General features: G+C 41.0%; 6 protein-coding genes across 13 annotated transcripts in view; 2 read left to right on the forward strand and 4 right to left on the reverse strand.

Annotated features, from left to right (window-relative positions):
- The first annotated feature begins 2,654 nt into the window (after positions 1-2,654).
- On the forward strand, positions 2,655-7,655 carry prob1 (proline-rich basic protein 1). Its single transcript, XM_042092268.1, has 2 exons — positions 2,655-6,271; positions 6,531-7,655. Exon 1 carries the CDS (start codon positions 2,776-2,778, stop codon positions 6,106-6,108), a length of 3,333 nt encoding a protein of 1,110 aa, XP_041948202.1. The 5' UTR covers positions 2,655-2,775; the 3' UTR covers positions 6,109-6,271; positions 6,531-7,655.
- slc23a1 (solute carrier family 23 member 1) lies at positions 7,652-25,089 on the reverse strand. 2 transcript variants are annotated; one of them, XM_042092270.1, is made up of 14 exons: positions 23,560-25,089; positions 22,637-22,783; positions 22,391-22,548; positions 22,165-22,253; positions 21,974-22,041; positions 16,793-16,974; positions 16,321-16,441; positions 13,542-13,698; positions 13,175-13,322; positions 12,978-13,083; positions 12,451-12,580; positions 12,103-12,246; positions 8,718-8,813; positions 7,652-8,552 (listed from the first exon to the last, which is right to left on the reverse strand). In XM_042092270.1, the coding sequence occupies exons 2-14, from the start codon at positions 22,694-22,696 to the stop codon at positions 8,287-8,289; spliced, it is 1,725 nt and encodes a 574-aa protein (XP_041948204.1). In that variant the 5' UTR covers positions 22,697-22,783; positions 23,560-25,089; the 3' UTR covers positions 7,652-8,286. The 2 variants fall into 2 exon arrangements, with proteins under 2 accessions (XP_041948204.1, XP_041948203.1); XM_042092269.1 differs by lacking the exon at positions 23,560-25,089 and adding an exon at positions 23,346-23,541.
- A 139-nt stretch (positions 25,090-25,228) lies between these two features.
- pfdn1 (prefoldin subunit 1) lies at positions 25,229-35,046 on the reverse strand. The gene is made up of 4 exons (XM_042092271.1): positions 34,895-35,046; positions 34,193-34,359; positions 33,757-33,841; positions 25,229-25,640 (listed from the first exon to the last, which is right to left on the reverse strand). The coding sequence occupies exons 1-4, from the start codon at positions 34,925-34,927 to the stop codon at positions 25,557-25,559; spliced, it is 369 nt and encodes a 122-aa protein (XP_041948205.1). The 5' UTR covers positions 34,928-35,046; the 3' UTR covers positions 25,229-25,556.
- Positions 35,047-38,350: 3,304 nt separating this feature from the next.
- hbegfb (heparin-binding EGF-like growth factor b) lies at positions 38,351-40,655 on the reverse strand. The gene is made up of 6 exons (XM_042092387.1): positions 40,329-40,655; positions 40,046-40,192; positions 39,703-39,829; positions 39,445-39,597; positions 39,259-39,340; positions 38,351-39,137 (listed from the first exon to the last, which is right to left on the reverse strand). The coding sequence occupies exons 1-5, from the start codon at positions 40,366-40,368 to the stop codon at positions 39,274-39,276; spliced, it is 534 nt and encodes a 177-aa protein (XP_041948321.1). The 5' UTR covers positions 40,369-40,655; the 3' UTR covers positions 38,351-39,137; positions 39,259-39,273.
- A 3,640-nt stretch (positions 40,656-44,295) lies between these two features.
- Positions 44,296-50,744, reverse strand: hnrnph1l (heterogeneous nuclear ribonucleoprotein H1, like). 3 transcript variants are annotated; one of them, XM_042093041.1, is made up of 12 exons: positions 50,626-50,744; positions 49,408-49,512; positions 49,142-49,297; positions 48,871-49,014; positions 48,225-48,363; positions 47,151-47,338; positions 46,303-46,406; positions 46,033-46,168; positions 45,441-45,524; positions 45,256-45,354; positions 44,918-44,967; positions 44,296-44,808 (listed from the first exon to the last, which is right to left on the reverse strand). In XM_042093041.1, the coding sequence occupies exons 2-12, from the start codon at positions 49,487-49,489 to the stop codon at positions 44,785-44,787; spliced, it is 1,206 nt and encodes a 401-aa protein (XP_041948975.1). In that variant the 5' UTR covers positions 49,490-49,512; positions 50,626-50,744; the 3' UTR covers positions 44,296-44,784. The 3 variants fall into 3 exon arrangements, with proteins under 3 accessions (XP_041948975.1, XP_041948972.1, XP_041948974.1); XM_042093038.1 differs by having other exon boundaries at positions 44,296-44,967; XM_042093040.1 differs by lacking the exon at positions 50,626-50,744 and adding an exon at positions 50,566-50,587 and having other exon boundaries at positions 44,296-44,967.
- Positions 50,745-63,586: 12,842 nt separating this feature from the next.
- Positions 63,587-70,702, forward strand: part of brd8a (bromodomain containing 8a) — a 17,358-nt gene continuing 10,242 nt past the window's right edge. For 2 of the 5 annotated variants that reach the window (XM_042093068.1, XM_042093069.1), the window contains exons 1-12: positions 63,587-63,881; positions 64,549-64,642; positions 64,741-64,810; positions 65,214-65,263; positions 65,427-65,549; positions 65,909-65,989; positions 66,510-66,574; positions 66,841-66,983; positions 67,303-67,467; positions 67,846-67,945; positions 69,688-69,828; positions 70,628-70,702. The exon at positions 70,628-70,702 is cut by the window's right edge and continues 86 nt beyond it. In XM_042093068.1, the coding sequence (XP_041949002.1) occupies positions 63,863-63,881; positions 64,549-64,642; positions 64,741-64,810; positions 65,214-65,263; positions 65,427-65,549; positions 65,909-65,989; positions 66,510-66,574; positions 66,841-66,983; positions 67,303-67,467; positions 67,846-67,945; positions 69,688-69,828; positions 70,628-70,702 (1,126 nt within the window). In that variant the 5' untranslated portion in view covers positions 63,587-63,862. The remainder of the gene's footprint in view (positions 63,882-64,548; positions 64,643-64,740; positions 64,811-65,213; positions 65,264-65,426; positions 65,550-65,908; positions 65,990-66,509; positions 66,575-66,840; positions 66,984-67,302; positions 67,468-67,845; positions 67,946-69,687; positions 69,829-70,627) is intronic. The other 3 variants (XM_042093070.1, XM_042093071.1, XM_042093072.1) reach the window with 3 other exon arrangements.

Genomic DNA, 70,702 nt, shown 5'->3' on the forward strand with positions numbered 1-70,702 from the left:
TAAGTAAAAATCTGACTTAGCAACTTCCACTTGTATTGGAGTAATATTTGACCAGGTGTATCTATACTTTCACTTAAGTAATGGAATTGTGTACTTTGTCCACCTCTGGTTAGCATGCACATATGGGACATCCCAAGTTTTGCGTGGGTGGATAGCAGAGCTCATATTCATTATAAGCATTTCACAGCATCCAACCAATTGGCACTTGTAAGATGAATTACACCAAATGCTCATACAGCAGCAACCGATTCCACTCAAACACTGGGCTCTTTTCCCAGATACATTTGGCACCACACCATTACGCATTTCTCGCAGAGGAAATAACAACCATCATGTCACGATCACCATGAAATCTATGTCAGCCAAGGACTACTGGCACCGTCCCACACACAACCTGCCTGGGCTCCAGGAGTTGAGAGCTATTAAATAATCATTATTTATAAACATGCTTTGCAGTGCTTTCATAGACATAACATATTTATACAGTAAAGCAAAAATGTGATGCGATCTGGGAAAACCCTTCACATGATGCAATTTTACTAACTTATGATTCTGATACCATCCTGGCAACATCAAGATTTTGGGAGGATGGTATCCAGGATTTTGCTAGGGGACAGTGTCCAGAATGTTACTGGATGGTATCAGAATCTTGGTGAAGAGGGTTGAAACGGAACAAAAAAGGAGTGGACCATGTGAAGGGTTTTCCTAGATCACATCACAAATACACAACCCTGTACTGTTTAGATTTTAAAAGAACACCATATGCACCCTACTCTACATCCCCAACAACAGCACAACATACATACACACATAAGCAAGCTATTTGAAGTAACCATTTAGTGTGCTTGGTGCTCGGTACTTCCCGCGGCATACCCATAGGATCCCATATCTCTTCGATGATAGTGTTGTGGGGCTGGCTGGCCTATATTTAGCCCGGCCCTGTGACTGCACTGGCCATGTTAACCGAATTCCAGAGGCATGCTCCCAGCTCAGCCTGACCAGCACCTGCTGCTAGAGCTAACTGCCACATCTAGACCATTGCCTCAGCTCAGAGTGGGCCCTGGACCGCAGTACTTGGGTCAAACCTCAAGAGGGAGAGAAAAAGGGGTCTGATTCATTCTAGCCCACTGCCCCCATCTTGGTGCTGTTTTTGGAGGGTACGTGGCCTAATTTCTTGTTTTAGATTTATTGATAGTGCGATCATCTGCAATTTAAAGGTGCATGACTCTTCTTTTTGAAGAGTTTGATGAAAATGGATCCGAGAAACCCCTCGAACAGTCCAAGAGATCTCTGCCTGAAAATTTACTGAAAGGATTAGGCTCATTTGGTTCTTTTTGATCAGGTTCGTACATGACTTTTCCTATCTCTTGCACCCAGTCAATGGAGATGCGCCTATACATGCCTGTCTTGCACTGAAGAAACTGAAGCCGAGCTCACTACAGTCATAGAGAGGTGTTTGTCATCACGTGGCTGACACATATTATATTATATTATATACAAACACTAGGGGGTATAGTAGAGTATTGAGAGTAGGTTTTGTAGTTGCTTTGACTCGTACTTTCGAATATGGAATATCACTTAATTTTGTATGCATACTCAGTTTCTAATCTAGGGTTAAAGTAATGACCCATGACAAAACAAAGAAACCAATATTATTATGCTTTTTATTGATTGTAAAAAAAACTGAAATAATAACTAAAACGATTCATGTTATTTCAGCCATGTACTGTAATTTAAAAGTATTCACCTTCTTTCTTTCACTCTCTCACTCCCCCTCTCTCTTTCTCTCTCTCTTGCTCTGCAGTCTTGAAAAGTCCCCTGATTATTAGGGTTCCTGCCAGAGATAACACTGTGCCAGTAATAGACTGAGTGGCTTCAGTTGCTGATCTCAAATCCTCCCGCACTGACCAAACGTTCCTGAAACATCAGTGAACCTGCTTAACCAGTGCCATGTCAGAGAGGTCATCTCCCTGTGACATTTTTGAGGATGCCATCCAATCTCCTTGTCCGATGACAGAGGAAGAAGATGGTGATATTGACAGTATTATGGATGACACATGCAGTTCATACTGCACTGCTGTCTGTTTTCTAAGTGACGATGATGAGACTCCAGAGGAAAAAATATACACCCCCATCATAAGCACTGTAAATCTCCTAGAAGTCAGGATTCCTGCACCTGTACAAGAGTTCGACAGTAAAACTGCTGTACTTCCTGCACCTGTACAAGAGATTGACAGTAAAACTGATGTACTTCCAGCACCTGTACAAGAGATTGACAGTAAAACGGATGTACTTCCTGCACCTGTACAAGAGATTGACAGTAAAACTGATGTACTTCCTGCACCTGTACAAAAGATTGACAGTAAAACTGCTGTACTTCCTGCACCTGTACAAGAGATTGACAGTAAAACTGATGTACTTCCTGCACCTGTACAAAAGATTGACAGTAAAACTGATGTACCTCCTGCACCTGTACAAGAGATTGACAGTAAAACTGCTGTACTTTTCCATCATGTACAAGAGCTCGACAGTAAAAGTCGTGTACTTCCTGGTCCTGTACATGAGATTGACTCATCTGCTATATCACCAATGGCCAGTGATCCACACATTTCAAACAAGTCATTTTCGGTGCCCTCCTCATATGACCCTGAGACTTTGAGAAAAACAGCACATGAGTCCACCATCAAAGCTTTTCAAACAGCTAAAGTATTTCTGTCAAAGCCCTCTCAATCCCCAAGAATCAATTTCCTATTGAGAGATATAGTTAAAGTCAGCATGACCACCCATACCGACACCAACACCAACACCGAGGCAGGATTCGGCATTCTGCCTCCTCAGTCCAATTTCAACACTATTTTGATCACACCCAAGGGAAATCAATACAACCGGGACGGGGCGAGGGAAATCAGTGGCACCGTGCCAACAGAGGTGCCCCCGAAACAGGGGCCATGTCTTGCAGAGGTGGCTGGCAACAATATGGCTGAGGGGAGCAGACTGTACCACCGAAGCCAGCCTATGGAGGAGGGCCTGGCTGGGGTGGGGGAGGGTCAGGACACGGTAGCCAGTTGCGGAGTGGAGCAGGCTGGACTGTCAGTCAGGGACAGAAATAGAAAAGCGTCTGCAAGCTGCATCTCGACACTCACAGCCAGTGCACGCAGGTCAGGAATCCCGCCGCACTGTTATTCTGAGTGTATCCTCGCAACCGCGCAGCAACACCAACCGCACAGTCCTCCTGAATTGCGGAGGTGGCAAAAGCAGAGCGGGCAAGTCGCCTGGAGGTCTAGAGTGCTCCCACAGAAACTCGCCGGCAGCTCTAGGAAAGACTTCAGCGCCACACAGCAGAGCAGTGGACAGAGCAACATGGGCACGAAGGGCAGCGAGACTGACAGTGAGGTCAAGACTCTCAGTAACCTGCCAGCGAAGACATTCTCCAGTCCCGATGCAAAGTACTTGGATGTTTACAACCTCACGTGCAGGTCTGCCTCTCAGCCTTACATAGAGAGCACTTTCAATGGCTGGACAGAAGACCAGCTTTCCTTCAAGCTGCCAATGGCTTTTTCGCTGAGCAATCACAACACATCTGCGTGTTCTGAGGCCAGCAGTGTCGAGTGCATTGATGTGGCCCTGGAAACTCACGAAGAGGTGCAGAGAGGCAGCATGAAGACAGTCCCCAAGAGACAGATTCAGCTTAAGAGGAAGGACGTGACAGAGTCGAACGCCAACGAAAACCACAACGAGCCCCAGGAGGCCCCTCCGGCACCCAGTCGTCTACGGGACATCTTCCAGCGTCAGCACAGCACGCCGGCAGCCTTTCATCAGGAGTCACATGGGCCCGAGCAGAGGTCAGTTCAGGCTGAACGCAAACAGAGGTTGCAGAAGTCGCTGTCGCTGGATGAGACTTCCAGCCGAACCAAAATGGCTTCCTGTCTGATAAAGAATGTCTTGTCGAAGAAGATGCAACATGAGCAGGGGGTCCGTAACACCGAGGTGCAGGAGAGTGCTTTTGCCACTGTCAAGGTACAAACCATGAATGACCATGATAATTATCAGCTGCCATCTACCAAGGGAATCTCCACCGAACCCATCACAAAAATGAGCCCAAGATCAAGTGCACCCTCACAGCAAATGGTGCCCTCACACAGCCCCCCACTGAAGGCTCCAACCGGCTCAATCAAAGAACACATCAGCGTCAACGCAAAAACCCAACAGAAACCTGTCACCAAGCACAGATTCAACCCCTTCCACTACGGACCCGGATGGGCCGAGTTTCAGGATGACAGCCCAGAAATAACCTCTGTTATGGACAGTCAGAAAGCAGAGAAGGCAAGCCCCAGAGACGAGGCAGCGCGGCTGGCTTGCTGGAGCCCGGGGGAGAAGCTATCCTGTGACTCAGCAAAGGGCAGAGCCTGGAACACGAGTGCAGCGCTAAGCAGGTCCACAGGCTCCCAGGCCTGCCTGAAAGCCACACCCGAGGAATGCTGCGTGGGGAAGGGGAACCATAAACAACAACACGTCAAGAACCAACTGCCAACACCCAAGGCATGGGAGAAAGATATTAGGAAAGACAAACAGTCTGGCAATGTAGAAATGCCGGCAAGCCCACAGAAGTTGCCTGGCCTTCTCTCAGATCTGGAGATAAGTTCAGATGAAAGTAATCAGGCTTTGACTCCTGAGAGCACGACAGGGGCTGGAAAGGAGCCGCTTGTAGAAAGAGGGGACATGAAGGTACCAGTGCAATTTGGCAATGTGAGTACACACGACAAATTAAAAGGAATTGCACCAGTTCATGTGGTCAGGGATGTGAGAAGTCTGGTGAAAAACACATATAACCTCTCCTTTCGAGGGCCTGGCGATGCACTGCAGGGACTTGAAGAAAGCTTCAGTGTTCTAAAATCGGCCACACCATTGTGCAAGAGAACAGGTGATAAAGGCAACATGTTCGGGTCTGGAGACAAACAGCTGGGGAAGAAAGCCAAGGCATCACCACCTGTGCAGGCGGAGAAGACGAGGGATATAAACTCTCAACACAACAGCCCCCGAGGAGGCCTGAATAAGCGTGACACGGGATTTACAAAGGTTAGTCCCAACAGTCTGTCCGCTGCCAGCAGCTGTCTCGAGTCCAGCGCCATGGAAGGAATGAACAACAGCGGTAGCTTGAGCAAACTTGACGCTCAGAGTGACAACTCAAAATGTAAACACACTGATCAGGCGGAGAGGCCTCCGCAAGCCTTACCGGAACCTTATGACAAGCTGCTGACTGATGGAGAGGTGTCAGACCACAGGCAAGAGCCACTTGATAGAGGGAATGGTCTTTCCGAAGAGCACTTACAGCCACAGACGGTGCCTATGCATGGCTTCGCAGCAGCATCGCAGTGTTATACATCTGTGCTACCCCAGCCCCAGGGCACTCCTGCTTGCATGCTCACCGCAGCCATCACCCCCCATGCCCAGGTCTTGCCCACGTACTACTACAATGCCAATCCTCTGAGCTACCCATCGATGTCCCCACATGTGAGCTTTGTGCAGGGTCCTGTGATACTCCAGACGTCAGCTCAGCCCATGTCATCCACTGGGCCCAATCCTCTGGTGAAGCATGTCTCAGAGGATGGCCAACAACCAGCCATGAATTGCTACACAGATACTCGTCAGAGACAGAAGGGTTCCCCCAAGCAGTTTGGAAATGTAGATACCCGGGGTGTCAATGGTGAGGCGAAAAGGCCCTCTCCCGAAGCTCAGCCTTACCTGTGCGGCACCCAGAAACTCGTCCCAGTACTGACGTCTGAGGGCCGACGCAGCAGCGCTGGTGCGCTCTACCCTGAGATGATGGCAGGGGGTCAGGCGGCTCCTCCACCTCGCCATCTCCTGATGGACCCTGAGACCGGGAGGTGCTTCTACGTGGACGTTCCCCCGCAGCCACAGCGCAAGATGCTGTTCGACCCCGAGACGTGCCAGTATGTGGAGGTGCTGCTGCCCCAGCAGTCAATGCCCAGCGCCGTCATGTCCCCGCTGCCCAGTGCTATGCCATTCTCCTTCCCGACCGTATACACCCCCAACTGTCTGCCCTACCTGCAGTCGCATGCACAGGTGCTGCCCCACCCAGGGCCCTGAGGTGGTCATCTGGACGTGTCTGGAGGACTGGGTGTTGAGGCTCCTATAAGCTGCTTATAGAGATTTACCATGTGCTGTGTGGGATGGAGTATGTGTAACCAATAATGGAAGCGTTTTATGTCAAATCTGAAGAATTTTAGATGTGGGCACATCTTTCAATTTGGTGAGTTCATATTATTCGTCTTCTCCTCCATATCTGCAAGACTGAACTTGTAAACATCTAAAATATTGTTTGATAAAAGCAAATTGGGAATTATTAGGAATCATCTTGAACAGTTACATGATGGATGAGTAAATGAAACAGAAAATAGAAATGTGCTGAATCAGTGTAATGTTAAGTGAAACTAAAATACTGAAAAACAAACGAAGGATGGTGACAATGGTGACCATTGACATAAAGTGCTTTCCCACACTGGTTGCAGATGTTCTGTCCCACTGTGTTGGAGAGGATGATCTCTACTTGAAAACAGGATGTCGCTGAACCTAAAGGAAGTGAATGTACTGTACATGTAACAGTCTACCTCTGAACAGGATTGTTACGAATTGATACATAGACACACACTAAGAGCACGCAACAGGAAAAAAGAAGACATGAGTAGACAAGAGTTTGACTTCCTACTTGGTTGAAGAATGTGTCGGTGAAGAGGACGTTGTTAAAGGTGTAAAAAGGTTGTCATGCTTACCCAGACTAGCATGTTTCAGTGGCAATGGTTGAAATGATTTCTGTGGTTGTGTAAGTGACAGATGGTGTGGTGCTCACTTGTGGTCTGTACAGTAGATGTTCCAAACAAATATCTGCACTTCCTTGAACTAACCTTACAGTAAGAATTGAGTGACTTAAGAGTTATTATATTTTTGTATATGGTGTTTATGTGGGTTGATATGTAATTGTTGAAATTGGGCAATGTGGACTTTCTTTTTTGTGGGGGGTGGGGTGGAGGTCGAGTGGTTGGGGTCAAAAAGACTATCTCTCATTCTCACCATTGTTTACTGGGAGTGTTTTTCTTAATTATAACTTATATGTCACTAAGATATTTATATAATGTCATTGTTTTGATACAGAATCTCTCAAATTAATGTCAGGGGATCAGAGTTGCTATGATTGATCAGTTGTAGTTGACCACTGCAACATGCCCCTTCTTAAATCAGTCCTTGATACATACAGAGCTACACCGGATGTACTGTGCTATCTACATTGGATTCCATGGAACACTAAGCTACTATTCAATAATATTTTTCAGTTCATGGTAAAGATGGCTTAAATAGTCACGTATATTACAATTTCTTTGTATTCATAATAATATTTGTAAATAGTGGACACTTACTGTTGATTGTTATTCTTTCGTACACAGTGACAATATTAGTATGTGCATCTGAAATGTTATATTTGATTTTTTCTCTCCTAATACAGACAAATTGCACCTTTGTACTATATTCCATGCCTATGTTATAGCTTTCACCTCTTAAAATGCTGCATAACTAACAACACTGATCACTTGAATTAGAATTTTGTACACTTAAGAAATAAATAAGAAATACATGATGAATTCCCTTTGTGAATTTATTCTCCAATTGTGAAATATAGTATAAAAATGGTAGATTACATAATAATGAAATATAGGCAGAAATGTATGATGTTTGTGTGTGCCCGTTCTAGTCTGAATTAAGACCTGAACCAAGTATACATACTGTTTTTACATTAACAAAAGTAGGTTGTGCATTAAAATAGAGTCCTTTTCACAACAGACAATAAAAATCTAGCAGACAGCACTTGGTAGGTGAGTGCAGCCAACTATCGCCAACTATCATTCTGTGCCATTGTAGGCCTGTTGTTGTTTATTTAATACTGTATAAAATAAGACATGTCTCGTGAGGATTAATGACATCCAATCTGGTCCAGCTGTCCCAGAGATTAGTTGGGACAACATGACTTGGACCCGTACAATGAACTTCAATTACCCCAGGTTGGCAGTGGGCCCAGGGCAAACCGTGCAATCACAACTAAAAATACCCATACATACACTGTATACAAACAATATAATGAACTTATTTACTCACTTTTAAAGATTGATAAATAAGACATTATTGATAATACTATACAGTTTATCAAAAATCTGGGCAAACTTCAGTTACCTATAAAAAAGAATGTATGAAAAGTTTTACAGGGGATAGGTGAGGTTATACTTTAGTGGACGTTACTTTTACAGGGTAATCTGCCTCTGCCACCTCATCATTGCTGAGGTCCTCCGTCCTCTGCGCCCTGGCCTTGCGCTTGAGCCAGCCAAAGCCTCGGAAGCTGGGGCAGATGGGCATGCGGCGCAGGCAGTCCAGGCGCCGTACGCAGCTCATGCCGATGGGGAAGTCGTAGGTGGACGAGTCGACTGAGCTCCCGTTGGAGTCGCTTTCAGACTTCCAGTCCAACAGTCCACGCTCCTTCTTCGTCCCTGTTTAAGACACAAATGAATACATCTGTACCATGTCTCGTTTCGCTTCAGCTGTTTAAATTGTTAGATGTTGTAATGGAAAAGAAAACATACAAAAAACAGTGCCTTAAAGCAGCTTCACAAAAAAAGAGTACCTTCATGGTCAAGTTATTTTGTGCAACATACCTGGAATGGTGTTGTCCAATACAAATGCAAGGAAACCTCCAACAAACATCTCTGTTGTCAATAAAACAGTGAAGATTTGGTCTAGTTCAGGAACACCTAAGAAAGAAAGAAAGCACATTAACAGTACATGAGTACATAAGTCAATAGGTTGCTCTCAGTCAGAATTTAATCTAAAGTTCATGTAATGTCTTGTCTATATATATATATACAGTTAAAAACTAAATTATTTATACCCCTGGCAAATATTGATGTAATGTTGATTTTCTCTTGACGAATTTGTTTGTTCTGACCGAAAATGATGCTGCCACATGCCAAAAGTTTGTAAGACTATGGGCTGTATTTTGCACCCTGGCGCATGGCGTAAAACTTGTTTTCCACCGGCGGAAAGTTTAATTCCTTTTTTTGCATGTTTATTTTTAAACAATGCGCCCAGGGGTGTGGCAATTAACAACTTAGGGAGTGGCCTGGCGCATTGTCTAAAAATCGCTATTGTACACTGGGTCAGAAGTCTATGGCGAGTTGTTTATACCGGTATGCTATTTTAAGAGCGCATTGTCAACAGTCATATTGACGGGTGCACAACGCACCATCCTTCTATCATCCATGAACGCACACCAGCGCACATCCATGCAAAACATTACAAATTGCACGATTGCAATGGGAAACATAATTAGAATAAAGATATTACGAAATACTGTACATCTCATGATGAGTAGATATTCACCATCATTTGCAAATTGGTAATGAAGGTTAAAAGTGATTAGGGGAGAGGCAAGAGACAAGTATGGAGCACAGCTGAAGTCGCACTGTCACTAGATATAAGCAACTCCTCTGCAGGATAAATTTTGTTTTATTCAGTCATTTGAGCAACATTAGGGTAAGTGTTGCTTTTTCCAGCCTATGTTTTCGGTGGTAACCCATTGTCAGTCAATAGTGAAAGTAACATATGACATTTAACTGTCTTGTCATTGACTGACTCCTTGGTGAAGTTAGTTTCACTTTGCCAATGAGTTCAAATAATAGACAAGTGCAAATGCATGAAGGCTATGCTAGGTTTTAGTAAAGCATGGTTTAAGAATGACTATTCCATACGGTCTCGACATATCGCGCGTTGCGCCGTTAAAGGAAATGACAGATGTCATTCTCATTGGTTTAAAATGATGTTACGCCCCAAACACACCCATATGACTGATTAAAAAACCTAGGAACACCTTGTTGCGCCATACGCTCCACGTTTGATAACAAGACCCCTCCCAATGTGAACTGGACATCCTACTAAATGTGAATAGACTTTTGACGAGTGACGATGCACTTTAGAATGTCATGATAGGGCCCATAACTGTCTTGTCGTTGACTGACACACCATGGCGAAGTTAGTTTCACTTTGCCAATGAGTTAAAATAATAGACGAGTGCAAATGCGTGAAGGCTATGCTAGGTTTTAGTAAAGCATGGTTTAGTGGAATGACTATTCCATATGATCTTGCAAGCAGACTCCTTCAAATGCGCCGTTGACTGTCAAAATACCGATGCATTCTTTTACATCGCGCCTTAAAGGGAATGACAGATGTCATTCTCATTGGTTTAAATGATGTTACGCCCCAAACACACCCCCATGACTGATTAAGAAACCTAGGAACACCTTGTTGCGCAATGCGCTCAACGTTTAACGAAAACACTCCCAATGTGGACTGGACATCCTACTAAATTTGAATAAGCTTTTGACGAGAGACAATGCGCTTTAGACGGTCATGATAGGGCCCTATGTGGTAGAAACATGGAATAAAAAAAAGATAGTTTTTTATCTTTTTTTAAATTTTTACGAAAAATGGCTTTTCCAAAATTATTCATACCCTTTTTAAATGCTCAATGGAAACATCTTTATTTGTCTTCAAAGCTCTCAAAATGGTTCTTATAATACCTACCAAGCCTCTCCATGTCTCCACAATGATTCTAGACCAGAGGTTCCCAAACTGTGAGGCGCGCCTCCCCTGGGGGGCGCCAAATGATTTGAGGGGAGGCGCGGAAGGTTGATTCAAAAAAGAAGGAAAAACGTTTATTTCATGTTAGAACTATCTATGTTTTTTTTTCAATGATTATGTAATTGTCAACATTATAAAATCGAAATAAATCATAGAAGAGATGTAGCCTATACTAAATCTTTGGGATAGTGGAAAGTATTATTGATCCCTATCCTGAGTGAGAATGTATTGTGCCAAACTTCATAATGTAATTTAGCAACAGTGCCGCCAGCCGAGCTAGCTGCAAGTTACCAGTGAACGGTAACTTGGAGCTTGAGCTCAGCAGCCTTACAACACTGTTTACAGCTCTTCGAGTCACGGTAAAATGTATTTTTTGGTACATAGCTAATTTAGATACACTTATGGTGTGGGTACTTGCGTTTCTTTAGGAATCCGACAGCTTGGTTTGTATAGAAATGAATAAGTGACACATACACGTAAGAGGTTGGACATAGGCTACATAACGGCAATATGTGACGTTCCGATAGCTAACAGATTTGTCACATTTTATCGCTGCACGAGCCTAATATGGGCAACAAAGCCAAACGTCGAAAATATGATGAAAACTCATTGCATTGCATAGCATAGTGTAGCACCGATTTAAGTGGCTTAACTGAAGTGAATATCATTAATTTTCAAATAATTGTCGGTGGGGGGGGCCGAGGTGTCACTGTTTTCAGAGGGGAGGCCCACATTGATGGAGTTTGGGAACCCATGTTAATCTAGACCACACCTTTTTAACAGCAATCCAGGTTTTGAGGCGATTGAAAGATTATTTGCCATCACTTTGGCCTTTTTTGACTGATTGAGGTCTGGACTCTGCCTGGGCCACTCTAAAATGTTGACATTGTTCTATGTTAATCATTTCTTGCCTTGTTTGGCTGTATGTTTTGGATCATTGTATGGTTTAATGGTCCAATGATGCCTATTGGGGCAGGTCTCTTGGCACACTGTGTGATCTTTTTCTCCAGAATCTCAGTGTAGCCTCTCGCTTTAGTGTTATTACTTAAAAAGGGTATGAATATTTTTGGACTTGCTATTTTTCATAAAAAAAGATGAAAACGCTTCCAATTCCATGTTTCTCCTACATTGTCTTACAAACTTTTGGCAAGTGACAGTGTCAGCATTAAATCAATATTTGCCAGGGGTATGATAATTATGTTCTTAACTATATATATATATATATATATATATATATATATATATTAACAGAAGGTGTGTTTAATGGAAAACAAAACAACTATGCCTTCAAAAGCTACAATACAGTCCCTTAAAGAACAGCTTCACGAAGAAGCATAGTTTCATGATCAAATAATAAAATAAATGTACTCCATTACATAATTTTATCTGTTAACAGTGAATTACCTGTTTGGATGCTTCCTGGATGTGTGTCCAGGTAATTGGGCAGCATGAGTCCTGAGAACATGGAGAAACCGAGAACAAAGAGATTCCTGGAGGAGTTGAGATCCACATTCTGCAGGTTTGACAGTCCCACAGCTGTTATCATTCCTGGACAAAGCAAAACACACAGTCAGGGTACTGGATATCTGGGTATACATAAACATACAGTACATATGCACCGAAATGGGATCTAACCACTTCCAAAATGTCACCATAACAAAATGCTTTATCATCTCAATACTGCAACCTAGTGGGCATGTTGTGTAATGCAGTTGATGACCACATGCCATGTGAAGGATGTCACATCCTCACCGAAAAGGGTACAGAACATGCCACCAAGAATGGGGTCCGGCAGAGAGGCGAACAGGGCTGTGAACTTTCCCACTGTTCCGAGAATGAACATAATAATGGCACCGTACTGGACCACTCTTCTGCTGCCAACCTATTTAAAGGAACAGGCCATGTAAGAGAATATACTCTTTTGTAAAATTACACACAAGTTTTTTTTTATTTGTCACACAAGCTGTGTTTCAAATTCCATGTCTATATGGCATACCAAATAGGGCAAGTAAACAAGGCAAAGGATGCAATCTAACACGTGAGAGCTCTCAGGACTGATAGGACTAAATATTATCTCAATGGCCTTTCATCTGACACAACCTTTCATCACTGATAAGTTAAGCCCCTGAGAGATACATATCCCAAGCTCTGTTTATACCTTCACATGTGACTATAGCTCCACTGTTGAAAAATACACTAGCTTTATCACAGTCATTAACTAGACTAAGATACTATTATTGTAGATTATCTTTATAACCTCCTGTCATTAATATGGCTACCTTAGTAATGCCCAACACTCCGATGTTTGGACTAGAAGAGGTCGAGCCATTTCCTGTGCCCAGCAGACCTGCTATGATGCAGCATATGCCTTCAGTGAAGATCCCCCTGTAATGAGGTAAGCATGACCGCAATAGCACATTACTTTATCTCACCCTGACTTGTTCAAGCTCGCTTAACATTTAGATTAAGTTCTGACCTGTTGATGGCGTGAATAGGGGGTGGGGGTGCCCCCGAGAGGCGGGCACAAGCGTAATAATCACCGATTGACTCGACGATGCCAGCTAGGGTGGCACTGAACATGCCCAGCACCCCTGCAACTGTCACCGTGGGCAAGCCCCATTGGCCTAGAAATCACAAGGAAGCACAATTACAGAAATGGCAATGTTGACACTTCCCTTAAAATATTAAAAAGATCTATCTCATCACAAGTATGCTACTGCATATTCAGATGTTGATTTGTCTGGTTTGAAGTGATACAACAGTGTGGTTCCTTTGGTCAGTACTGACTAATGTAGTGGAATAGCATAGTGATATGGTCAGGCTTTAAATAATTTGCTCCTCACATGGGTAGGGTATGCGAAACCAGGGGGCCTGAGACATGATCTCTCCACGGGCATCAGTCCGAGCCTTAAAACCGTAGTCGTTCGGGTCCGATGGAAGAAGGTCAGTCAGGGTGAGGATGTAACATATCAGCCAAACCACCATGATGGCTATGATGATCTAAACAGGGCACAAAGCAAGGGTCCGCCCTAATGTTGAATAAAAAAAAAACCTCTATACTTATTTTATCCTGTGTCAAGATAAACTATGTAATTTCTGCAAGTTTGATATACCTCTAAAGGGCCATTCACATTCAGAACTATAACTATAATAACAACTATTTATAATCATAAAGTGACCCCAATGATATCGTTCTTCATGTCGTTATCGTTAGTCTATTTGACACCTTTGAACTAACATAACTCTTCTAACTGTCTTTTTAATAGCCACTGTAAGAGCAGTCAAAGTCTAGTCTATAGATTAGGTCAAAAACAGATGACTAACACTAGAAGGAAAGCCAATATCTATATAAAAAAATCTGAGCATTTATGATAGGGGTGAAAAACGATTAAGCTTTTGGGTTTGTGGTAAAGTGCAAAATGTGTGGTAATACTTTACAATAATAGCCACAATTTAGCATTAGTTAAGCATTAGTTAAGAATTAGCACACACTTAGCGGTAATTAATCATTATTTATTTCTAAAACATTACTTCAAGATTAACAAATAATGGATACATATGCTTTTTCTGAATACATTCTTATTTACTAGGGTTTATCAGTGTGTTTTATTTAGTTATAAATTAGGAATTCCCAATTTCCTAATCAGCTACATCTGTGTACAATTAATATGTGCAAGTAGTACTTCACTAAAATATAGTTCCTTCCTAATGAACTAAAGATTATGTTAATGTGACTTTGGGTGAATACTTCACTTATTTCATTGCCAATTCAATGTTATTCAGACTTCATACATATAGGCCTACTGTTTGCTAGGTGGTAGACAGTACTGTGTGCAATGAATAAATCTCCTTCTCAGGCCCTGTGTAGGCTCTTTCCCCGATGTTGCAATGGAGAGGCCTGTGTGTGAACACATGATGAATTCATCATGAATTCACCTTTACTTACCGCTTTTGTGTACCCCAAACTAAAGTCACATAATGATACTCATTTTGTCATGATTACTTAGCATAACTTCACTAGTAATATGCATTTGTTCAATAGTTTATTATTACCTAATGTGAACACATGAATAATTGATCATGAAATCACCATTACTTACCGATTCACCTGAAGTGACATCGACATAATCTCCAGTTCATTATGAATTCATCATGTGTTCAGTATGTAAACATTAAGAATTATGAGTTGTACCTTATGAATTCATCATGAGTTAATAATTAATTCATCATGAGTTCAGTATACACACACATGGAATTATGTATTAATTTACTACTTGCACATATTAATCATACCCTAGATTAAACTATGTAGGAAAAGGGAATTCATAATTTATAAGAAAGGAAAACACACAACTCTATTAATGAGGAAAAACGCATTTGTTAATCCTTAAGTAATGTTGGAAACATAATAATGATTAATTAAGTGGTTGTTAATGCTTAACTGATGCTAAATAGTGCACCATCATTGGTTAATGCTTAACTGATGCTAAATAGTGCACCATCATTGGTTAATGCTTAACTGATGCTAAATAGTGCACCATCATTGTACAGTGTGACCCTATTTTCAGTAGTACATGAAACAGGAAAAGGTCCTGACAAAAGTACAGAAACAATTCATCCAGATAAACATGCATGCATAATATGTAACACCATATGCTAGAAAACAACTAAAGTCTATAGACTATAGCTAGTCTCCCAGTTTAACTGCCACACTAGTCTACTACATATTCAGTAATTATTACACGGCTCTTCACAAGACAAGTAGAACGCTCCATTGGCTTGAATGGGATTTCCCAAAGTTCTACGGTAAAATATATTCATGTAATTACCGCTGCAAACATATTGTAGCGTGTCTTAAGTTCCTAAAAGTAGTGGTCTAAGTTCTAATGTGTATATGGTTATGATGGGCTCTGTTACCTGGGCCAGGGTTGGGGTACCGCCCCCTTCCGGGGGTAATGTGTGTAGTTTTGGGGGGAAAACAGTAAGGAAAATTACGATGAGGTGTGTGAGTTGGGCTCCTATACGTGAGTGTAAAACTTGTTCTTGTGGCGTGACTGTGGCCGACAACAGTCAACATTAAACCCGGTTATGATAAACGGTCTCTTCATTGGCACAGAACGTTACAATATAATTACCGCTGTCAATGGCAATGGGTTTTGTGCTTCTGATACGTCTTTCATATCACTACAAAAGAACTGGAACTTCATTCAAAAGTGAAAGCAGACGGTTGATCAGCTGTGTTCTAAAGAATGTTTGATTCAAATTCAGCGTGTGTTGATGCGAACTATTTGTTTCTCAGCAAATGCCACGATGAACGGTAACAAATAGGCTAGGCTATGTAGGCTAAAGTCATATCTTGGGGAGTTTATTATTTCGTTTTGGCAAGTAGCCGTGTAATAAGCGGGATAATGTATAGAACGCCGGTCATTACTGGGAAAATAAGTCCCTTCAGGGCGGAACAAGACCCCTCCACTGCGCGTCGGGGTCCGGTTCGCCCTGTCGGGACTTAATTTGCCAGTAATGACCGGCGTTCTATACATTATCCCTTACTTAATATGTAAGTTATGTAGAAGTGTGTGACAAGAATCTTGAGATATGTCATGAGTGTGCACTGGTTCTGACCGGAAACATCTTGAATATCTGGAATTTGGTTGTAGTGCAGCCTTTCTCCCTGCTGTAGGTTGGTATGGGTATAGACCAGTTTCTCCAGTACTGGGCAAACAGCACTATCAGGAAGATACACCTTGAAGAATATCACACATAATTGGACTAAATTACAGGACTTGGATTAAAGTGCTATAGGATCTATTTGAGTATTAACATCAATATGAAACATTTATCATAATTATACAATTAAAAGTATTATCAATATGATACAAGTCTTTCATCAAGGCTACAAGTTGAGGTGGGAACAGAAAAGTATACAATAGATGGATACTTGAGTTGTTGAACATAAGAGACAAAATATCAAAGAAAGGACCAGAGAGAATTGAGGAAGTGAAGTGAAGAAGGAGAGAAATAAGAAGGAAAGAGGAGAGCTGAAGAAAACAGAAGATATTCTAGCAGAGCAGAACAGAAGAGAGGGTCAACCTACAGCGCGGACAGACCCCAGTGGCTCCCTGCCCTGTCCCCTGCGGTGTGGAAGACAGACAGGCCGATGAGGGAGATGGTAGGGGTGACTGTCAGGGGACCAATGGCGTTCAGCAGCAAGCCTGGGAGCCCCAGGAAACCAATCACAACCTCAACCAAACTTGACACGATGATGGCGCCCTGAATCTGCAGATCCCACACCAAAGAGAAAGTGTTAAAAGTAAACCTCTTGTCTACCAGACATCATCCATACCATGTATGTATGTATTATGTATTACATACATACTGTACCTTAAATTCACATTCAGTGCCAAGGCTGTCTCGGTGAAGACCAATGTATACACTGCTGTTCAAAAGTTTGGGGCTCACTTTTCTATCCCACTCCATTATAGTCAGATTACCAGCTAACTGCTTCTTCCCCACATGGTTCTTTGCATGAGTTGGAGCTTTGCTTTGGGTCACTGTCCTCTTTTTGGAGGAAACTGGATTCTATCAGGCACTGTCCAAAGGGTGTGTGGCATGGCATTGCAAACTGGAGTTCCAGCCTTCTTTCTTCAAGATTCCTTTTATCCTGTACAAATTCCTAATTTTTACTATTACCAAAGCACATAACACATTCAGACCATCACATTCCTTGCACCAGATGGAGTCAAACACTCCTGCAGCATCTGTTTGATGTCCCATGAACATTCTTCTTTCTGATCTGTTCAACTTAGCATGGACGGATTATGAACTTTCGGGCCCCTGGGCCCAGATGTATTAAGGGCCCCCCCACTAATTGTCGCATATATGTGTGTGTGTGTGTGTGTGTGTGTGTGTGTGTGTGTGTGTTTTGTGTTTTAAAACAAAAATGTTTTAATTTGTTTGATGTGATTTCCTGTATTGTGGTCATTTTGGGGATGGCCAATACTAAATTCAATCAGATTTATAGCCTACATCCTGATTTGTTGATATTGAGGCAATGATTCCATGCAAAGGCTTGGGCTTCAGGGCCCCCTGACCGGTAGGCCCTAGCAGTAATCCATCCCTGCAACTTAGATTTCTTTAGGCCCTTTCATACTGTAGGGGCTTTTTGCAGTTCCTATAATCCCTTCCTTCACACATTCGGACAGGATGGAACTGGAGATTATTGAGTTCCTCTGACTGCAGTTCCTATAACTATTTGAGATCCTACCTTGGGGTAGGGTCTTTTCCCTGTGCATAGGAACCTTGACTGATGTACATGCCAATTTGGCCAAGGCAGCAGAAGCACCATTTTTAAAAGGTCTATAAAAATAATTCAGCCTGTTTAAATTTGCTTAACAAAATAACTGCAAGAGAAGGCTGCAGAGGCTGACTATTGCCACACATTTTTCTAATACTTCCTGAAACCATGAGCTTCTAGTTTTTAAATAAAATTCAGTAAACGTAGTAACTAAATAGCAATGCTATCCATTTACAATCATGTAACAATTGGGCTACTAACGTGTGGTAAAGGAGAAATCCAGCGTTTTTTTTCATGGATCGTGATCACTAGACGTCACCGAGTACTGTCGATAGGAAACGACACGACCAAAATCGGTGCTACTGAACTGGAGTAATGGCCAGTGCTCCCAGTGAGCTACAATGCTAGGTCTGGGGGCATAATCTAAACGTGCCTTTTTGCCTCTTAACAGACTCAAAATGTCATTAAAAGGTCTGTGCAACATGAACAGGGTCCTTACGTGACAAAACAATGCATTTTCTACTCATTAGTTATGAAGAAACCGTTTAAATTCAAAGTTTGTACTGTCACATCTGCACATTACTCTGTTTACCTTTTCCTGCAACAGCTGAATTCCTCAGCGAGAATAGAGCTAGCTTTCAGTAACGTGCAAGTCCAGGTATCATTTGGACCGTTTCCATGTAGTTACATAGTCATTAATATGGTCATAACCATTACAGTGCTCAATTACCTATTTTGGAGGGGAAATAAGTTTTCATTGCAACACTGGCATGAGCTCGTTTGGGCTTTCCTGGAAAGGACTGATGGAAACTGAGGTATGTGACAGTACAAACTTTGGATTCAAACGGTTTCTTCACAGTTAATGAGTTGAAAACGTGTAAGGGCCCTGTTCATGTTGCACAGATTTTTTAATGATATTTTGAGTCTGACAGGCAAAAAGGCAGGTTTAGATGATGCCCTCAGATCTAGCATTGTAGCTCACTGGGAGCTATGGCCATAAGCTGCAGCTACTCCAGTTCAATAACACCAATTATGGTTGTTGTTTTTTTTCAGTACTAGGCGACGTCTAGTGATCCAAGAGCCATGTAAAAATCGGCCAGATTTCTCCTTTAAGTCATCTCAGAGTTCCTACTGTTTGCGAATGCAAACAGAAAAAAAAGCCCTAGGAACTGTGTATCAGAATGTCACCTATTACCGACCGTCCCGTATTTCCGACCTCTTACGTGTATGTGTCAAGCACCCACACCATAAGTGTATCTAAAGCTATGTACCAAAATTACATTTTACCGTGATTTGAAGAACAGTGTTGTAAGGCTGAGTGTACAAATGGCAATGAGAACTCTAGGTCTAACCGTTGTGCCGTGAGAAAGGTCGGAAATAGGCACCCACCAGCCCAGCACTAACCTCTGAGTGTGGTAAACAAAATTGGATATTTCAGGAAGTAAAAGCCCCGTTAAAAACCAAACCAGATTTTGTTCAAATCTACACACCTATGGCTACTGAAAAATGTAAGGTTCATTTATCAAATGTTATTTTGAAGTATTACATGAAAACAGCCGGTAATTGGTGCTTTTACGATAGTTCTATAGGGTACCCTCCCCAGTTAGTAGTAGAACTGTGTTCTTAAAACTGTTGTGTCTGAATGCGCCATATGTTCATAACATCTTGTTCCAGTCTTCCTCTGTCGCCTGTGTGTGTTCTTTTGGCCATCTTAATCTTTTATTTTTATTGGCCAGCCTAAGATATGCCGTTTTCTGTCTAGAAATCCATCATTCAAGACACCTCTTCTGTTGAAGTTACCACTGGTGTTTCGTGGGCACTAGTGAAACTGCCAGTTGAGTGAGGTGTCTGTTTCTGTATTTGTCCTCTTACTCAGTTGTGTCCTCTTATTTCCTTTGTCAGAACATGAATACTTAATGACACAGAAGAACACTTTTCAGAAGAAAATTCAGTTTCTGGCCATTTCATGCCTTTAATTGTGCTTCAGTGCTTCTTTAATCAGGACTGCATAATTGCAAGGGTTTTCTAATGATCAGTTAAGATCTTTTAAAATTATAAACTCAGATCAGCATTCAGAATGTGCCACTGGAACATAGGATGGATGGATGGATGGTTGCTGATAATGGGCCACTGTACACTTATGTACGTAGATATTGCATGAGAAATAAGCTGTTCCTTCTACAATAGTAATTTTATTGATTAATGGTGTCAACACATCATATTTCTTTATTATTTAGTGTTGTTTTAATGGCCAAAACTAGCTTTGGCCAAAACTAGCTTTTGAATGGTAGTGTATTTATATACCCTCCAGAATTATTGCCACCTCTGCTAAAGTTGACTAAAAGCCCGTATAAAAAATAATGTGTTGGTGATTTATTGTAATCTCACCATGAAAAAAAACGTGTGTGGTCTATTGTCAGATGAAACGGAAGTGTGGTCTATTGTCAGATGAAATAAAAATTGCGCTCTTCGACTAGAAACACTTTAGGGGCCCTATCATGACAGTCAAAAGCGCATCGTCACTCGTCAAAAACGTATTCAAATTTAGTAGGATGTGTCCAGTCCACATTGGGAGGGTTTTCGTTATCAAACGTCGAGTGCATGGCGCAACAAGGTGTTCCTAGGTTTTTTAATCAGTCATGGGTGTGTTTGGGGCGTAACATCATTTAAACCAATGAGAATGACATCTGTCATTCCTTTTAACGGCGCAAAGCGTGATGTCAAATAAATGCATCGGTATTTTGACATTTAATGGCGCATTTGAAGGAGGCTGCTTGCGAGACCGTATGGAATGGTCATTCCACTAAACCATGCTTTACTAAAACCTAGCATAGCCTTCACGCATTTGCACTCCTCTATTATTTGAACTCATTGGCAAAGTGAAACTAACTTCACCATGGTGTCAGTCAACGACAAGACAGTTATATGCAGTTACTTTCACTATTGACTGACAATGGGTTGAAAACATAGGATGGAAAAAGCAATATTGCTCAAATGACTAAATAAAACAGCATTTATCCTGCAGAGGAGTTGCTTATATCTCATGACAGTGCGTCTTCAGCTGTGCTCCATACGTGTCTCTCGCCTCTCCCCTAGTCACTTTTAACCGTCATTACCAATTTGCAAATGATGGTGAATAACTACTCATCATGAGATGTACAGTATTTCGTAATATCTTTATTCTAATTATGTTTCCTATTGTAATCGTGCAATTTGTAATGTTTTGCTTGGACGTGGCTGGTGTGCGTTCATGGATGATAGGTGCACCCGCCAATATGACTGTTGACAATGCGCTCTTAAAATAACATATAAACAACTCGCCATAGACTTCTGACCAGGTGCAATAGCGATTTTTAGACAATGCGCTAAGCCACTCCCTAAGTTGTTAATTGCCACACCCCTGGGCGCATTGTTTAAAAATTAAACGTGCAAAATAAGGAATTAAACGTGCAAAATAAGGAATTAAACTTCGTGCCGGGTGGAAAACAAGCTGAACACAAAATCAAGCTTCGGACATCTCAGTCCCCTGATCTAAACTCCATAGAAAAACAGTGGGGTGAGTCAAAAAGGAGAATGCACAAGTGTAGACCTAGGAATCTGGACGATCTGGGGAGATTTTGTAAAGACAAACAGTCTTAAATCCTTTGCTTTGTATTCTCCAACTTTATGGGGTGTCATAGGAGAATATTATGATTTTTATGTTTTATTGGCAAAGGGAGGCTTAAGAAGGTATTACAGTATTACAAGCAGGGTGCCAATAATTGTAAGCGAAGTGTTTTTGTGAGACTTTCCTTTTTCTCAAAATAAATTTGCTTCCCTTCAAGGTTGGATTTTTCTTAATTTTTTTTTATTGTGAGATTACAATAAATCACCAACAGATTATTTTTTACTGGTTTTTAGTCAACTTTAGCAGAAGTGCCAATAATTCTGGAGGGTACTGTATATATTAGATATATAATATATATATATGACCGTGATTACCTCTCTGATCCGGGGGTGCCAGACGTGGGCGGTGTTGAGAGGCAGAGTCCAATTCCCATAAATCTCCTCTGTGAAATTATCAGCAAGTCAGCAAGATGGCAGTACTGTGATTTTACGAAAGCTAAGCTATTAATTGTGCTCCATTTATTTCTAATCTCAAAAAAGTGGATGGGATATGGACCAAACTGTACCCTCAGGAGGACAAGTCCATCTATCCAGCTTCAGAATGGCCTGAGCAGGGATGAGAAAGGCAAGTGCACTGGCCTGGAACAACGGAAGCCTGAGGGTGACAAATTCAATTCTTTCTACCTCAATAATTCTTCATTTATAAACACAGACACAGACACATACACACACACAACAGACTGACATAAAACCGGACTGACACACACAAAAAAAGACAGGTTGTGCTTTCACCTGACACCAAAAGTGGTCTGAATGAGGGTGGTAATTCCCACACAGGTGAAGATGGTTCCCACCAGTGCGCTGACTGTGGACTGGTCTCGCCCAACACACATGGCCTCCGCCAGCAGAAAGGGCACGGCTATGGTTCCACTGAAGCATGTCAAGTAGTGCTGGAGCACACAGAGACACAGCGCTACCAATCACAACACGCCGGACAAATCATACAGAGGAACAGCATCCACACATGAGTGTAAATACCTGTAGGCCAAGAAGAGCACAGAGATACCAAGGTGGGACATCCTCAATCCGGTAGATCATGTCAAACCCTGGCTGGGGCTTTGCAGTGGGAGACTGCCTGCCTCCTTCAGCAGGCTGCTCCGTCCTTTCTTCATCCTGGCAAGGATCCTAAATTACACAATCACACAGTTCTCAGAACTCCCTCAACTGAGACGGGACCGGTAGGTTTAGACAATTGCTCAGGTTGAGATATGCTTCCAATAATAATTTACTTGAAAACAAACAAAAGAGAAAGTTAAACTGGGGCAGCTGCAGGACAGCGGTCAGATGAGCAACTGTTACAATATTTTTTCCCAATCAATTTAAAACTGTCACATCCATAACGCTAACACAATCAATGCCATTGTATTTAGTTGGCGTGAGTTTTGCGTGGAATTGCCAAAGATATTATGTTTTGATGGATGAATGGCCTTGTATCTTATGTTCCACAACCACACAAATGGAATTAGTATTTACTTTGAATACTAATGATGTCTTCATTACCGCAATACAGACATTTGCCATTTTAAAAAAATCATTCTATTTACACTGAGGCATTATAACAATTTTAACAATTGCAAAGTGGTACAAGAAACCAGGTCTTATCCTGCAGCCACTGAAACAAATAACTTTTCATTTCCATTACAGACATCATGAGCTATCTAAGCATAAAACGTGACATATTTTTTACCTTGCGGTCCAGTGTGCTGTTAGTGTGATTCATTGGTGTGCTGAATAGGTGTGTATGCCCAAGGCTGTGTTCCTGTCTTTGAAGACAGCTTCTGTTTGTAGACATGCGCTCTTCACCTCCTTTACTGACAAGACCACCACTGAGTGATACAGAGGTGTGAAGGTGTACAAGTTAGTCAAGTTAATTATCTCCCTTCTCTCTGGACTTTACCCACCACTGTCCAGTAGAAGCTGCAGTGACTGTATTCCTTTGCAGAAGGTTTTCAGCTGAGAGAAGTTGGAGTGGGAGGGTGAACCTTTGGTAACATATAAATATATATTATTTTTCTTTTAGCCAGGTGTGATATGTAGGGGTATCATTGTAGGTGGCAGATAAAGACAAACAAGATATTAACTGATATAATTATCCCACAGTGACATCTGCACGAGAAACGTGAACATGTGCTTCAGAAACTCAAAGCCCCTAAGAGGACATAGGCAGTTTTTATTTTGCATGATAAAGTAACTACAAAGCATCTGCTGTGCTCTCGAAATGTTCTTGTGCAAGCGAAAAAATATAATAACTCCCATGTAAAAATACTACCATTCATGTCAACTCTATTGTTTTTCATAGGCCACATAGGTAGATGCAAATGCAAACCTGGGTTATCTATTGTCCACAAGAGGGTATCAAACACCAATGCAATATTCAGCACCTTTGGGTATACTGCCTTAGCAGTGATAACAGAGCCAAAGGTTTGTGGGCCATTTAAAAAAAACAACAAATCTAAGCTAGAGAGCTTGAAATGGATTGAATTGATGTGGGCCAGTCTTATAACATGACAAAAATATTAAACTTGGTCCATTCCATGTATATGTATGGTTGCATATTTTCTTACAGTATGATATACAATAACAGTTTAGTGAATATGTAAACATTTAAATAAACTGTCTGATAATTCAGGAATTACTTTATAAAATGACAGATGTCTTAACAACATCAAATGACAGGATGTTGCAAAACCATGTTGAATGTCTGCGCATGTGTATAAGGCCTTGACGCAAACCGTTTTCCAAGAAGAGCCTTCCACAACAATGTTGTGGATAATTATAACCTAGAATTTGTCTGGATCTGTCTAACTGGAAGGCTAGAGATTTCACCAGACCACTCCTAACTATGCTATCTGTACTTGGAGACGCTGAATGACCAAAGAAAGATTCTCACAGAGCGGCTTTGAATGAAACGATTTAATCTGTCAGACATTCCTCTGTCCAAAGCAGACTCATCCTCAAAAGTAACCGACACAAACCAGGACACCTCACCCTGGAGACAGAAGTATGCAAAATACAAAACAAAGCTACATATGTGACGGGCAGGATGTCTGAAAATAAGTGTGTATTATTTTAGAGGGCAAGCTTTGCCAGAATGGCAACTTCAATACAGGTATGCATTTACATCCCTGGGTTTTGATCACAGCCATTCTCAAGCTTCTGCCTGACTGGGGGAGAAACCATTGGGGGGTGTAACATTTTCAAACTCTTCTAATACACCTAAAGAAGGGGTATGTTAAAGGAAGTGGCAAAACAAATCCTGTTTTATATTAACCATAATGTGGAAAAATGTATATACTATTTTTTTTCCCTTCAAATGTTTTCAAAGTCTACATGCCAGTAATCAAGTGCTTGTAATCATTCATCACCTGGTAGTTAGGAAAAGTACTTTCTGCATGAGGGTGACGTGGAATAGGTCAGGTAAATACACAGGGTAGGGCAGAGGTTGTGTCTGCTGAAACAAGACGAAAGGACTACATGGTGATCTGTTGCAATAAAAGTATGAACAAATCCAGACAAAATTAAAAAGAGAACAGACGACAGCTTTTCTTCCTAAGCTTCAAAACCAAAAAGCAGCGATAAATAACCAGATTTATTGTTGTGGCAAATTAAGACATTAAGACAAGTATGTTGTTTAGTCTTGTACAAAACCGACATTGCAACTGAAAGTCTTTAGGCCCATGTTCTAGGTGGCTGCACATTCTTCTGGAGGTCTATCCTTTTGACAGACACAGATTGGGGCATCTGCTACTGAGCAGAGGAGCTCTGAGGTTGCCCATCTCCATTCAACCACGTTCACCCACTGATCATGTGCATTACAAGATTCAACTTGACTAATTAGTAACTAATAACAAAAATGTGTGTCTACATATGTGTGTGTGTGTGCCGTGTGATGTGAGAATCAATGGGCCCTCCTGGACATCAGCATCTCTCGAATATTGTCTTCTGCCTCCTTCACACTGCGCTCAAGGTAGGTCTTCTTTTGCTGTAAAGAAAGGAGACATGAATAAAGGTGCAGTCAGCAATCATACACAATTTCACACCCTCTCCTGCATCTCCAACATCTCCTGAAGATCCGCTAGCTATCTGTCCTGTGAGTCCACTGTAAAAGAAATCTGCTCTCTGTCTGGTCTCTGGCAGCCTAAACAAAAATGTTTCTCTGTGAATACTGAGGGTAGGGGGTGAGCTACCTCTCTGGTGTGTTTTGTTTGGTCCTTGATTAAAATATAACATATGTTGCTTTGGACAAAATTAATTTAAATATAAACATAAACAAACAAACGTGGCATCATGCGCAATCGCTGATTGTACCTTTAATCTCACATAAACACAACACACTTACCAAACACAACACACTCACCAAACACACATTTTGCTTACAAAACAGCACAGTATTCACTATACAACATGAACATGTTGCATATCACATGACCAAAGCACAAAAAGTAAGGAAATTTGTGTTTGGTAGATTATTCCTCTGTGGTAACAATGCTTTTTGGTAATCTTATACCTTTGGAAAGCCTGTTTAGTTCCCTTTCACATAGTGCCCCATTTGTAAGGATCATGCATTTCTTGGATGAGCAGCAGCGCAGAGTGTGGTTTGCACCCATGAAAAATTTGCCATATCTTCTCTGCCATTGCCAAACAGGTTATTTGCTGTTGCTATTGACACTTGTTTTGAGCTTCTGGTACCCCCAGGTGCTGCCAATCAGGTGCCAATCGGCACCTGTGAGGCCCTACTACTGTAAGTACAGCTAGTGTCAGTAAGTGTCTGCCATGACTGCCTTCACCGTCAGGTCCGTTTGGGCTGGTGTCCTCAACATGTGCACTGGAACCTGAACATGTGTAGGAACGTTATGTTCAGTAATGAGTCCAGATTCTGCCTACGGCAGTTGGACCATAGGGTCAAAGTGTGGAGAAGACGCAGAGAGTACTATGCTGACTGGGCACCGATAAGAGTAACATTTTTTGGTGGAGGCAGTGTGACGATGTGGGGCGGCATTTCCTCACTGGAAAAACGAGGCTCGTCATCATTGGAGTCAATCTCAATGAAGAGAGATATAGAGATGACATTCTGCAACCAGTGGCAGTCCCATATCTCCAGAGTCTGAGACCGAACTCTATCCTACAAGATGACAACGCTCGCCCCCATTGGGCGGGGTTAATCAGAGACTACCTCCAGAATGCAGGAGTGGAGAGGATGGAATGGCCTGCCAGCAGTCCTGACCTCAATCCCATTGAACACTTGTGGGATCAGCTTGGGTGTGCTGTTCGTGCCAGAGTGACCAACACAACCATGTTGGCTGACTTGCGACAAATGCTGGATAAAGAATGGGAGGCCATCCCACAGCAGCAGGTATGGGGAGGAGGTGCCAGGCTGTTGTGGCTGTGTATGGTTCTTCCACACACTACTGAGGCTCCTGTTTGGGAAATTAAGAAATTGTTAAATTGCCAATATGTCTTGTTTCTTCTGCCAATATGTCTTGTTTCTTCTACAATCATCCAATTTACCAAACACCGAGTCAATGGCAGAATACCAAACAAGTCAATGGCAGAATAAGCTGTTTGGTATTGGCAGAGAAGATTTGGCAAATTTTTCATGGGCGCAACCCACATACTCAGTTCTGCTGCTCATCCCACAAGTGCATGTTCCTTACAAATTTGAAAGGGAACTAAACAGGCTTTCCAACTGTATAAGATTTATTGCCAAAAAGCATTGTTACCACAGAGGAATAATCCACCAAACACAAATTTCCTTATGTACTGTGGTACGTTTATATTCATGGTTGTATTAGTACACTGTTAGATTCAGATAACAATCTCATGACACAGGATAGCAAAAAAGGAGGGGGGGGGGACTTTCCATTAAAACTGGAGAGATAGTGCGAGACATCATCTGATAGGTCAACTGTGGAGCTCAAAGTCTCTGACTCTCAAGCAAAGCTGGTCATCATTCAGGCCTTGAGCAAGAGTCTACATGAAGTCCACAGGATTCCACAAAGCAGTGGAGAAGAAGGAATGCGGGGGACGGAAAACTACACCGCTATAGAGTCTGAGATTGGTCATCCTGGCCCTTATCCTGTGGTGTCCACACCCGCCAGGCAGTGACCGCCGTCCTCGTGTCCAGCAGGTGCACATGCCTGACTAAATATGGAAGCTGAGGTGAGGCGCTCGCTCGCATGGTGACGCAGGAAAGCACAACCACAACAAAAAGGGGGAAAAAGGAAAAGCAGTGCTCTAAATCCAGGGAACTGAGGTCATCCTAGAGTTCACTGTTGTGTACTGATGTTGAAGTATTACACACACACAAAATTATGACTAGGACTTCGACAGACTTTCAATCAGACTGTAATACATGTCCCACAGTTCCCCCACACAATAATATAATGCACATTTCAAATGAAAGTTCCTTACTCCATGCCAGAATGGGAGAAATAAATGCGACTGCTGTATTCAAACACATGGAAGTCTATGCATAACACAGACCAAAAACATTTAAAAGGTTAACAATAGGAGTGACAAATCACACAAAATGGGTGAAATGTAGACAGTCTACACACTGGGAGAAGCTGTGGTTTCAGCCTATCTGCTCAATCAAAGGTTCTTCATTGTCTCTGAGTGAATGGGCCCTTATCTATCAGCTTCTGCTTTATAACAGTGTGTTTAAAAAAATAGCCCTTTGTTCTAAGTCATCACTGGGACAGACACAAAGGCCAGTACACAAACTAATGTCCTGTGTCGACAAGCAAGGCCTGTCTAGAGACTAGAGATCTAGATTTGTGCTAGAGAATGAAAATAAAGAAAAATATGACTCAAACTATGATGCATATACTACATCCTTATCTCAACAATGACCTACCTATGCAACAGCACACTCCGTCCTGCCTTGATCATCAAGTAGAATCTTTCCCTGGGACATGAGACAAACTTTCTCTAAACTCTCCAAGACATACAAAAAAGGAAATGTCGTGCTGACCTGTCGGTCGTAATCGCTTGTTAGCGGCACATTGGGACAAGAGTGACCAAGTAATGATGATGACAAAACACGTAAACCAGCGGTGACGGCATTCAGAGAAAAAAGTGATAACACATTTATCTGATACATTCCTCAAGGGCTTTGAGGAGAGATTAAGACCAACATGCAGGGGCAACTGCTAGACACCGCACCGCCCAGACACATCCCTGATGAAAAACACACCAGACCAGAAGATGTGTCAGTAGTCACACAGACACACACACACAAACATCTGTGCCATATGTACAGCTACACTCTCAACACACACACACACACACACACACAAGGAAGGAAGTGAAGAAATCAATACTTGACCAATCCCACCCAGTCTACACATGCTGCAGCTGGCTGCAAACACACACGGATTACTACATGTTGCGTGAGTGCTATAAAAGCCACCTGCATGCTGCCAGACAGGGAGCGTAATATCCAATCAAAATGACCACATTTCCCGCCAGACAGGAAATGGGTCATGTGATTACAGTACTTTCACTTGATCTGCCAACTTCCTTTTGGCATACCAGTGACCAGTCAGAAGGGTATGCATGCCCAAATTCTGTGGCAGTTCAATCGCCCTTTCCCATAAGGACACAGCTCGGCCTAAGTGTCAACAGTTAACTGTAACACTGATTGTGAACAAGTGTGTGTATGTGCAAATATGCTGGTTTGAGTTGGAGAGAGAATGAGGATGCACATATAGATTGAATCGTCAGACTAATGACATATTGTTCTTGACCGGGATCAAAATCCCTGACCCACTCTCTCTGCCTGTATCAGTTAATTATATCACGTAGAGATGCACCGATAGCAATTTTGTGGGCCGATTTCCGATTTTTCATAGAGTTTGACCTGCCGATACCGATTTTGGCCGATTCCGATTTCCTTTTTCTAACCACAATTTAATCAACTTTTCAATACTGCAATGGCTTACCCTGACAAGCCAGACCCACATCAAGATGTAGGGTCTGGGAACTTAGCATCAGGCAGTACTCAATCCGAGGGGGTGGAATAAACGGTTGTCTTTCAAATCTCCTCTGCACCCAATAGGATAACTGGGCACCACGAAATCAAAACCGGCCACCACACATTGATGTTCTATGTTGCAGGCCTACTATTTTTAATTAAAGATAAGATAAAATAATTTCATTGAGCTGCACTTTTTACTCACACAGCCTTTCCTCGCCCCGCCCGCTCTCTCTCGTAACGAGCCCGCTGCTCCTCCTCTGTAGCCTGGCGGGCCATCCTATCATTGAAATGTATAGTCTGGAATCGACCCATTCACCTCGCTGAATCCAAGGGGCGGGCAGAGAATGGTCTTTCAAACTGCCTAGGCATGCAATAGGCCAGCGCTACGACCATATCCGTATCCGGTCGGCAAAACGGCAAATACATCCTTCTTCGAAAGTAATGACTTAAGTGCATTGTGTTGCTCAACTTTCAAAGAAAAGCACAAGTCCAACTCCTCCAAAGTTGACGCCAACGCCGATTCAAACAACCGCTCTTCGTTCGCCATAGCCACCTTCCTTGTTGTTCACAGTCGCAGGACTGTCGTTATCCTGTTAAGCCCGCCTTAAGACTCTCTAACAAAATAGAGCGCTGTGATTGGATGAAGTCCACGGCGTCAGCCAAAAGAAATCCCTAAATGGAAAAGTGTTTTCCAAGACTCAAAAGTGCTTGTCCAAAGGAGAAGTATGAACCGTTATTTGAACTAACTATGTTATGAATTGCATCCACACATCAGCAGCCTTTTAACTGTGTTAATGTTAATTGCAAGGATTTCCACACGAACGTCTTAAAATGCACTCAATTAGACATACACTACTGAACTTTATTGAATGCATTACTTTGCACTTGTATAGTCTTTTATTTTGGAATCTAAGGAGCAATAAACATATATTGCAATGTTAAATAATTCATGTTTTTTTCATTCAGATGTGTAAATAAACATGCATAAGTTGCTATTAGTGAATTAATGGGGAGATAATCAAATCGGACTGAAAAAATGAATCGTTAGATTAATCGATGCATCGAAAAATAATCGCTAGATTAATCGTTTAAAAAATAATAGTTTATCCCAGCCCTACATGAGTCCCATGCATTTTTCCACCAGCAGAGCTAGTTGGTTAGTTGATCAAACTTTTGCCAATTTAAAAAAAGCTTAACTCGAGTCGTGATTCAAAGACCACTGTTCACCAGCAGCAGCATCGATCTTCTTTGTTTTCAAGTAGCAGAAATTCACGTGTAACCGTCGGCGACTCTATACACAATGTGATTGGCCTGATAGAAGTTTCATTTTTCCAGCTCGCAAGCCAACGGAGAGTTGCTAGACTACCCTGGCTGCAAATTACATTTGCTGCCGCTAGGGTGCATCTAGATTTCAAGGCTAGCAATGGCTGAACAGGTGAAGACAGGACACAGCTTCCCAGTGTGGGACATTCACACACCACTAAATGCACTGTGTTATGGAACAGCCATTTTCTTGTTCTCACATCCAATATCCAACTAAAAATACAAACACAATTTTCATGATACATTTGAACATGCTGTCATGGAACATATTTTTATATGCATTGATGTATGCATATGCAAACACAGGGGAGGGGGTACTCCGCCATATGTATGTGATGAAAAACTTCTGCCTGTTAAAAGCCAGTGTATGCCAAATTCCAGTTAAATGCGTCAATTAGAGAAACTTCTTCATTGTAGGCTATGTCAAAAGCAACTTTTGTTTGCCTTTCTAATATCGTTTTTTCACTTTCGCGACATCCACTTCCCAATCTGCTAGACTAGGGTATTAAGTCATAGCTCTAGTCTAGCCTATGTGCAGCTTAAATAGTTTGAGTATTTTTTTAAGTGGAGTAGAACTATTAGGCCTACTCTGTATGTCGCTGCTTGTTGACATCTTATTATCATGTATGATCGCTAAACTTTGATTATTTTTAATGTCGCAATCAGTGAACTACATTCAACTGCGCTTTTTGTTCAGCTGTGGGCACGCAATTGCGGCAGGCGTAGAGACGGGCGGTGATGAACGCGGTTTACATAATGAAGTGACATCTTAGTAAATTCCCTGCAATATGGCAAAGCACAGCATTCTCTTTCTGCGCTTAAGAAAACTTAGAAAAAGCACTTTCTTTGCACATCCAGCCCTGAGTGTTGGCCTTTGCTAGCTTTTTCAGACTTTGCAAACTCAGCTGGGGTATGTTGTTTTATCTGCGGCACGTGAGTGCATTTGACTGGCATAAAATCAGCATGTGTCAGACTGACCGGCCGGTCGCAGGTCATGGCCGATCACGTGAAAATTGGCCAATTCCGGTCACCCGCTGATCAATCGGTGCATCTCTAATATGAACTGGTGTGCAATGAGGCACAAAAAATGCTTAAATGAATGACCCAAACAAAAATCACCCTAGGCACGGAGTGACACTACTAACATATTTGACGAGAAAATGGGTGACCCATCTGTAAGACATCATTTTACTATCTGCAAGCATACCATGCAAGCACTACACAATATGTGAGGTTTAACGTCAAACAGCAGTCTAGGCTTAGAAATCTGTTGCAATTGTAACATACATTCCCTAAAAATCCTCTACAGCAAATGTAGTTAAAATCAAGAAGAAAAAAAGAGCCTCCAAAATAAGGAGGGTTTGAAAGTATTGCCAATTAATTAAACGGCCAAAATATGACAACAACCTTTTTAAACCAAGAGGTCTTCTTGACCAATCATTTCTGTATGCAGTAGTGATTCTGGCAGCTGGCTGAGTCACTGCAGTTCCCTGGTCATTTAGCTCTTGGGCACACCCTCACTCACACCTGTTCCCAAACACATCCAGACTCGTATGTGCTGAGGTCAGTCAGGCTACGTGGCTAAGCAGGTTTGAGGGTAGTCCTCATCTGTGTTTTGGCTAACCATGCTACGATGAAAAAAGAAAATGGGCATATGCCTTAAAATAGATGGTCTGGGTGAACTATATATTTATGGTCTGCCACAAATCACGTCTTCAACCAGATGGTGGCATGCCACAAAGCCTGAGTGAAACCCTCACATTCAGCATCTTATACACCTACTGCAACTCTACAGGTGACATTCTTCTTTCAAGAGCTTTCTGGAGTTTCAAAATGCCATATGAAAACAACACTGAAAAACTGAGAAGCCATGATGACAGACTGGAAAAAACACTAGGATGGTCAATGATGCTCCAGTTACCCAAACAAGTACTTGCCCTCATCTTCTCTGGAAAGGAACTTGTCATTTATTTCAACATGAGGGGGGAATACCAGCTGAGTCAGTTTACCAGCCCACAGTAACCAACATTTGTTTAAGAGGCATCAAGGCTTCTTTGTTAGGTTTTCATCAGGGGCTCTTCCTCTTATGGTGAGGCAATGGTGCAGTTGATGCGGTATGGACCAATTTCCAAGATCCACAAGTGTCTGACGACTATGACTCACTCCCTTTCTCATTGAACATGATTGCCACGCAATTGTATGCAGGGACCATAAAATAAGGCTGGTAGATTTCCAGTTATCGGTCATTGGCTGGTAGTCACATTTTTAAAAAGTTAAATTCCATTTCCAACCCTTGAACTGGGAAGGGTCTACTAGATTATCTAAATACCTTACTTACAAATGTATGTCCATGTAAACAGACAATACTGTTTGAAACATACCATGAATTTGAGGGAATCCATGACCACTTTTCATTTCCAGTTTCTGAACATACATGTTCACTCATGCAACAAAATCGTACTGGTCCATTCAAAGAAACATTATAATTATTTCAGACCATAAATTCAGAAAATTCAGAAAAGTATGGAATATATCCAACCTCCCTTTTATAAATACCCTTCTAAGCATTTACATTTTACACCTACATTTTTTTTTTATCTTAATGCAAGACTAATGGTTATCACTATTAAATGGGGAGATCCAATGCCCTGTCTTGTGTTTTCATCAATACTTACTTCTCGTAAGGATAATAGAACGATAACAACCAATGAAGGGGTGCACATGGGATCCTACAACATCTTTTGGGCAGAAAAACGCCTGAGCTAAAAGTCTACAGAATTCAGTTTATGTGGCACACCTCAAGCTCCTTGATCTTGTCATCCGCAGTCTTCTGCTTCTCCATTAGCTGGTTGCTAATCTCATCTTTAGATTGCAGGATGAACCTTACAAGAAATACACAAATAACAACTTAAATACTGAAATGACAATTGTGCATAGGAAAACGTGAATATCTGAAATTGAAAGCCATATATACATGGATACACAACTGTATAAGAGTTATGCAATGGTCTGAAATGTCAATTGTGGATAGGAGGGAGGATATATCTGCATTGTTCATTTGATCAGGAAGAACAGAATTACGAATATTTGTAAGAATGTCTTTGTGATATATCTGTAGTCTGACAAATCTGGCTAGTAAGAATATTATTCTGACTGGCATAAGATGCACTTCGTGGAGCTTGATTGATTGCCGTTTTGGATAATTGGACACAAAGATGATAGCAGCTACTTACATTCGTCCAACTCCTTCGTACATCCGCGTACTATCAGGAAGAGGAGTTACTTCGGCATGTGTCAAACTAGCATGTTTCTTTATACGATTGAGTTGATCAATCTGTATGTCTGCTAACTTCACCTTTTGCTGGGTATCAATAACTTTAGCCTGCAGCTCCGCGAAGGCCTGTCGGGGGGGGAAATGAACCCATTAACTGCTATTTATATTCTGCAGGACAGTGTAGGTATGCCAGACAGGCAACATAAGACGATTTGTTATCAGAGACAATAAAGATAGTTACATTATGACAATTACGAGATTATAGCGTCTGTCGACAACAACTTAAAATCTGCAAAGACCGGCTAGGTTGCTAACGTTATGAAGCTAGGTTGTATGCAGCTTTGCACGAAAATAGGTTTGAGTTGTTGACAACTCCTTCACTGTTTACTGTATAAAACACAAGTCTTCAAATATGAATGGATCTAACTGTTACCGACACTCAGAGCATCCAATATTATCCAAATAAACTTTACGTGAAACCGTCATCCAACTAGCTAACTAGCAAGCTCACGCTACATGTTAGTCAGATAGCGTAAATTAAACTCATATTGTGGGCTTTTTCGTCATTTGACACAAATTACTCAGACACATTGGACAGAAACGATCATATAAATAAGGCAGATACAACTGTGAAGTGCCATAATAATGCATGAAATATTACCTTTTTCAATTCTAAATCTATGGGGGCCGCCATGTTGGTGAGGGACAGCACGTGGGTTGAAGCACAAATTTACATCAGCTACATCATGAAGTCATGGGAGTGACCGCGCATGAATCCTGCTGCTACAAACTTACAAATATGTAGCTTATTTAGCCTATAGGTTAACATCTGCCTTTCCTTGCCTGCTACATGTAGGGACTAGCCTAATACAAACTTTAAAGGCAGTGGCTTTGTTTTTACTGAAACCATTTCGTTTTTCCTTTTTGAAATCTTAATTCACTAAAGGAACCTAAATTGTCTTATAACCTTCATTTCATGACATATTATTAATTGCTTTGTAGGCTTGTCCTGTATGTAGGCTAGCGGCTATATGACTTGTCATAGATGGAAAAAGGAAACCGCATTCAGATGCTGATGATCAAATGTTGTGCTAGTCTAGGCCAAACAAATAGCACTTGATCAACACGCACAATGCTGGATAGGGCGATCCACAAACGCAGAATCAACAAACAGAAATGCAGATTTACAAATGACATTCTATGCAAACACACCCAAAAGTAGGCCTACGATATATTTTTTCTATTTACAAAACAACATATTTACAAACAGGCAAATAGGCTGTATTTGTGGATTGCAAAACGCGTGTGTTAATTGTAAATGGTAGGCCTATGTGCATTTAGTTTGAGACAATATATTATACTTCCATTTAAAATGTGCTTTCTCCCCAACCATTCTCTATCTCTGAAGGAATCAAATTCTGAGACACAATCAGGGAAGTGGTAAAAAAAGTGGTGGGTAGGCCTACACAACAACACACCAACAAACACGGGTAGGCTATATCAAAATTACATGTGAAATAATGTGAAATAAACTGACGTTTAGAACAGCCCAGGCAACTTTGGACTCAAATTGAAAGGAGCAATAGGCTAATGGTCCCGAATTTAAAGGAACCGTATGTAAGAAATGTATTTCAATGAATCATAAAATGGCCCTGATATGTCACTAGACATTAAGAAATCATGTTAATTTCAAATACTTATATCACTGACAACAGTAGTCCGGCCAGGATATTGTCATTTAAAAAGTGAAGTTGCAGCCCTCAACTGATGTTGTTTTGTCATGTCATGTTGTGTTTTGGCCTGATGCGCCACCCTCCACCTATCTACTAATCACAAAGTCAGTCAGTTTCGGCATCTGGGTTGGCAACCTCGAGTCAGGGGGAGGGGGAGGGGATACACCGCACTGCAGTAATTTGAAAGTGATTGCAGTACCAGTTTTGGCCACAATCTTACATGTGGTTCCTTTAACAGTTTCAGAAGACATGCCACAAAAGACTGTTTTTGAGTCGTTACAAATCCCATGCATCTTTCTACAAAATGTTTTGTCTTCTATCGTTAAACTATTCAATAGGTTAAATACAGAGGCGGACAGAGTACACAGCTTCATTACTTGAGTAAAATTACTGATACCCTTTGCTAAATTTTACTCAAGTACAAGTAAAAGTACAACAGTCAGATGTCTACTTAAGTAAAAGTACTGAAGTACTTGTTTTTAAAAGTACTTGAGTATCAAGAGTACAAGAGTAGCCTACATTTTTTTTTTTTTTCAAATATTGCATTACTACTGCCTCAGTGCTTACATTTATGTACAGAAACGTCCTACATGGAGTTATGAAAAATGTTAATGTTAATACCTTGGAGAATGTAAAAGGAATTAAAAGTAAAATCAAGTCATTTTCATCTTTTTACCATGTTGCCAGGGATGGGCAGTATTTCTAATACATGTATTTAAAATATGTATTTCAAATACAGAATACTATTTTGTAGGGCTGTCAATCGATTAAAAAAAATAATCTAATTAATTACATACTCTGTGGCCTTTAAATTAATCGCATATATAATTTTTGCTGTTAAAGTATTTTAAATATTCAAATTCAAATGAATCATTAAATAATCAGCATTATTGACATTAAAGTTCAAAAACTCTTTTATTATTATTTTCACTGTTCAAATAATTTCCATAATAATCTATGATATGACCCAATATGCTGAGAAAATAAATTCAAATGTGCTTCTGGAAGAAGTTTTTTTTTCACATAAAAGGCATTTCAGGCAACAGATATAACCTAGGGGACACAATGAAAATTAATTAACACTCCCCTCAATGTCAACACTTATTTCTTTGCATTGATATGCGACTATAGAGTTGATGACAGTGATATGCAAATTCCTTGCTGCAGACATTGCAGAGGACTTTATTTTCAACACTTTATTTTTTATCAACACCATCAGGCCATTTTTTAAAAGTAAATGTTCCAATTAATGATCCGGGCAGCACGTTTTCTTCTCTCTCCTTCATTTTACAATCTAATTTTTACTGACTAGAACGGCTCGGGGTCAAAGGTCATGTGGAATCGATTAATCTGCACTAATTTTTTTAATCAGTTATTTTTTCTCAAATTAATTAATCGAAATTAATCAGTTATTTCTACAGCCCTACTATTTTGTAATTGAAACACTTGAAGCGAAAACTATCATTAACTTGTTCAGAAAATTGAAATAGTCTGGCAAGGTGGGGACACAGGTTGGCACATTCCCGGGATGGACCTGCTGCGTCTTCATCCATTGTTTCGTCCATGGTTTTGTCTCTTATCTAAATCTGATCATGGAGTTGACTTTGGCGGAAAGCTGAAGGTGATTGCTGATAGGCTGTCCCAATCAGTGGCGCCTGCACAATCCAATCACGTTTGAGAGGGAAACAACAAATTGAGGATTTCCGAGATTTTTCTTTTTTCCTTTTTTTTTAGAAGAAGTAACGGGTACTCACGGTTATGGATAGAAATGTAGTGGAGTAAAGAGTACAATATTTGCCTCTCAAATGTACTTGAGTAAAGTCATGAGTACTCCCCAAAAATGATACTCGAGTAAAGTACAGATCCCTAAAAATTGTACTCAAGTACTGTACTCAAGTAAATGTACTCCGTTACTGTCCGGCTCTGGTTAAATATATAGGCTAGCCTTACATCAAAGCTACGAGGGGCAGACAGAGCGTGATGTCACTTATTAGGCATATAGCCTACCTACGGTTGCACATTTCAAACGATGATGCCACTTCAGTATCGGGAAGTTATTCAATAAGCTTAACAATAATATAGCCTTAACTCAAAACAGCTGTTAGACTTATGTCATTCTGGTCTGTAGAAATGTCACATGCAGCCATGTCTAAATTCTGCTTACTGCACATTAATAATTATATCATATATTATAATATAATAGGCCTATTCAGTATTCATTATTGAATGCTTAGCTGGAATGATGTTTTCCCCATCATCCTATTTTTAAAGCAAGCATACCTGCGGGTATGTAATTGGGTTACGGGTTTTCTACAGGAATGGCATGTTTGAACGGGCACTGCACTAGTAGTATTAACTGTGAGAAAATAATCAGGCTCTTGTAGTTAGGTATGAAATGTATTTAATCCCATATTATTATCCTGTATTTAATTCACAAAATCAACTTTCAACATTTCATTTTCTTGAGCTTGGTCATGTGGGCAAACTGGACTGTGGAAGAACCACTAAAGTGGGCATATTGTGAGAATCAGAACGTGTACGCCATTTTTTCACATGTAACCATTTTAATAAACAGTTCTCTTATTCATGCTGATGTGTTGATGATGATAAATTATGTCTTAAATGTTATTGAAAGTTGAACAATGGGAAGTTAAAATGACATTGAAATGACATCACAATTTGAATGCCTGAATAAATACACAATGAGAAACATCAAAATAAATACTAAATAAATAGGCTACTTAAATATAGAAATAAATAACTGAAGCTGCTACTAAAAAATGCTGCTTAACAATGATCTCAACTCAACAGTACATAAAAACAACTAGGCCTATTCAATCCATCCATCTAACTTTGGTCTATTTTGTTGTTGATGTTGTTGCCATCTTCCTGGTACAAATGCATTGTTTTTGTATGTCCACTTAGTGTCCAAAAAGGGTGATAAGTGGGGTTGAAATGGTCTTGACCTCCATAAGGGAAGATGGACGTCTTTCCAACACCACAGCTGGGGGACATTTCTGCCCATTAGAGACAATGTTCCTGGATTGTCATCAGCATTCGAGAATCTCTCTCCAGCGTCATCTTCCTATTTATGACTTGAGTCAAGAGCAGAGTCCCAGGCCACACCTTGTCTGACCAATCTTTACTCTGAGGTAGACTTTCTCCTTTCACCTGATGAAGTTATTAAGATAATCAACAATACAATTAGTCACTGCAAAATATCACCCATAGCCTACTTAAATACTGATAATGATGCATCACTGTTTCATATTACTTTCACAGTGACACTTACCTATCGTTTCACAGTTCATGGGGTCACTTCAAGATGAATTTTTTCTTCACATTCTGAATCATGCTTGTGTTTCTTTTGATGTCTGAAAAGTAAAGTTTAGGTAGACTTTGTGAGCTACATATCAGTGTAGACTTAACATTATCTAAAATATTAATATAACAAGTGGTAGGCTACTGGTATACAAACCTGACAACCAGAAAGAGGCTGAAGATAGTCAGACATAAGACGATGAGGACCACTGCTACAACAGGTAGGACTGTCGTCAGGTCATAACCCTCTTCGAATTTGCTCGCCAGACTAAACATGTGACATCTCTCTCCAGAGAAACCAGGAAGACATCTGAAAACCACAATGCATCCTTAAACACAATCTCTTATTAATGTGATGTTAAATGTAATAGCCTACTGGTGAAAAATATAAATGAAAAGGAAACATGGAACTCACATGCAGGATGTAGTATTCTGTTCTCTGTGGTACTGACAGTTCCCATGGATGCAGAAATCTTGATGACTACCCAGACAGGGATTACTTTGATCCTTAGTACTCATTTCTACATTATGAGTTGTTTGATCTAAAGTTGATAATACAACAAATATATTTACACATATAACACCTTACTTTGTTTTACACATTTCCTACATTCACTCCTTGCTTTTATGATGTTAAACCGGCAATGTTTGTGCAACACAGCAATTTGGTTACATGAAGGCTATGTCAAGCTGTAAAAAAAGTCTAAAGGTTAGGCACTCTGCAGTAAACTCTGTTGCGAGAACTGTAAATAGCCTACCATTGACAGTCTCATAACCTCCCGAACTGTATGTTTCAACTTCAAGTGTAGTCCATCTGTCACTTTCAAAGCTGGATGTGCCAACCACTATGGGTGTCTCAACTTTGTTTAAATCTATGGATGCGCAACTGCACAGCCTGAAAAACACTTCATGAAGCACACGCAATGAACATAAGTAAAACGAACATGCACAATAAACATAGCGTCTTTCTTCTAAAACAATGTATTTAAAGTAGGCTAAGGAGATACTGAATGTCTTGCGGTTGTTGAAAACAAAGCTTACCGAAAATACAGAAGAAACCGTTTCCAAATTCTGGTCCCATCTCAAAGTTTCTGTCGTCAGAAACGGAACTCTTTGATAAGGCTAGTCAGAGAAGTCTTGACTCCGAAGTTGCCAGGCGTTTCACAAACCGTGTTAGAGCGACTGCTGCTGTTAAATACCGCTGAGTGCTTCCTCCCAGTGAATCATAACCACCACACCCCACTTAGCCTAGTGCATTATTTGATTAGGACAGACAGGTAGGTATGTTTGACGTACATGACAAAAACCATATCCCTATTAAACATAACATTTGATAAGCTTTTGTCATAGCTGCAATCTATTAGCCAACGACATTGATGTGCAACACTGCTTCCGTAAAACAGTGATTAACTATGTCATTTTTTACATACCTGTAGCCTACAGTTCACATCCAGACATTTTTAGGTAGCCTAAACGTTTAGTTCACCTAATCAAGGTTTTCAACTTCACCTAATCAAGGATAACCAACTTGTGGGCAAACACTCCGCATATTCCTCAGTGATGAAAGCAAACAGGCAAACTATGTCCACTACCAAAGAAATGCAATTTCACGAGCAGCTTACCATTCTTATAGGCTATTAACCCTTATAAGGTGTTCGGGTCTGTGGGACCAGTTTTCAGTTTTTAGCTTAATAAAAATGATACACATAATTATTTTTTTAAACTAAGATTCATTGGCCTTGGCTCATTTTCTGTGAGGAACATAAATCAGAAAACATTTTCGATGACCCCCCCACTGGTCCACTGGACCCGGAACTAGTTAAACTGGGGAAATCATAGGTTCTGTGTGTGTGTGTGTGTGTGTGTCAGAGGGTTTTGATGGTGATGCAGAGCAAATAGTTTCAGAAAGTGAGGATAACATTTCTGAAAAGAGTCCGACACTGAGTTTGAAGAGGAGGATAAGCATCAGCCAGCTCCTTAATGTAAAAGAGCCTCAGGACTAGTTCAGCAGCCAAGCCTGCGAGCAGCCAGCCCCAGGACCATCCCGTGAGCAGCTAGGACCAGTCCGCAAGCAGCCAGGACCAGCTTGTGAGCAGCCGGGACCAGCCCGCAAGCAGCCAGGACCAGCCTGCAAGCAGCCAGCCCCAGGACCATCCCGTGAGCAGCTAGACCCAGGACCATCCCGTGTGCAGCCATGCAGGACCAGCCCGCAAGCAGCCAGCCCCAGGATCAGCCCACAAGCAGCCAGCCCCACAGTCAGCCCCAGGACCAACCCGTGAGCAGCTAGCCGTAGGACTAGCCCGTCAGCCTACATCGAAACGCGAGCGAACCTCAGGACCAGCCCGCCAGCAGCTAGCCCTAGGACCGGCCAATAAGCAGCAAGCCACAGGACCAGCGCATCAGTCAGCTTCAAAACGCAAGCAGGCCTCAGGACCAGACCGTGAGCAGCCAGCCATAGGACCAGCCTGCATGTCAGCCAGCTCCAAAACGCAAGCGAACCTCAGGACCAGCCCGCCAGCAGCCAGCCACAGGACCAGCCGTTGAGCAGCCAGCCATAGAACCAGCCATTGAGCAGCCAGACATTGGACTAGACTGTCAGCAGCTTGCAAATGACAACATATGGAGGTCAAAAAATTGTAGAATTTAATGAACCCCCCTGCATGGCTGCCAATGTGATTCGGATACTACCAGGACCTAAACGCTTGGCAGTCACTCATGCACAAGACATCAATTCTTCTTTTTACCTTTTAATGCCATCCCCTTTCAAAAAATACATAGGCCTATGCAATACACACACAGTGAGACTCTGCCCCTCATGTGTGGTATAGTCTGGTATAAAATTGCTGTGTTCAATGACTTTAATGTGTTGTTCAGACAGATGTTATTGAGTATGTTCAATTTCTAATGACATTCATATAAATAAAACTTGCTTCATTTGTACAATTGTTGATTATTTTCCACAAAACAAGTGGCACTTCTATTCACAATTGTGATTTAACAAAGGTAAAGGCAACACATTTAACATGTTTTGTTTATATTACTTGCAATTGGGATGAAGTAATCATCTAGTGAGTATTTAAAAAAATTAAAGTTTGATTATGTTGAATTAAAAGGCCTAAAATGCAATGGGTCCACTAGACCCAGCAGCACCTCCTGTGTAACAAAAAAACGAACACCCTATGAAGGTTAAAGATCAGCATTGTCTACCAACTGTAATATGCAGTCATATATATATAGTTGTATTTCCATCAAGTGAATGTTGAAGTTCATTTTTTTCCCAATAGTTAAATTTGAACTTGGCTGTGGTAATGATGGTGACAACAGATTCTTCATCAGAACATCTTCCATGTAGGAGAACCCAGGCAAACCTGTTAGCCATTTGAGAAGTGGTCTGGTGTTAACCAGACTATCCTCCATGATCATTGTAAAATTGGAATGAAATTAGACAATCACCACATAGCTACATCTTTAAACAATAATCTACTCATAATGGAGTCTTCTGGTTTTGTATTTGTAAATGTTTCAAATTTAGAGAAAGAGAATGAATAATTATTTCAATTATATTATTGCATCTATTTGAACAGTTGCCAAGTTATACAACATAGGTAAAATATTTTTGTTGTAAGAACTAAAGGTCTGTTGAAGTACTATGACTGACCAAAGGATGTAGGTACAAGGATACAAGGAAGTTTGTCACATGCATATAGTTACTGGAAGTAAGAAATGCAGTGAAATTATGTCTGGTGTCAGCCTATTTGTGCATTTATGGGGGAGGGGGTAAAAAGTGCAGTAGAAGAGGGGTTTAGTAGATTAAGTGGCAAGGGCTGCATAAGAAAGGTGGGGGAGGATTGGGATGGGGGGGGGGCACCAACAAGGAGCACCCAAGAGCAACAGGGGCAAGGAAAAACTCCTTATCAAGGAAGAAACCTTGGGCAGATCCACGGCTTAAGGGGCTAACCCAACTGCCAGGGGTCTTGGTGTGTGTGTTGGGGGGGATGGCAAGGGAGATGGGATAGTGTGCTGTGTATGTGGGGAGAGGGCAGTGTGCAATATGTGTGTTGGAGAAGCTTCCTCATAAGACAATGTGCTGTGTATTGGGGGGCAGTGTGCTTTAAGTATGTTGGGGTTGTGTGTTGGAGAAACTTCCTGATGAAATAATGTGCTGTGTATGTCGGGGAGAGGGGGGCAGTGTACTGCAAGTATGGTGAAGGGACTTACTATTGCAAGCAGAGTACTGTATGTATGATGTATGTGAGCGATGACAGTGAAGATGTGTGTATGTGGGCGGGAGGGGAGTGGAGCAGTGACTATGTGTGTGGGTAGGTGGGGGCAGTGTGCTGTAAGTATGTAGAGGATGTGTGTTGGAGAAGATCCTGAAATGGGTAATAGCCAAATAAACATTACATCACAATACTTGGACTAATACTTGTACCACAGAAATAAGTATTTTTAAAAGCAAGCACTTCTGTACTTAAACTTAAAGTAAGTTCAGTGTAAATTGACCCATAGTACTGTTCAAGCTCATCACATGCAGCCCATAGGAAAAAGAAGAGGCAATTTGGGACAACATGGGCCAAGTTATGGACAGGCAGCTTAAAGCAGACCCATGGGCCAAGTTATGGACAGGCAGCTTAAAGCAGACCCATGGGCCAAGTTATGGACAGGCAGCTTAAAGCAGACCCATGGGCCAAGTTATGGACAGGCAGCTTAAAGCAGACCCATGGGGCAGTGGGGAGTTACTTTCAGTTTCCGTTTTGATGCCCCATCTTTCTCGTTTTGACTTACCAACTTTCACTTGGGAGTAATATTTGACAAGGTGTATCTAATACTTTCACTTAAGTAAAGGGACTGTACTTCGTCCACCTCTGGTAGCAACATTGGGAGGTGTGCGGTCCTCAAAGAATATAATCATATTTACTGGGTGTACCGTATGGATCCTCAAATATCCAAATCACTATCCACACACCACAACCATCTGGAGCCAGTAGGCATAGACTAACAAAAGCAGAACATTGTTGAAGAAGTTTATTTACTGTGGACAACCAAACAAGAGATTGTTGGAGTAAATGAAATATCCTTAAGAATATTAATAAAAAATATGCATATCACATGTATTAAATTTGCATGAAGAAAATGTTTTTCTCCCCCGTTTCAATACAAAAACAAACAAACAGAAAACTATTCCAACAATGCTTGTTGACATTATAAAAAGTTGATATTAAATCCAAAGGTAAAGAACATTTGACCTCATCAGAGGAAGAGCTAGAAATGTTTGCAGCTTGTCACAAGCGGTCATCACCGTATATACAAAAAGCACACTTGGCTGGGACTGGTTACAAACTGTGCAACTTCAAGCCAGACGGGACCAATTTTTTGCAACCCACATTGTTATCTTCACTTTACAAGTCAAAATAAAATGGATGCGCTGATTCTAGTAACAAGGTTACAGAACAGAGGGATAAAAATAAAACCTTGGCCTTGTTTTATCTTGCAGGCATTACAGATGTTGTCTGTATGGTATCTAAAAAAAAAAAAAAAGAAAGAAAATGAAAAACAAAACCCACTTAAACATGCTAGAATCTGTTGAACCCTCACATCCCCCAACCTGCACCCATCCCATTCATGCCCACCGATCCCCGGCTGCCTCCATAGTAACTGCTGTTCATTCCGCTCTGGTTACCTAACAGAAGACAGAAAGACACTGTTTTGGATCCAGGACTACACACAAGGAAAAGGTTTAAAAACTGGCAAAATAGTTGAGGCAGCGATCAAAATAAAAAAAATAAATTTACAAGACGACAAGTAGGCTCTTAGCTACCCTCGACACTCACACACAAAACCACAGATATTGCGTCTATATTTAAAATCAGCATGTGTTGTAATAAACACAAGATGAGCCTTACATATGAAATTCCTTTTCAGTGCAATCATTGTTCACCTTTACACTACACACAAATCTGACACGTACTGTAATCATTGTAACCTCCCATGCTTGACTGTCCACTGTAGCCTCCTTGGTATCCTGTGTTCATCTGTTGGCTACTGTGCCCATACGAGGACTGGTTGCCTGTTTCACAAATAAATATCATTAGCGATTCCAGACTATGCATCCCCCCTACCCCCTTCCCAAAAGTCCTACTTTCAATTGCTTACCCATTCCTCCCATCATCTGGCTGCTATAGCCTCCACTGTTGCCCCCTGCTGTTGAGTTTAGGAACAGCTCAATATAACGGTGCTCTGAAAAAAAAAAAAAAAAAAAAAAACGGAGCATGTGAAATCAGAGGCAAGGGAGCCGACCTACCATCAATTTATTTCATATATAACGACCAGGCAATAGACCTCTGAAGTTCACCTACAAAAAGAACCAAAACGACCATCTTTGCCCATATAAGGAGATCCGGGTGTTAATTGAAGCTAACTACCTATGGCAAGTTAGCTCTGGGGTAGCAAAAATCTAAGTTTGCCATCTTAACGTACCGAAGATCACAGTACCCACTCGAAGGAAGAGGACAAAAGTGTGTTGAGCAAAACGTCTGCATTTCAGACTTCTTTGTCCCCACGAGAGTTTAACAGGTGCCATAATTCAAAATCCCCATGTTATTTTCCCATAGGAAAAAAAAAAAAAAAAAAAAAAAAAAATCACAAGATTCCGATACATTTTTACAAGATACATTTTTTGTAGGCGAACATCAGAGGTATATGAATGGGTGACACAGAAACAAAGAGTCTTGTCAGACACACTTACGCATGCTGGCCTTGTCCTTCGACATGGCTGCCACTGCATCCTCATGCGTCGCAAACTCCACATCTGCCTCCCCTGTCACCCTGCCATCAGGCCCAACTTCAATGTGCACGCGCACCGGGTTCAGTGGAGAGAAGAACTACAGACGTGAGGAAAAATATTCATTACAATATTGTCAAGGAGGCTTTTCAATGTTCTGCTGATAGCACATGTAGATCATTGGTTCATTAGCTGATCTTGTACCGCTTGCTACAAAGTTGCAAAGTTACTTACACTATAGATGTCATTTTCTGAGGCGCGATAAGGTAGTCCCCTCATATGCACACAATGACCTGTTGTGCTGTGGAAATTTGAGCCACCATCACTGTAACGTCCATCTGTGAAGAATAATAGATGTTAAGTTATAAAAAATCCTAATGGTCATGTTATTTTCCTTCCTATGAATCACATATAACTGAAAAATATTACAAACTAGTTATTGCTGCCTGAGATAATCATGTTTCTTTGTATGAAGCAGAGTTGCACTACATCCTCAAGTTTATTTTGAGAGCCTACGGTCATGACAAACACACCTGTTTCTTTACAATGCTTTCCTAAACTATTCAACAAATATATCACCAATATATAACACCTAGCAAACTAGGAGGCTCTGTCGGCTGTTCGGTAGCAGGCTTGCCAGACTTAGTCCAAAGCCCTGAAATACTTACTTGAAATAAGCAATATGGCCAGAGTGCCAACCACCTACAAGTTTGTTGGTACATTATATCAGAATCAGCTTTATTGGCCAGGTTTGCATAAACAAACAAGGAATTTGACTATGGTTAGAGTATAAAGACTATGGTAAAGAGTATATATACTTTGCTCTCAAAGTACACTCACGTAACATAAATAATAAAAACAAATGTAACTTAGTCATTTAGCAGTTGCCTTTATCCAGAGGAACTTGGATGGTTATAAATACTGGGACAGTTTTGTCTTAACTCATAACTCTGGTCTTCCATTTGGAAGCCCAGATCGCTAAGCCCTCTCCCACCATCACCCCTTGTTATATTTCCACCCGAAATGTCACAACAAAGTACCTAGTCAGAAATGCATAACTGGTAAAAGGAGAAAGGTCTCACCTCCACCATAGCCTCCACGCCGCATCCGGTCAAACGAGCCGCCTCGGCTCATGCCGTTGTAGCCTCGGCCTCCTCCCCCGCCGCTGGGCCTGTCATATGGGCTGGGTCTCTGCATGCCCATGGTTTTGCGTGGAGGCTCATAATGTGTTCGCACCTCAGCACGACTACTCTTGAAGATTTCAATATACCTATGTGCACAAGGACAAAGATTAGGCCTAATGGTATCACCCAAAAACTCAGAGGAAGTCACATCAGAAGCAAATCATGTACAAAGACAAAGACTTGGAATAATCCTGGCATTGTTATTAGGGACCAGACATATTTTACACAGCTCTGAACCAATGTGGCATGAAGGTCTGTTTGCAGTCTGCTAAGGAGTAAATCAATGCATTGATTGTGCTTTATTAGCCATTTTCATATGCAGTAGCCATCTTTTAACTAAGGAAAGAGCCCTCCCGCCCTCCCAGGGAGTTTGCGCGTTTCCAACTTACACATTGCGGTTCAAAAACAAGAAGCATACCATCAAAACTGACTTTCAAGTGTCCAATATCACTCAATAGAAAGGTCAAATTGCACAATCAGACATTTCCCTGTGAATCCAAGTGCACAGGGAGGCTGGCCCTTAGAAATTTAATGCAACTAGCACCAAAAAAACAAAAACACTCAGGAGGGTTTAGGAGCTAAGTGTTACTTTTCATCACTTTGCAAGTACTTTCAAGAAATCATTTTGGAAGACAATGTTAAGGCCATCTTAATAAAGCTGAAGTCCAGATTCAAAAATTGGCCACTATAATGTAATACTGACATACATGTGATTGGGTCATACATTTACATATGCAGAATAATTTACACCACTCCATTTCCCCATCCATTCAGAACTGCAGCCAAGTGCATTCACTTATACACATTAGTGTCCAGAAACATTCTTTACAGGTCCTTTAAGGGTGCTGTGTGAGTGATGTCGATGTAGCATGTGCAGATTCATGTAATATGATGTTACCACAGTGGCGTTTTTCTCATGACAGTTAAATTCCATTAGAGAAGCAGCTTCACCAGCCAACCATCCATCCCCACCTGTGCCCTATTCTTTCCTTGTGTTTCTTTAGAGCCTTTTCAGCTATATCCTGTGATGCAAACTGCACGAAGGCCTCCCCCGTACTCCTCCCCTGGAAGTCCACCGGCAATGTTATCCCATTTGGCACGATTTCCAACCCTTCAACCCAAGGACAGATAACCCCAGTAGGGGACACATTAAATCACATGCCCATTCACAGTGCTCACTTAATCTCCTTCAAATCAACAAATAAATAAATTAAACAAAAAGGTTACACTCAAAGCCTTTCCATATGAAAAAGCAGTAATTATGCTCACCAATATTTGGTGACAGTCTTTGCATTGTTATAAGTCATTTTGATGATGGAGAAAGGCTTTGCAAAGATAATGAATGTTAACCTAAGGAACAAAAATACCTTACAGCAGAAAAGAAAACTTAAGAGGCTGTTTTTGGTGTACGGAGAGTTGTGTTTAAGGACCAGAGTATCTCATTCAATATTCTCAATATTATGAAAGAGATCCACACATCCAGATTTAAGTCATACAGTGGAGGAGGATAAAAAAAAAAAACATCTAAAGATGGTGCATTTCCTTTTGTATGTCGTTTTCTTTTTGACAGTTAACATATCCAAGTATGGCAGAACTTTGAGAAGAGGCTTAATAATACCTGAGAAGAACTGGACAATCTCCTCTTTGCTGCACCCAAAGGGCAGACCACGCAACCGCACAAGCCCATCCCCATCAGTCTCTGGACAGCTAGGCCCAGTATGCTTCATGACCCAGTCCATCTCAACGTTGTTTGATTTAAACACTGTGAAACAACACATATTACTGACATTTCCATACATCTCCAAAACATGTTTCCAAAGAAAGGACTGCATTGATATTGAGCCACCAAGTATCCAACTGATGGACAAAACAATATGTCTTCTTCTTACCCTCCACATATCTGTGTCCCATGGATTCCCTGTCTTTTTTGAGGGCAATCTTCAAGTCATCCTCTGATTCCAGTTCCACAAAAGCCTCTCCACTAGGCCGGCCTTCTCTGGTGTAGGTGAAGTGGATTGCTGTGCCATTGTTCGCAACTTTACTATCTGTATGAAAAGCATGTTACAGCTCAAGATCTTTCTTGATGGACAATCTAACACAACTTAGTAACACCACCATTATTTCTAACATGTTAATACAATACCGGTAACTTTACCTGAGAAAAACCTGGAAACTTCGTCCACTGATGTGGACCACGGCAATCCTCGCACCCGCACAACAAATCCTTCATCAGCCATGTCTGATAAGTGTCAGGTCAAATCTAAATTTGAATGCATATTACAAACAAAACAATTAGTTAAGTCTTATCAATAACATGCCAACTGGTGTTCACTAAAAGCCATATCTCTGTCATCACATTACGATAGCGGAAAACCTCTGCTTAAATAATGATACTTCTTAGCTCATTTGTATTCAATATCGTTTAACAAAGAAAATCTACAGGATAACATCAACGCCGGTACTCTGACCCTAACGTTAACATTACTTCTACACATTGTCAAAGTAATTCAGAATCACCGTTAAGGCAACTTACACGACTTAAAAAGATAACGTTAGAGTTCTGTTCAAAATACATTTATTTCCTTCAATTCAACTGATCTTAGGTAGGAAAGGATACAATAAACACATGGCTACAAGTAACGTTAACTCATGTTAGCTAACATTAAAGTTACTGAGGAAACATGCTAGCGAATTACCGATAGGTTGGCTAACAATAAAAACACTAAACGTGTTTACCGTTACTTGTAGACGAACCTGTTAGACTTTATTGATACAGGGGTCTTTAAGACGAGACAAAACGTTTTACAAGTAAAATATGTCTAACGTTAGCCATTTCCATTTACCTAAAACTGTTGAATGGCGATAGCATTCACACGCTCTTTTTGAGTTGCTAATGCTAGCTTAGCTCTGGCTATGGCAGCTTTGCGCTAGCTAGCAACTAGCTAGCGATACCTAAGCATGTGACAAATGTTAGCTAGCTAGTATCTGAAGCTGGCAACATTCAATACAAAAAAGAACAAAGTCTTACTTGCGAGACATATTTAGAAAAAACAAAGTCTGAAATCTTTAGATATTTAAGTTATACACGTAACGTTCAACAAACAGATAGGGACAAATAACCTTAGCTAAGTGGTTTACTACTTTGCCGCTAAATTTGTATGTCGGCAGACAATGGCCCCCGGCCTACACATTTGGGTTAACGTTAGCCATCCTCGCTATCGCTAACGAATTTGATAAACCACAATGAAAGACTAAGCGCGCCTACTACATGAATATGCTTGAAATAAAAAGCCCCAAACATGATTATTATAACCTTGTCAAAGGAAAAAGTATTCATGCCATGTGTCCACAAGAGAACTAGATAGGATATTACCTTTGGATAAATCGTAATCAAATTCTTCGAAGCGTCACTGCTCAATGATGCACACTCCAATCTGAACCAAGACTGCGCCGCGCGTGCGCTACCCGGTGAAAATATCTTTAGGCGCTTCCCTTTGTTCCCCCTGGGTCCTAGCAACTGACAAATCAGACCCCAGTCCAGAGCTCAACACTCCCGCCCCTCCTGCGAGAGCGCTTACAGTCAGGGGCGGACCTGGACACTTGAGGCCCAAGGCAAAGGATCCCGAGGCCCCTCCGACCCCCCACACCACAACCCTAAAACTAAAACACACTTTTTTCTGTAATAATGGGACGCTGAGGCATACTCAAATACATGAGTTTTTATACATGATATTGCCATAGATGACAATCAAAAAACAGTAGTAAAAACCTTTGTAAGTATTACAATTATGAATGGTGTGTGTGTGTCTGTGAGTGTGTGTGTGTGAGAGAGAGAGAGAGAGAGAGAGAGTGTAGGGGTTTGGGGTCTGTGTGTGTGAATATACTCTATGTATGTATGAGAGTCTGTCTGTGTGGGTGGGTGAGAGAGAGTGAAGCTGCCTATGTGTAGAAGAGAGGAACATTTTCAGTTTATTTTTTCTCCCATTTTTCATGGTCATGTAATAATGTTCAACCGTGAATCTTCTGGGTGGTTTATCTGCATTTTTTGGGGAATTCAAAGTTCTTCATTTGCACAGGGCCTTTTTTAGCGATTTCAACTCGCTCTGCATCTCTTACGGTGTCTGACCATAACGCAGGGTTGTCACTGATAACTGTAGTGCTAGGTATCGTGTTAGGGCTACTCATGTTACTGGTTTCGTTTGCACCCAAAGCTTCTGCTACTGAAATGGTGTCCGTAGCAGCACCACCAGCATCAGTGCGGACAGTCGTGAGGGACAGTGATCTTGTCCCTCACGACTGTTTCACTTAGATCAACATCATAATCATCATCATCATCAGTAGAAGAATATGTAGTGCAAGTTTGAGTTGCCGGTGGTGGTGCATCGGTGCCACTGCTGCTGCAGCTAGCATTAGCTACACCACCCAGCTCAGCAGATGTTGCAGATGTTGTTGCATCACTATCCAAATTACTTTCTTCCGTGGAAGATATCTTCGACTGGAAGAAGTTGGTTAATTTAGACAATTTCTTTCTAAATTCTTCCTCCTCCCTTTTTCTTTTTCTTTTATCACTTCCACCCTGGAAACGTTTCATGGCTGCTGTCAATCGCTCAACTCCACACCTCACCAAGACCTCATTCAGACAAGCTAGTTGCTGCTATGGTGACAGGAAGCGGACCTGCAGTCATCAGAATATATTGTTTGGATGCGGTGATCATTTATTTAAAAAAAAAAAAACCAACAACAACAAAAAAAAAAAACCAAATACGATACGGCGATGACGAGGCCCCCCTGGTGGCGAGTCCCCAGGCAATTGCCTGACCATGCTGGCAGGTCCGCCCTTGCAGGTGGAGATGGGTCTCCTGGGTTACACACTGCACCACACCATCAAGGTTTGGCCGACATAGAGGAGTTCATCATCAAACATTAGCTGGATGATCACATTCAGGACTCGCCCTCTGGCTGATAATTGAGAATTGCCGTCATTATAATGTGGCAGTTGGCAACCCTGCCTGTCTTCAGGAAGACTCTGGAGGACCTCACTGTTTGGCCAACCAGATATTTTGTTGCAGCTTAATTGTTGACCCAAGTGACCAAGGTTCAATCATGGCCAACTCAGGATTCTATTTTACACCATTCATGTTACTTCAATACATTGTTTTCTCAGCATCATATTTGCTACTGCATTGTGGATTCTTTGTCTGGAAGTTATCGTTAAAGAGATAAGGCAATTATGACCGCCGCTCAGTCCTGTACATCCTCTCCCGCTTGTCAATTTGTCTCCATCTCCTACTCCCTCCCCTACTCTTACAACTTTTGTGTATGCTTGTATGTGCGTGCCTGTGTGTGTGTGCCTGTGTGCTTGTGTATGTGCGTGCCTGTGTGTGTGTGTGTGTGTGTGTGTGTGTGTGAATGTGTGTGTGTGTGTGTGCATGTGTGTGTCTGTGTGTGTGGATGCATGTGTGTCTGCATGCGTGTGTATGTCAATTTGTCTCCATCTCCTATAGAGCCTGACCAATATGAGTTTTGAAGGGGAAACCAATTTCGATATTCAAGTTTTTCACAAACTGATAACCAATATATCGGCCGATAGTCTTTTTTTAACAAACACAATGTAAACATTTCTCCCATAACAAGGTTCTAATCAAGGTGGGTATACAGTATTTTTTTTAAGAAATAAAAGAGTGTATAGAATAGAAAGAATAGTATGAATACAATAGGTCTTTGTTCTGTGATAACCACATTGCCACAAACTACATTGTGAGCAGTTTATACTTATTGACTCTCCCTTTATGCAAGCAAAACATTTTATAATCAGTTACTTTACTTTTAGCCTTTGTAGCCTAAATCATGCTCTTCCTTACTTGAAACTTTGTTGAAATGCAAGAAATTAAAGACTGAAATTAGGGAGTAGCGGGTGTTTGGGAATTAACGTTAGCTCAGATGCTCACACTTATTTCGTCTAGACTTTTTGTGGTCTTAATGCAACATTTTACAAAGCACTGACAGAGCCACCAACAGCAGAAAAAACTATTTAGCAAGCAGAAATGTCTTAGCCCGGTGTTTAAGATGCATTGTAGACAGGTATCCATGCTATGCTGTATATCTTCCATCAGCAAACCATCGCATTAGCGAACGTTATTGTTGTGCCTTTTAACTTAACTCCTGTCAGTATGGTCAGAACACAATGGGATGACAGTCAAAAGAGACAATTACAGTGCTGTTATCAATTTGCTCGGTATAACCGCGTTTATGTTTCACAAATACACCAACAATCAAACTAGCCTCCATCACTCAACGCAATGCTAACATTAATGTTATTTTACCTATGGATATAACATTAAGCTGGTGTAAGATTAACATACCTGCAGTAAAAACCATGTCCAATAAACATTCTCAGGTTTATTTCGACTTCAAGAAGAAATGGGAATTACATTTCACACGACAATCATCCTACCATGAATACACAAGCCCCAAAGCTGTGAAACTGTAAGCTATACTGTTGTGTTGTCGTTTTCGGAAGTGAAGTGGAACCAAGTCAAGTAATGCATGTGTGTCTTGCAGCAAGATGCTGCGCCATCTGGTGGACAAACTACGTAACGCCAATACTGAAAATGCAGCCTAAATGAAGGATCAATATTCGTTTTTTCTTTAGCCTACTAAAGGTGTCCCGGGTCTCGTTCACCAAAAATTCAGGAAATCCCTATATGACTGCTACGCTATATGACTGCTAGCGGCGGTCATAATAAGATGAGGCGATAAGACTGCTTTGGATTTTATCCATATTATGACACTGACTTTACTGACATTAACCAACTTTGCCACAGTGAGAGTTATGGTTATGGTTACTTGGTGGACACTTTTGTCCAAAGCGACTTACATGTTGTAAATGATATGCTATATGAATATGCTATACAGTATATATGCTATACAAACACTTATTTTACAGAAAATAAGCGTTTGGTCCCTGGGGGCCATTCAACAACAAGATGAATGTTCAGGACTGAGCGGCGGACATATTTTGTACCGCTACATGGTACATCAGTTTATTTAATTACAACACACAACTTGATTATATACTAAAATCTGGTCTGTTTCTATCTACTTTACAGTCACAACTACTTCACTGGAAGCATGATGCATGATGTCTACAAGATTTACAAAATGTCTGTTAAGCACAGTAATGGAGACAGGGTAGCTGTTGGAGAATAGGTGCAACATATTAATTTTCACCACTAGATGGCAGGATTAGACAATAGTGTTTTTTTTTTTTTGGAAAAGGTTAAAATGTGTGTACATTCAAGGCTTGTAAGGTGCCATGACATGTGCAGAAATAAAAAGGGAATTTTCTCCAGTTAATTGCCATTTTAGAAAATAAAAAGTTTAGTATTTTGAGGAGCCATTTAAAGCAACACTTGTCCTACTCAGAATGACAACATGACCAGTAGCCATTAGTAATGGAACAATGAAGAGAACAGACATTGGAAAGCTTCTGGATGAGCACAACCTGTGCCGGATAAGCACAATTTTATTTGTAAACTAAATGGTAAAGCATCCATACAAGACTGCGGGTGTCACAGGGATACCTTCACAATGTCCTTCACACACAGATTCAGCGACACAGAACATTCAGCCATGTAATCACCAGTCAACATGGCTTGATTCATCGTAATTGATTGGGTTTAAAACAATTTCTCAAGCAGAAACTTAATTAACAAGGACTTTATTAAAAATGTATTAAAGGACTGGTATAAGTGATTTTAATGTTATTTCTTTCAGCTTTTCTGGTGTTGGACCCCCCTTTGAGCCAGTGGAGAGTCACTGCATCTGCACCTCCTCTATTGTACTCCTCCTGATGTGGCTCTTGGAGGTCAGAGTGAGCTCCAATTCCTGGTCCTCACACTCATCTGAGGGAGAGAACTGACATTACTGTAATAATTTAAACTAACAGGAACTGGGGCAGCCGTAGCCTACTGGTTAGCGATTCGGACTTGTAACCAGAGGTTCGAACCCCGACCAGTAGGAGCGGCTGAAGTGCCCTTGAGCAAGGCACCTAACCCCTCACTGCTCCCAGAGCGCCGCTGTAGCAGGCAGCTCACTGCGTCGGGATAAGTGTGTGCTTCACCTCACTGTGTGTTCACTGTGTGCTGAGTGTGTTTCCCTAATTCACGGATCGGGATAAATGCAGAGACCAAATTTCCCTCACGGGATCAAGAGTACTTATACTTAGAACTTACGCCACTGTTCACACCAACAATACACAAACCAGTATATGAACAGGATGAAGATGTTGGAAATTTCCCTCCACCCCGTCCACTATCATTGAATGGGGACAACTAATTTCCTGAATTTCCCCTCGGGGATCAATAAAGTATCTATCTATCTATCTATCTATCTATCTATCTATCTATCTATCTATCTATCAGTGGCTATTACCCCCAATGTAAATATCTGACTGCTTAACATTCTCAAAGCTCACAACAGAACAATTACAGGCAAAATATTTCCTACAGAAAGTAGTGCAGTAGTTTTACACTTACAACTGTACAACTGCACTAAACAACACATCTGAGTATACAATATATCGGTATTACAGATCAGAACAGATCACAACTTGGCACATTAAAGGTGTGTATGTTGACCTGGAGTGTGCAATCTCTTGTTTCGTATGTGGAGGCAATGCCCTCCCACCAGCAGTGATGTGAGGATGATGAACTGTGCCAGCCAGCCACGCACTGATGAACACTGGAGAGCAGGCAGCAGCAGCAGCAGCTTCAGAGAGGAAGGAGAAAAAACACAAGTTTGATTTCAAAATGGCTGTTGTTCACCAATACAAACCTCAGTGTATTATTTATTACCGAGGACTATGAGAACATTCTAAGTCTCATGTTAATGTGCTCTGTGTCACTATCAATCAGTATGTACCTCTGGGGTGTATTTCAAAGGATGTGGTTTAGTGACAAACCTGGGGAAGTTAACCCAGAGGGAGTAGTATTTATCCTAATACAAGAGCCCTATGGCTTCAGTCTTCAAACAAAACGAAACCAAAACCTTTTTCTATCAGAGGTCTACAGCAAATCAAACCCAAGTTGACACACACACACACACACACACACACACACACACACACACACACACACACACACACACACACACACACACACACACACACTATTGACTTGTGATTCAAACCAGACATTTGACATCATCATGAACCTAAAAGCAGCTTACCAGAGCACACCACAAGTTGAGCTGAGGTGTTTGCGCTGCTGACGTGGTTCCTGACGCTGCAGGTCAGTTCTCCAGTCACATTCAGCAGGAGAGTCTGATTATCTGGCCTGAGATCAGCCTCACTCAGACGCTGCCCACCCAGAAACCAGCTGTACTGAGGACTGTCCCCATTGGAGGAGCACCTTGCCCTCCTCTTCCCATTGGCTGAACAACTGACTGACAGGTTCACATCAGATACAGGGGCTGATGAAGGAGACAGACTCTAATAAGAATTCAAATGGCATCATCTGCAAAGCTATGATACACACATCCATATCAAACTCAACTAGACAGTTTAAGAGGGTCGAGTAGCATCACAGATGGAGTCCATCATCAGTAGAAGTATCATTAATAACATAATTTACTGTAGCCATTGACTTAGCAGGCAATAGTCTAAATAAAGAAAATCATTAACTCCACTGTACAATGTAAAAGCAACATTTAAATAAATACTGCATATAGATAATTAACCATGAAATAAATAAAAAACTAGATGGAGCACCATCAAGTCGCCAACTCCCCTGTTATGTAGGCCTACAGGAAACTATTTACCATCAATGATCAGCTGAACTCGGTGATCTCCCACTCTCATTCCTGTTGATTCCTCATAGACCTCCACTCTGTATGTCTCTGAGTCTCTCCTCTCTGCAGGGTTTATCTTTATCATCAGGGTCCAGTTATCAGGAACAAACTGCCACCTCTGGAGGAATGATGTGGTGTTGAACTCATCACACTGAACACTGTCCTGAATTTTCTGAATCTAAAAACAGTGTGGTTTCTACTGGATAACCTCAGGTCATGTCCACTGGTTCTGCTTGTCAGCAGCAGGTACACAGGTCCTCCCAGAGCCCCATAACATGCAGCACCACAGATGGAGTCCAGGCCTACAGGTGAGACAGTAAAGTTACAGCAGTGATGATTCCTGATACTCACATGCACAGGATTTAAAAAATATAAAATACTGGAAGGAATGCTGTATTGAAATGTATTTTGTTTTGATGCATACAATCAGCCACAGACATACTGAATCTGAGTGTTGCAGATTTCAAGGTGGAATGTAATTGACCTAAGGTGCTCACAGAAATAAAAGTAAATACAGTAATAAAAATAAAAATATAAATGACAAAAAAATAAATAAATAAATGAAAAATACAAAATAATAATAATAAACAGATTATGATTGTAGATAAAAGAACATATGGTTACTGAAACTACTATAGGCCTAGAAAAAGATGTATAGTAAAGTTAAAGATGTCAGTTAATATAATGCTGAAAGAAATAGAAATAAGATAAATAAACAAACAAGGGGAGAAATTAATGTACATTATATAGGCCAAAGAAAATAGATGGGTCTTTAGATTTGATTTAAAACTACTGATGGTGGGACAGGACTTAAATTGGGAGATTTGGGCCTCTAGCTGCTTCATCCTGGACCAGCTGCCCTCTGTCTCTACTCTTAAATGCCGTAAAAATTACGCAATTATCATCACACGCTCACAAGTGCCGCATGTGCGGGACGCAGATGCCGGACCATATCATAGCCCATAGGTGCACTGGATCAAACACTTCCTAACCGACCGCCCACAGCAAGTGTGTGCCAGGGACATGACCTCTAATGAAATAGTACTTAATACAGTGGCCCCTCAAGGATGTGTTCTTACAAATGAAATGACACTACATCATAGTACTTTTAGATTATTCAAATATGCAGATGATATGGCACTACTGGGACTGTTTCACAAGAACGACAGTATATCTGATTATGTTGAACATGTTTTTAAGGTAGAACAGTGGTGTAATCCTGTGGATACGTGTATATGTCTGTGTGTAATGGAATGAATGTGTCTACTCTATGCTTCCTCTGTGTTTTATACTATTCCTATCAGTGAGACCAAAGATAATTTTCATGCAGGCATGACAATAAAGTATATTCTATTCTATTCTATTCTATTCTATTCTATTCTATTCTATTCTATTCGTACTTTTCTCACAGGAAGCTCTGCTAGAAGGTCTCAGCAGAGTGTGTTAGTTTCTTTCTTGTGACTATCCTCCTACACATCTGCTGACATTAGTTGTAGCTGTAATGGTAGTGAAAAGCACATAAGCTGACGGATTGTTACACAGCCAACAGCTGGACTAAAGTATGAACGACTATCAAAATAAATAGATATAGTCTACGGAGTGCAACAGTCACATCACCTACATGGAAATATGAAGTAGCAAATGACAGAAATACAGTGTTTTTGAGGTGAACAGCGTAAAACTGAAACAGACATGAAAGAATAAAAAATACAACCTCTATGAAGAGGCTTTACAGCTTTTTACAACTGTTTGCCCACATTTTCAAAATTCTATTTTTCACACAAACCCACAAAAAACCCACAATTGCTCACACAAAGTGCAAAATACCTCAAATCTCCAGCAAAATTACACACACCATTCAAAATGTCATAAACACATCTCTAAAGCAAACATTCGCCTCACATTATAAACACTTTTGTCATACATTTTGGATACATCATGTACACACTGTTGCTCAAAACCTCCTTGTGGGCCTACAGTATATATGAACTTGCATATAGAGTGGCAGCTTTCATGGGTATATATGAGGAGCATGACATTCAAGCTCAAAGGTTTTTTGTTTGATGCAGTGTTTTTTGTAGTAATAATAGGAGATGTATATATGTATGTATTTGATATATTTCAATGAATGAGCTGTAGCAGTTTGTGGGCCCTATCATGACATTGTAGGGCCCTATCATGACATTCTAAAGTGCATCGTCACTCGTCAAAAGTCTATTCAAATTTAGTAGGATGTCCAGTTCACATTGGGAGGGGTTTCGTTATCAAACGTGGAGCGCATGGCGCAACAAGGTGTTCCTAGGTTTTTTAATCAGTCATATGGGTGTGTTTGGGGCGTAACATCATTTTAAACCAATGAGAATGACATCTGTCATTCCCTTTAACGGCGCAACGCGCGATATGTAAAATAAATGCATCGGTATTTTGGCATTCAACGGCGCATTTGAAGGAGGCTGCTTGCGAGACCGTATGGAATAGTCATTCTTAAACCATGCTTTACTAAAACCTAGCATAGCCTTCACGCATTTGCACTCGTCTATTATTTGAACTCATTGGCAAAGTGAAACTAACTTCACCAAGGAGTCAGTCAACGACAAGACAGTTATATGCAGTTACTTTCACTATTGACTGACAATGGGTTACCACCGAAAACATAGGCTGGAAAAAGCAACATTTACCCTAATGTTGCTCAAATGACTGAATAAAACAACATTTATCCTGCAGAGGAGTTGCTTATATCTCATGACAGTGCGTCTTCAGCTGTGCTCCATACGTGTCTCTCGCCTTTCCCCTAATCACTTTTAACCGTCATTACCAATTTGCAAATGATGGTGAATAACTACTCATCATGAGATGTACAGTATTTCGTAATATCTTTATTCTAATTATGTTTCCCATTGTAATCGTGCAATTTGGTGCGTGGTGCGTGCACCTGCCAATATGTTCATATGTTCTTAGTAAAATAGCATATGAACAACTCGCCATTGACTTCTGACCAGGTTTAGGTGGTGTATGATAGCGATTTTTAGACAACGCGCTAGGCCCCTCCCTAGGTTGTTACAGTTTTTTCTGAATGCTTAAACACATTTTTTGTAACTATGGCTTTTTTTGCAAAACTCTACACACAAATGGCAAAACCACTCACTGAGTTCGCAAAACTAAAAGCACAAACACTGCTTTGCACTCAGTTTGCAATTTTGTAACACACACTTTGCACAACTGTAGGCACAATGGCTATTATTTACACTATTTTGCCAACTCTCTGGCACACTTTCTCATGTGAAAACTGTTTTAGATAATTAGTTCACTTTGCAATCAGCCTAAGCACTATAAATAAGCCACAGGTAATGTACAATGGGTACAATGGAGTGAGCAGGAAGAGTGAGAAGAGAAAAAAACAGACAAAAAAACAGTCTACATGTGGGGATATTGTCATGTCAGACCTGGATACGGCATTCCAGAATATATTTTTCCCGGTGCCTTGGACTAAGACATTGCATGTGATGTAGACAGAATTTTGAGAGAGACGACCCGATGTAGACTGATTTGTTTTGTCTCAGTGAAATGCTATTTTGTGTTTTGACTTGGAAAAACACACTTGTGTTTGTTTTGATGTGTGTAAATAAACACTAATACTTGAAGTTGGGATCCCTGTATGTTTACAGAACTATGACAAAAGTATGACCTCAAACTGACATAGTCTACCTTGTGCACAGAGAAAGCAAAAGCCAGATGTGTTATTTATTCATACCATCAGTGTGTTGTTAGCACATTGTGTGCTTACTATTGTGATGGCTTGTGTTTACTGTTAGATACGAAAACACCATTTTTACCAAGGTGTGAAGAGTTAAGCAAGGTGTGTTAGCTTTTGCAAGAGAACTACAATGTTTTGCTGATTGGGTGAGAGGTTTTGCCATTTGTGTGTAGAGTTTTGCAAAAAAAGCCATAGTTACAAAAAATGTGCTTAAGCAATCAGAAAAAAATGTAATTGCCACACCCCTGGGCGCAATCTTTAAAAAATAAACGTGCAAATACCGAATTCAACTTTGCGCGGGTGAAAAACGAACTTTATGCCATGCACTGGTGCCCAAAATACAGCCCTGTATGAAAAGACAGGAATTTAGACATCAAGTTTTTTTTTTTTCATTGCCCACCTTTTCATTGCCCACCTTTACTGTCAAGGTGAAAATAACATGTTTTTCACAACCAAAACCTTTGCCACCCTCTGCAAAAATGAACAATCGACTCAAAACAGTCGTACCTGTGCTCAAAACCAAACACTGTCTTCAGATCATCTCACAAAGCAGTCAAAAGGAAAACACTGAGCAGTGATTAGACACTACATCAAAAAATGGAAAACATAGTGTTCAGGGCAGTGCATATATATCCAGGAGAAATTTGCATTGTTTACAGTACAGTAATAGATTTTGCATCTAAAAAACAAAACAAAACAAAGCAAACATATTTCATGACTCAGTAGATTCAATATTTACTGTAAATCCAGTAAATATAAAGTATTGAGAATGGGGGTTTTTGTTTACAATTTTGAGAAAAGGGTGGAAGGTTTCAAAAAATGTGTTTTAGCAATTGTGTAAAACTGATACTGGAAAAGACAGGCATTCAGCACTGCAAATTAGAAGTACATTGCAGTCTACAGCAGTATACTGCAGTCGTTGCCAAACCAAACCAGAAGGAACCAAACCAAGGAACCAAAGGGTTGCCGGTTCAATCTCCGACCAGTGGGAACGGCTGAAGTGCGCTTGAGCAAGGCACAAGGCACCTAAACCCTCGCTGATCCCCGAGCTTATTGGTTGTGTCACATCATTTGAAACAAGTGATCAATTTTGAGTAGTTGTGTTTAATGTATGACATCTGTGCTCTATATTTGTGTTTACGCTTAGGATGTTATGGTCAATGGTGTCAAATGCTGCACTCAGATCAAGAAGCACCAAGAGGGCGCAAGATCCAGAATCAACTGCTAAGAGAATGTCGTTTTGGACTTTAAGCAAGGCCGATTCAGTGCTGTGCAGAGATCTAAAACCTGATTGGAATTTATCACATATATTGAACTCACTCAGATAAGAAGAAATCTGAGAGAGGACAACCTTTTCTAGTATCTTTGACAGAAAAGGTAATTTAGAAATAAGTAAAGGTTGTAAAGGTTAGTTCTGTCAGAAGTGAGTAAAGGTTGCACAATTGCACGTTTAAAACCTGAGGGGACCACTCCATTGGTTAGTGAGTGATTAATTATGGCCAATACAAGAGGGCAGATGATGGTAAAAACTTCTTTAAAAAGGCGTGCAGGTAAAACATCTAAGTGGCAGGATGTAGATTTCATATGGGAGACCACCTCAGAAAGCTGGGAGGAAGATATAGCCTGAAACTGTTGGAGGCAGCTAGGTGAAAGTTCTATCACTGAGGGACCCGAATCTGGAGGTGAGATTTGAGATTTTATTTTGTCAATTTTATCGATGAAGAAGTTGAGGAACTTCTCACAGATTTCTGTTGAAGGGGCAAGAGTAGATGACGCAGAAGCAGGATTTATAATAGAGTTAATGGTATTAAATAAAACTTTTGGCCTATGAGCATTATTGTTGATAAGCTGAGCATAATACTCAACCTTTGCTGCCTTAACAGAGTTTTGGTAGGTCTTTAGAGAATCTCTGAAAAGGTCATAGAAGACCTGAAGCTTCTCTTTTTTCCATTTGCGCTCTGCTTTTCTGCAAGATTTGCCTATGTATGGCAGGTAATCAACGGATTAACAGTTCTACATCTGAAATATCGTGGACATATTGTATAAGTTGAACGTTTATCCCCCCACACAAGGTGCAGATGCAGGCAGCCCATGGTTTCCCATTCTGAACTTGGCTAAACCTGCTGGCTTATACCAATTTTAAACAATGCCAGTGTGCTACAGCCCTTGGGATTGACAAAAGCCAAATCATCACGTGTCACAAGGTATAATGAACGGTCAGTTACTGGGAAGTTGTATCCATCATGATTGTAATCCATCATGGTAGTAATTGGAATATTTTGCATTCCTCAAGACTTAAGGATTCATCATCCACAGCACTCAAACACACACATGTAAGAACAATCATGTCCAACCAAAGATGGGTGACTGATGGGTGACTGAAAAGTCAGATTAAGTCACAAACAAAATCTTGATAGGCCTCATCTTTATAAATAACAGTAGAGACCACACTGTAGCCTAATACATTGCAATACAAGCATTAGCAGGCAAATGGCACATTTTTACTTTTATTAGTTTGATAATGTAGGCTAGGCTATTGATAGAGAAGTATATGCAGTGAGTGTAGTGCTAGAAATATGTACTACAGTCCAATCAAAGTGACTGAAACTAATAAAAAGTGCTTGCAAATGTGGCAATTTGGCATTCTATCATGCTCTTCAAATCATGCTATGTGATTCAGTGCATTGTGCACAGAGAACAGACCACTACTGCCTCCAAAGGTGCAGTTCCGGATGATGACATGTTAAGACAAAAACAAACCGATCTGCAAAAACGGCGTGTCTCTTCCGGGCTTACTATAGCTTACATCTCAGTGGGGCATTATGATGATAACCGTGTATTTGTAAAATGTATTTGAGAGCAGTGTTGATGCTTCTAAAATAACGCCTGCAAATATGCTGGAAGTGCCTACATTTCCCGAGAAGCAAGTGAAAATTTCCGGGTAACGTTCCCGCATTGTCGCCTATGAATAAGTAGTCTTGCCTAAGAAGAATTCAATCATGACAAAATGGCGAGCGGTGTTGGAAGTGAGTATTTATTCTTACTTTCTAAATCGTAAGACTCCTTACATTAACATGCTGTACACTATAGATGACATGCAAATAATGCAAATATAAATGAACTGAGTGGAAATGTGACACAGCAAGTCAACCAGGGTATCCCTATTGAGGAAGATGCTCATTGGCTGATTAGATTACCTGGAAGACCAATGTGACAGGTATGCGATGAGATCTTGACTGTAATGCGTGGATATCCACGCATTCTGCGTGGCCACTACCTGGCTGTTATCCAGCAGTTTATAAGAGAGCGCAGAGAAGAAATCTTACAGTAGTCCTAGTGCATACTGCGTAGGCTATCTTGCGGTCGAACTAGCCTGTCACAAAACACTCGGCAACAACTGCAAAAATAGCAGCTGTTCTGATCTGACATGACATTCATATAGTCCCAAATGCATAGGCTACGTGTGTGCACATGTGAAAAAAGCTGGTGGGCCCAGTAGGAGGACTAGTGATGTCTTGTCTTGCAGACTTTAATTCTTGGTGACTCGCCGTTTCTCTAAAAAATCCTTTCCAATGACTTTTTTCTGCATAAAAGGTGTAGCCTATTTACGAAATTGGTTTAGAGTTTAAGTAACACATTGAATGAATTGAAACACAGTGAATATGGTGATTTTTGTTTTGTTTACTCTTGCAGAGCACAAGTTATCCTTGGGACCCACAGAGCCATGGTCGGTGAGGGAGAAGCTATGCCTGGCCTCCTCGGTTATGAAGAGCGGAGACCAGAATTGGTATATGAACAGTGTTGTATGTGTGTATGTATGTAACACTGAAATTATCTGATGTTCTGACTTACATAGGGCTATGCCTCTGGTATTTTCATCCAAAGGGTGTCTGTCAGTCGAGCCATCAGACCTTTTGCAGAGCCTGGACGACCACCTGACTGGTTCTCCCAAAAGGTAATCACTTCTGACAGAACTAAAGTCTGTTTTGTTTTTTTTTATAAGAAAAGTAGGTTACAACAAATCATACACAACAAAATGCACATTATTTATAATTGAGCAGTAAACAGGACTGATAATTTGGTTCAGAGAATGGAGTTTAGTATTTTAGCAATTGTGAAAAACTGTAAAATACTCCTGACTGACAATCGTTGCTGTCAGCAAAGGAAGTGGAATCCGTTCACATATACCCAGTCTACCCAAAAGCTGTAACCTTAAAGTAAAGCTGCAGATACTCAAAGCACATACATTGCTGATGTAGATGAACCTTTGGAGGCTCCAGCCAGCAGCAAGAGCAGAAAGACAGCCTGCATGTCTGTCAGGACTAATGCCCTGTCTTGTTCTTCCACCCATTTCTCAGCATTGTGCTTCCCAGTACTCTGAGCTCCTGGAGACAACCGAAGCTCCAAAGTAAGACAACAGCAGATTCTGATAGTTCTATGACAAATCCCATTTGCAGAAACTCATTTTGGTTTGAGATTGCAACTTTGAGAGTTATTACATTAATGGTTGAAAACAGACTCTGGGTGGGTGTAGCATGTTGAATGCTTATCATGATGCTTTTTCCCAACAGGAGAAAGCGTGGAGAGAAAGGAGAGGTTGTGGAAACGATAGAGGATGTGATCGTGCGGAAACTAACAGCAGAACGCATTGAGGAGCTCAAGAGGTTGATCAGAGACACTCAGGAGAAGCACAGGTTAGATAGTAAAGTACATTTTGTTGTACTTTTACTCTAGCCTGACAAGCCAGACCCACATCAAGATGTAGGGTCTGGGGACTCATTATTGGGGAAATAATTATTGTCAATATTGTTATATGTTATAAGGGTGTTATGTCATATGTAAACTTAAACAGCATCAAATAGAATATTTGTTTTACTTAGAGGCAAAACTAAATGTATTAGATGATAGATGATGAGTTAGATCATAATACTTCATGTAACTGCATAGATGAAAATTGACACAGACTGCATCCACAATCTAAAAGGCATAGGTTTGTCTGTGGTAAGTAAGGTTAACAAAAGTCCTTATAGAGTCTGTGGTTTAACCCCCCTAGGAAGCTGAAGAGAGAAGCTGAGTTGATTCAGGCAGGACATCTGGATTCAAAACTGGAGGAGCTCTGGGGGGAGATCGTACAGTAAGGCCTGCCATTCTGTCTCTGCCTGCTTGTTCTTTCATTTGGTCAGCTCAGCTTGGTCAATCTACATCATGAGACTGCATATCAAACTGGAGACAGCTCCCTGAAAGTTTGCTTGTAGATAGATTGCAGTGTAATCTGTCACTCATAAGGTTTGCTGTAGTTCACAGCAATCTTAAAAGCGCAATTATAAGTTCAATTGGACTCCACATGTCAACACTGACCTATAGGCATTAAATCAAGAGATAACGCATATATTTAAACTTAAATATATGCAGTTATCTGTGTAATTGTTCCCAATCACATTAAGGTGTGTGAACAGTCATTTCTTGTAATATTTGTTCGGCTGTATGAGACCGACCTGACGTCTTGTTGATGCCATCCAGCCTCTTTAAGTTTTGCTTGTTTTTCTCTGAGTTTGTTATTTTTTCTTTGAGCAATTTAAGATCAATAAGGTTTGGTAATTACCTCAGTGTGTTGTGAAACATTTGTCTTCAAGAAGGGCATTGGTTTTCAACAGGAAGAAGAAACAGGAGGATGAGGAGGCCGAGGTGAAGAGGAAGGCTACTGAGACTGCCTATGAGGGTACCCAAAGACATTTGACTGAGGGGTTTCCCTCAACTATTTTAAGGCTAAGGCAAACACACACACACACACACACACACACACACACACACACTAACATCAAAACAAGAAAATCAATCCATTCAATTCGATCGATCCATGCATTCTCAATACAAAGCAAATATAGTCATGCATGGCCAACCCAAAACAACATCCAAAGCCAAGCAAGTAATTGTTAAGTACACTCAAGAATAGTGTGTCCTGTTATCTAATCCCTCCCTCTCCAGCCAGACAGGCAGTGAAGAACACTCCCAGACGAATGCCCAGTGTGGCTGTGAGCTCGCCTCCTGGGGAGCCCTCTCTTAACCTGGACCAGTCCAGCAGTGACCAGCCCATACCCACACCCACACCCGATGACCCCAGCTCCACAGTGAGTCACAACCATGGGGTTGATAGCAGACTCTAACCAGAGACCTTTGTGTTAGACCAGTTACCCGTAGTCAAATGAGTTCTGATGCACAGATAGATTGGTAGATAAATAGAAAGATATATAAAGAGAGAGAGAGAGAGACAGAAGGAGAAAGAGTGAGAGTATTTTAGGGATCCCCTAGGGGAAATTGTAGTTGTCTACACTTTTCTACAGTTCTACATTTCAATAGTTTTCTATTTGTATCAAAGAAAATCAACACTGTTGATAAAAGATGAAGATGTGTTAGTAATTTGTTCTAAGAGGTTTTTTTTTTTTGAAGGGCCAGGGGACAGCTGTGTTCATCCCCTTACCGGAGGTCTCGGCGCCGAGCGTGTCGGAGCCTTGCCTCGGAGGGCTGCTGGTTCAGAAGGCCACACCACCCCCCTCCCCTCTGCTCTCTGAGCTGCTGAAGAAGGGCAACCTCCTGGCCACCAGCCCCAGACTAGTAAGGGTTCACGAGGAGACAAATAAAACACTAGACACTGTAGTACTATGTGTGGTGTAACGAATGGATAACACCAAAATAGAAACGCGTCTGAAAAGTGTAGGTACAGGTTATATTATTTTGATATTAACCCACATACTAATCTGGCACCGTCACTTTTACCGTTTGGTAAAAGTGAAATATCTTTATTAGGATGATTATGGCATTGTTAAGTAATGATTATGTAGGGCAGATTGTATTTAACTGGCATACCAGATACCAGACAGACAGTTTTACTAAGCAATGCTTAAATGCTGCTCTCTGTACTTTGTTAGGGTTAGAATGTATAGGACAGTGGCTTGTGGATACAGGTTGTGTGCTTGTGTGTGTGTCTTCTAGGTGGCTGACGGTGACCTTCCAACCTGTAACATGACAGGAATGCATGGTATCGACCTCCAGGTGACAGCAACAGCATTACCTGCCTCTCAGGCTGCTTCAGGTACAGTACTGGAACAAAGCAGATAACAGGCAAAATGCCCATAAATGCAAATCTCATCATTCGTGAACTACAAGCTTTCCCCTGCAATTGTATACACTACCATTCAAAAGTTTGGGACTTTCCTAAATATATGGGACTTTTCCCCCATGAAAACACACAGTATGTGTAGCAGTCATGCTCCAACTATCGGGCCAAAGATAAGCCGTGCTGCGTCTAACTGTCCCCACTATCACGTGTGGTGCTGGCCGTGGCTCAGTGGGGCTTCCTCAGGGCTATTGTCCCTGTGCTTAGCAGGGCTTGAGGCGGTGTCAAAGTGGAAGGCAGGATTATCTGAGTCAGGTTAGGGTTATTCAGTGCCAGAACAAGATAACTAGTCACTTTATGTCAAAAACTGCATTGCTAGCAATTAACCTAAAATGGTCAGCACATGAAAGTATCATCCACAACACTGCTGCATTCAATTATATTTAAATACAAAATACCGCTGGCTCAAATGAACACAACATGAATGTCTGGATGGAGACCAATGTGGTAACGAGGTTACAGTGCTTATAAAAAGTCATCAGCCCCATGCTAAAGTTGACTAAAAAGAGGAATAAATAAATAAATAAATAAATAAATGTTCTTCATTAAAATACAGGGTGCATAAGTATTCATACCCCTGTGTTAAATTTCCATAGAAGCAGGCAGATTTTTATTTTTAAAGGCCAGTTATTTCATGGATCCAGGGTACTATATATCCTGATAAAGTTCCCTTGGCCTTTGGAATTAAAATTAACAGCACATCACATACCCTTCAACATACCTAGAGATTGGGATGGTTTTATTTCAGTTAGCCTAATAGCTGGTTTGATTTGAGAGATGATCTTATGGAAAGTACCCCATGCCAATCGTGAGATATGGTAAAGGGTATGTGATGATGTGGGGTTATTTTAATTTGATTATTTGATCATAACCATTGATTTATTTACGATACATTATTCATTCACAAAAATTGGTGTCCTTAAAGGTTTGATTTTTCCTCATATTTTTAATTAAGGCATTAAGATCCATTTCCAAAAGATGATTTTTTTTATTCCTCTTTTTAGTCAACTTTAGCATGGGGCTGAAGACTTTTTATAGGCACTGTATATCTATGGGCATGATGTTAACATTGAGGTGGTATTGTGCGTGGGATTTCACCCTGATAATGGTGAGGCAAGCGTTCTTTCATTCTGGCCCCTTTGAGCCCCGGCCATTAACAACTGTGAGCTCGAACATATCCTTGTCCCAGCCTGGTTTGACAGTGAGTTTGAATAGAGCAAAATGAAATATAGTCATTGGTAAAGTTAGACATGTTTGAATTGGAATAATGTCCTTCAAACATTGCTTTTGAGAAAGATACCACCATTTGCATTTTTTATAGAAAACAAGAACATTTGTAAGTAACCTCAAACTTTTGAATGGAACTGTATGTTATGTGTGTCCTTAGAAAAACATTCAGCATTGTGTATGCAGTTCTTGTGTATTCTAGCTTTGCTTTACTGTTCTAAAGTGTCTTTAGTGTTTGTTTATCAGTGTGTGTGTGTGTGTTTGTTTATCAGTGTGTGTGTGTGTGTGTGTGTGTGCATATGTCTGTGTATGTTGCGTAAGGCCTTGCTTGCTTTCTCGCTGTATGACCCTGTGTGTGTGTGTGTGTGTATGTGTGTGTTTCTATGTGTGTGTGTGCCCTTGACTGTGTGCTTGCTAATGCGGGTATGTAGGAGCGCCCACTCTGTCTCGTCTGCTGGAGGCTGGTCCTGCTCACTTCCCCTCCTCTCTGGGGCCCCTCGCAGCCCCAGCAGATGCCCCTGCTGCTGCCTCTGCCGCCCCTGCCATGGACCCTCCTGCCCATCTTCACACAGGTCTCTTGCGCTCTTTTCTCTTTCACTCTATCTCTCCACACCTCTTTCTTTCTTTCTTTCTTTCTTTCTTTCTTTTTTTCTCTCTTTCTCTCTGCACACACGTGATTCTTAAAATGTACTTCGAAAATAACAAAACTTGTCATGGTGAAAAAAATACAGAACAGAAATAGAATAATGAGGAGATCACAGAGGTGGTGATGGTAATGCTGAACACCACTGCACATTCCATGAACTTGGGAGTACATTACCAAGCAGTAAACCTGGTTAGACCTAGAACATGGGTTTAGATAGAGCTGTCTTGGGTTTAACTTAGTATACTTATCTTGCTTTGTGAAATACAGAACTTTCTGTTTTACTATTATAATTTCCAATAATCAACTGAGACATTGTAGGTAATATATTACTCAGTCACTATACGTACTTAATACATGGTTTGCCGCTACTAGGACTACAAATGAAGGGTTCAGATGCAAAAGCCTCTAAATGCCACCTTTGTCCAAAAATGAGATAAAGATGGTTAGGGGATGCTCTCCACACATAGTATACGCTAATCAAATAATTTAACTTCTAAACCCACTAAATACCACTCTCTTCCTGGTCTGAAATATCAATTTATAGGCAAAAACCTATAGGAGCCTGAATTTAAATGCTCATTTAAAAGAAAAGTGGTCAGACGGATTTAGAGGGTTTTGCATCTGAACTCTTCAAATACACTACAAATTCCTCAAATTGACTGTGTGTAGCTTCTGGTTGGGAATTGCTTGATATTTGTGTTCGGTTGTTGTTTGCATGTGTGTAGGTAGTGATGGGTTGTCAGGCTGTGGGACTAAGGGCCTCCTCTCACATTCAGCTGAGGTGAAGCAGACCCTGGGCG

Source organism: Alosa sapidissima, chromosome 5 (assembly GCF_018492685.1).
Source record: "Alosa sapidissima isolate fAloSap1 chromosome 5, fAloSap1.pri, whole genome shotgun sequence".
In the NCBI taxonomy this organism is placed as follows: Eukaryota; Metazoa; Chordata; class Actinopteri; order Clupeiformes; family Clupeidae; genus Alosa; species Alosa sapidissima.

Coding starts and splice junctions, on each gene's coding strand:
- prob1 (XM_042092268.1), top strand. CDS start 2,776: ATGACCACCCATACCGACACCAACACCAACACCGAGGCAGGATTCGGC.
- slc23a1 (XM_042092269.1), bottom strand. CDS start 23,450: ATGTCTACAAACAGAAGCTGTCTTCAAAGACAGGAACACAGCCTTGGG. Junction 22,042..22,164: donor ATGGACTTGTCCTCCTGAGG/GTACAGTTTGGT, acceptor ATAATTTCACAG/AGGAGATTTATGGGAATTGG. Junction 13,699..16,320: donor AGATATTCAAGATGTTTCCG/GTCAGAACCAGT, acceptor TGCCCTGTTTAG/ATCATCATAGCCATCATGGT.
- pfdn1 (XM_042092271.1), bottom strand. CDS start 34,927: ATGGCGGCCCCCATAGATTTAGAATTGAAAAAG. Junction 34,360..34,894: donor TAGATTTAGAATTGAAAAAG/GTAATATTTCAT, acceptor CCCCCCCGACAG/GCCTTCGCGGAGCTGCAGGC. Junction 25,641..33,756: donor ACAAGATCAAGGAGCTTGAG/GTGTGCCACATA, acceptor CTTTCTTTACAG/CAAAAGAAGACCTACCTTGA.
- hbegfb (XM_042092387.1), bottom strand. CDS start 40,368: ATGGGACCAGAATTTGGAAACGGTTTCTTCTGTATTTTCG. Junction 40,193..40,328: donor CGGTTTCTTCTGTATTTTCG/GTAAGCTTTGTT, acceptor TGCTTCATGAAG/TGTTTTTCAGGCTGTGCAGT. Junction 39,598..39,702: donor CAGAATACTACATCCTGCAT/GTGAGTTCCATG, acceptor TGTGGTTTTCAG/ATGTCTTCCTGGTTTCTCTG.
- hnrnph1l (XM_042093038.1), bottom strand. CDS start 49,489: ATGGCTGATGAAGGATTTGTTGTGCGGGTGCGAGGATTGCCGTGGTCC. Junction 47,339..48,224: donor AAGGAAAGAATAGGGCACAG/GTGGGGATGGAT, acceptor TTGTGCACATAG/GTATATTGAAATCTTCAAGA. Junction 46,407..47,150: donor GCGTGGAGGCTATGGTGGAG/GTGAGACCTTTC, acceptor TATTCTTCACAG/ATGGACGTTACAGTGATGGT.